The 70,047-nt window shown below is 53.2% G+C and overlaps 3 protein-coding genes across 3 annotated transcripts in view; all 3 read left to right on the forward strand.

Moving 5' to 3' along the window:
• The first annotated feature begins 20,964 nt into the window (after positions 1 to 20,964).
• LOC135999673 (olfactory receptor 14J1-like) lies at positions 20,965 to 21,546 on the forward strand. The gene has a single exon (XM_065653233.1). The coding sequence runs from the start codon at positions 20,965 to 20,967 to the stop codon at positions 21,544 to 21,546; it is 582 nt and encodes a 193-aa protein (XP_065509305.1).
• Positions 21,547 to 34,467: 12,921 nt separating this feature from the next.
• LOC135999574 (scavenger receptor cysteine-rich type 1 protein M130-like) lies at positions 34,468 to 48,152 on the forward strand. Its single transcript, XM_065653138.1, has 14 exons — positions 34,468 to 34,552; positions 35,534 to 35,848; positions 36,497 to 36,805; positions 41,959 to 42,273; positions 42,793 to 43,119; positions 43,205 to 43,519; positions 43,867 to 44,181; positions 44,575 to 44,625; positions 44,710 to 45,024; positions 45,439 to 45,474; positions 45,760 to 45,897; positions 46,746 to 46,841; positions 47,518 to 47,670; positions 47,899 to 48,152. Exons 1-14 carry the CDS (start codon positions 34,486 to 34,488, stop codon positions 48,150 to 48,152), a joined length of 3,006 nt encoding a protein of 1,001 aa, XP_065509210.1. The 5' UTR covers positions 34,468 to 34,485.
• A 21,316-nt stretch (positions 48,153 to 69,468) lies between these two features.
• Positions 69,469 to 70,047, forward strand: part of LOC135999674 (olfactory receptor 14A16-like) — a 927-nt gene continuing 348 nt past the window's right edge. The window contains exon 1 of the mRNA XM_065653234.1: positions 69,469 to 70,047. This exon is cut by the window's right edge and continues 348 nt beyond it. Coding sequence (XP_065509306.1) covers positions 69,469 to 70,047 — 579 coding nt within the window.

A 70,047-nucleotide genomic window follows, 5' to 3' on the forward strand; every position in this document is an offset into this window, starting at 1 on the left:
TCCTCCCGCAATGGTCAGGAGGCACATGGGTCCCCGAAGCCCGTCTTCATCAATGACTCTCCTGTTCTTGCTCAGCAAGAACCTAGAAGGACTCTTTTGGAGCAGTAACAGTCATGCAGGCACTACCCCTGCAGCCAAACATTTTCAAGCTCATTCTCAAAGCTGAAAAGACAGTAACTTTGCTTGGACATAAAGTCTGTCCCTCTCCTCTCAGTTGTTCTCAGTCACAACAAAACCCAACTTCCCTGGAATATTTGGGTATGGAAACGGGGGACAGTTGAGACACTTGTGCTGTGAGCCCTGGCTCTGGGCTGAGAGGATGGAGAGCACAACAACTTGTGCAGTGCTCAGGAAATGCAAGTAAAAGTAAAAATGACATTCAGTGGTAGAGCTGGGGCTGTTTGGGAGTCCCAGTGTGATGGCTGGTGACTTCCAAGCTAGACCCCAGGGGAGCCACTGCTGGTATTTCTGTCCTGACCTGTGCCCTGGCAGCAGGGAGGAACTGATGCAGAGGGATGTTCATGTGGGGCCTCAGACAGATTCCCCTGTGCTTGTATCTCTCTGCTGATGCCCAGAGAGGAGCGTGTCTGTGATTCATCAAACATTGCAGCAGGAGGGCAAAGCGGGGAGGCACAAAACTCTGCTCAGGACAGCGTGTGACTGAACAACACCGGTGCCCACGCTCCCCAGGGGACGAAGCTCAGCACGGCTTTGCCAGCTGTCCTTGGCACATCAGAGGCCCAGCTGTGACAAACCTCCAGACAGAGGATGCTGCCACTCACACCTCAGCTCAGGAGAGTGCGCGGCCCTGGGACCGGGGGGGACGGTGGTCAGGATGCTCCGGTCTGGGAGCTGATGTCCAGGGCAAGGAGGTGTATGAGGGGAGCAGTCTGTGCACCATCGAGAATGACAAAGAGGAGAGAGACAGGGTCTTTGCAGAGGCCTCACAAAACAGAGATCCTGATTGCTGATTAGAAGGAGGGACAGCTGGAGATCACCCCAAAAAAGCACTGAATAGAGATTCCTGCCCAGGGAGAGGCGGGAACTCGTGGTGCAAGAAGAAGGCTCCTTCTGACCCACAGATCTGCAGGTACAGGGCATGGGCAGTGCTGTGGCAAGAGCTGGAGGTGCAAGGAGGGCCAGGGCAGGATGGAAGAAGGCAGATGGGCTCCGCAAATGTCAAAGGGAGAAAATCATTGCGAAGCCCAGGGATGAACCAGGGGCCTTTAGATCTTCAGTCTGATGCTCTCCCAGCTAAGCTACTTCAGCTCTGCCCCGAACATCCAGCTGCAGACTGCAGTGGAGAAGTCTGGTGTAAGGAAAAGGGATGCAAGTGCCAGGTGGCCAATGAGAGAAATGATGGGGTTGGGGAGGTGAGGAGCAAGGTTGTCCACACAGTGTCAGACTTCAAGGGACAGCTTCTCCAACCAGTCCAGACCTCCTTAGCAGAGACCCTGGAACAATATCAGATAATGCTGCAATCACCTCTTCTCCACACTGAAAAAAAATAAGCTATACCCTTTGACAAAAAAAAAATAGTAATTTTTATTAGAAGGTTTTTGAAATCACTCTCCGAAACTACAATAGGCAACCCCTCCAATTAACTGTACAATACTAGAAGACAATTACAATAAGAGACATGGTTTCTTAGAGCTTTCTTCAATGTAATGAACCCCATGGTGCATTTGGTGCTGAGTCCTTGAACCTCAGGTGCTGAGAAAAGATTGCAGAAACCTTTCCAGAAGTCAAAGTCAGAAGAAATAAGTACTAAGTACCTTGAAGTATTAATGAGTTCCACTGAGGGCAAGTACCAGCAATGCCTCCCCAGGGACTCGTTAGAGCAGAGAATTGGAGGCCATGATGGCAGATAAACAAAGGGTCATGTGCAGGCAGCTGAGGTGCTGAGAAAAGCCTGGTTTTGTTGGATGAAGCAGAGAGGCCAAGGCCTGACCCCCAGCCCCTGGGAAGGCAGATCCTGTCCCTCACCCATTGCTCAGGGCTCTTCCTGGGGCAGGGGGATGTGGGCTGTGTGATGCTGAGTGAAGGACAATGGTGTGACAGTTCCCAGCCTTCCTGGGGGTGTGCAAGGAGGCCATGAGGTGCCCCCAGTGCCTGAGGACAACATGATGATTGCCATAGCCTAGGAGACAAAGACTTGGGTTCTCTTGGTGACATCCAGCCTTGCCAGTGCCCTTTGCCATCTCCACCACAGGTTGTCCTACACTGTCCCACAGCTGCTTCTGTTTCCCTGCAGGCTGCAGACACCCATCTCACTTCCTCCCTTTCTTCTCACCCTGCTATATCCAGACATTGACTGATGCGTCTCCAGTCTCATGTTCTGTTCCTTGAAACACAAGGAAGTGGATTGATCTCATGCTCCTTCTGGATGATTTCTTGTACCACAGCACTACCCTTTGAGGGTGGCAGTGTTTCTCTCCTCTACTGTAGAAAGGAGGACCCTGAAAACTACTGACCTGTCAGCCTCTTACCTGTGCCTGGGAAGAACATGAAACAGATCCTCCCAGAAGCTCTGCTATGGAACAGAGAATGGTGACTCAAGCACTCCCTGGGCAGCCTGTTCCACTGCTTCACAACCTTTTCCATGAAAAAATGCTTCCTAATACCAATTCTGAACCTTCTCTGGCATAACCTGAGGCCATTTCCTCTCATCCTATCATGTGCTGCTCAGAAGAACACCAACACTCTTCATGCTACAACCTCTTTTCAGACAGTTGTAGAGAGGGAAAGGTCTCCCCTCAGCCTCCTGTTCTCCAGGCTAAACACCCCCAGGTCCCTCAGCTGCTCCTCAGAAGACTTGTGCTCCAGGCTCTCAACAGCCTTGTCGCCCTCCTCTGCACTCACTCCAGCACCTCAGGGTCTTTTCTAAAGTGAGGGGCCCAAAACTGAACCGAGGATTCAACTTCTGGCCTCACCAGAAAGAGTACAAGGGGATGATCGCTGCCACAGTTCTGCCCATTGCTCTATTCTTGGTGCACTCCAGGAGGCTATTGGCCTTTTTGGCCTCCTGGGCACATGCTGGCTCATGTTCAGTCACTGTCGATCAACACCCCCAGGTCTTTTTCCACCAGGCAGCTTTCCAGCCACACTTCCTCAAGCCTGTAGTCTTGCATGGGGTTGTTATGACCCAAGGGCAGCCCATGGCACTTGGCCTTGTTACACCTCAGACAATTGACCTCAGCCCAATGAACCAGCAGCTCCATATCCATATGTAGAGCCTTCCTACTCTCCAGCAGATCAACACTCCCACCCAGCCTGGTGTCATCTGCAAACATACTGAGGGTGCGCTCGATGCCCTCATCCAGATCATTGATAAAGAGATTAAACTGGCCCCAATACTGAGCCCTGGGGAACACCACTCATGACCGGCTGCAACTGGATTGGCTCCATTCACCACAACTCTTTGGGCCCAGCCCTCCAGCCAGTTCTTTATCCATCGCAGATACACCATCCAGGCCATGTGCTGCAGCTTCTCCAGGAGAATGCTGTGGGATACGGTGTCAAAGGCTTTACTCAAGTCTAAGTACACAACATCCACAGCCTGTGTGGTGGATTCACTCCCCCACGACAGACTTTCCCTCATCTGCTAAGGCGGTCACCTTGACATAGAAGGAGATCAGGCTGGTCAAGCGGGACTTGCCTTTCATAAATCATGCTGATTGGGCCCAATTCCTCATCTCCTATGTGTGACCTCACAGTCCCTTTCCCAGCCATGTTCCTGCTGTTGGCCTATCCCCTGCAGAGGCACAAGTGACCTCGCAGTCCCCTCCACAGCCATTGGCTTCCTACTGGCCTATGAGTTCCTGAGACACAGCTGAGCACATGGCATCGTACCCAGCCATCACCCTCCTAGTGGTCCAGCGTGTGAGCAGATAAAACTAAGCTGCTTTCATCAAATTTATCTAATAGATTTCCTATCAAGGGTTTGAGTGGAGAAACTTTCCTCAGAGGAGCTGCTCTATTTACCCGGGTACACTTTATATCTCTGCTTCTGCCTTTTTTTTTTTCTTCTTCCTGTGTCTGTTCCATCTTGAAAGAGCTCTCCAGGGCAAAGATTCATGGAGTTATACAATAACGCAGATTGGAATTGACCTCTGAACACTATCTCTATCCCAATGATATATATGGCACCCCAAGGAATAGCTGATAGCATTTGTGCTCACTTGGGTTCATCTCTACCACATGCACACAATGGACATGCACATGATGTGTATGTTTACAACTCATCTGTACAATGAAAATATGGATTTTTGACCTAGTATTTCATAGAATCATAGAATGGCCTGAATTGGAAGGGATCCACAAGGAATCATAGAATCCAGCTCCTGTCCCTGCACAGGACAACCCCAAAGTTCACACCATGTATCTGAGGACGTTGTCCAGTCTCTTCTTCAACACTGTCAGGCTTGGGGCCATGACACCTCCCTGGGGAGCCTGTTCCAGTGTCCAGCACCCTCTACGTGAAGAACCTTTTCCTCATCTCCAACCTAAACTTTCCCTGGCACATCTATCTTCCATTCCCTTGGGTTCTCTCATTGGTCACTAAAGAGAAGACATCAGTACCTTCCCTTCTCCCCTTGTGAGGAAGCTGTAGCCACCATGAGGTCTCCTTTTAGTCTTTTCTTCAGCTCTGATGCTGAGAAACCCCTTGGCTTGCTTTCTGAAGCAGAAAGGAGAAGCCATGACCTCCAGGCAATGGGAAGGGGGACCCTGTCCCTCACACATGGCTCAGGGCTCTTCCTGGGACCGTGGGATGTGGGTGTGCAAGGCCGAGGGAAGGACAACACTGGTACAACAACTTCCAGCTTCCCCATGGGGCTGCAAGGAGGGAACGAGGCCCCAGTGCCATGAGGACAACATGTCTTCTCCTAGGCCTCAGTGGCACAGACAACTGCCATGGCCAAGGGGACAGAGACCTGGGTTCTGTTGGTCCCTTCCAGCCTTGCCAGCTCCCTTTGCCATCTCCATCACAGGCTGTTCTACACCGTCCTACACCTGCCCCTCTTTCCCTGCAGGCTGCAGACACCCATCTCGCTTCCCCACCTGCTCTCAGCCCAGCATTTCTGTCCCTTCACTGATGTGTCTGCACCCTCACTGGCTGTTCTTTGGAACACAAAGGCATGGGCTGATCCAGCTCCCTCTGCGTGACCTCTTGCACCACAGCCCTGCCCTTCCAGTCACATTTCTTCCTCCTGATATCCAGTCCTCACCTCCCAAGGTGCACTTTCTGACTCTTCCCTGCTTCTTCCCACTTCCAAGGAGAGCACGACCATCTAAGAAACTGCCCTTCATGCAGGGAACCCAACCTGTTAGGCTTCTTGTGGTCTTTTACCTGACCAGAGAGAAGTAACTTCACCACGATCTTCTAAATCCCGTGACTGCTGTTGGCCTTTCAGCTTCTCTGACAGACACGACCATGTTCCTGCTGCTGTCCCATCATGTTCTCAGGTGGGATGGACATGACAATGCATTTCCAAGGCTTCTTCCTGGATAAGACCTGTGGGTACCTTGGCAGAGATTCTTTCCCAGCCATGTCCCTGCTGCTGGCCTGTCAGCTCCAGAGACAGAACTGACCCCACATTCCCCTTCACAGCCACACGCTTCTGACTGGATTATGAGTTTCTGAGACACAACTGACCTCATAATACCAGCACCCATCCATCCCCCTCCTTAGCCCCCGGGACCTGACCAAGACTGAAGCATGTTCTACGCAGTCCTACACCTGCCCCTCTTTCCCTGCCGGCTGTAGACACCCATCTGGGTTTGTCACCTTGTTCAAATTCATCAAATAGATTTCCTACTAACAATGTGCATGAAAAGCACTCTTCTCTGGAACTGCTGTATTTCCGTTAACACCTTCTATATCTCCTCTTGTGACTTTTTTTTTACTATTCTTCTACCTGTTCTCTCTCCAAAAACCTCTCCAAGGCAAAAATTCTTTCAAATTACAGAATAACTCAGGTTTGAAGAGAGCCCTTGTCTCACTCATCTTGTCTCACTTTCCAGCTCAGGGCACGGTCAACCAGGTGAGGTTGCTCAAGGCCTCCACCCAGCTTTGCATCATCCTCAAACGCAATGAAAGTGCACTCTGTTACATCCTAGAAGGGGAGAATAAAGATGTTCCACAGTGTTGGCCCAAGTGCTGGTCACTGAGAGATGATACTAGTAACTGGCTGCATGGAGGACTTTGTATCACTGATGATATTTGGGCTTGATGGTTCAGCCAGCTTCCCACCCAGGATCCACTTCTCGAGCCCCATCAGCACTACTCTGCCCAGAAGGACACCATGGCTGAGGCCTTGCAAGCACCCTGTACACAACATGCCTTTCTTTCCCCTGTCCATTTGGGTTCCGCAATCCTTTCCTTTGCCTTCACATTCCAGGAAATGGGTGTAGGAGGACATGTCCCATCCCTTTCCCAGGGAGGGAGGTAGGGTGTCCAGCCTGTAACTCTCCCAGTTCCTATTCCTGCTCTTCTTGAAGATGGGTTTGAGGTCTGCGTTTCCTAAGGACCCCAGAACCATTCTGGTTTCTATGGCACTTTTGAGAGCACAATCCGGAATCATGGGAAGGGTGACGTAGCAGACAAGAACACGTGCAATGAGCCTGTCCAAGGCAGCTGAGATGAATCTCACTGGTCAAATGGGGATGGTTCCTGTAGTCAAACACAGAAATGTCAGGGTTCTGTCAGGTGTCAACAACTGAGCTGGCCTCATGGACTCCTTATGCACCCAGGGCTGCTCAGAGACAGAGTCTGTCCCTTTTACACACAGAGGCAGGAGTCACAGTGTCTCTCTGGCCTCCTGTTGCCACTCCCAAAGGATGGGAGGCACCTCAGCCCCATGGTGTGTCACCTGCTCTGCACTCATCTGACTTGTCCCATGGCAGGAAGAATGGACACAAGGAGCTCGCTTGAAGGAAGCACATCCCAGTGCTGCATTCAGGCAGTTAACAATGGGATGTTACTTCCAACACCAAGTGACCTCAAGATCTTGTCTGTCCCACAGGCCTTCATGGAACCCTAAGGAATAGTTGATGGTGTTTGTGATCACTCGGGTTCATGTCACCTCAAGTACATGATGTGCATGCTCACAATTCATCTGCACAAAGCAAGCACGAACTGCCGAACTACTCATTCAGTGTCCATCCACGGAGGGAAGAACAACCTCTGTGGGTGAGAGGCCAGTGCTGGAAATGGTGGTTGTGAGGGGCCAGTGCATGATGATTGACCTGAGGCTCCTTCCGAAGGGGTGTCCAGTGCACACGGGCACAGCCCAGCCCCTGCTCTGCTGGTCCTGCAGGTCTCTGGCAGGAGGCCTGGCTGTGAGAGGACACTGCTGTGTGCCCAGCCCTGCACACACACACTGTGCAGCTGCACAATGCTGTTTCATCTGTGGGCCACTTTCTTGTACATGTTCTTGAGAGAAACTTTGCAAGAAGACCTAAGCCTTCAGGCACTGCCTTAAAAGATCACTCTTCTTTATATAAGTATGTTACGGAGGCCAGCTCTGTTACAGCAGTGCCCATTGCCTGTCCCTGCCTGCGCTCACAGGACTGACACACAGCAGGACGGTGACCAAGCTGCCAGAGCACTCAGGCCTTGCACCAACACAAGGGATGAGAAGGAGAGTGTGGGAGTGGAACGAGAACAGCTCTGGAAGGCCAAGGGCTGCTGCTCCCTGTCAGTGCTGCGATTGGAGAGCTCTTCTCCCTTCCACCCATGTACACAGGAACTCTCCCTGCAGCTCCAAAAAGGTCTTTGAGAAAGGATTTCAACAGAAAAAAAATTGCTGAAGGGCTCTTTATTTTGCTTAAATACAGAGAGCATGATTCCTCATTGACACAGCCACTCAGTGAGAAAACAAAAGCAGGCAATAAATTACAAAGGGAATTCAAATATTATAATAAAAACCCACAACTAGAGACAAAAAATACTGCAGACAGGATGAACCTGCAATGAGTTAGACTACAACTCTTATGTAGGAGAAGATAGAGACAGTGTCTAGCTTCAGAAGTAATCCACCCATCAGTTTCCACAGGGCATCCTTGAGCTCCTGGTTCCTCATGCTGTAGATGAGGGGGTTCACTGTTGGAGGCAGCACCGAGTACAGAACTGCCATCACCAGGTCCCGTGAACGGGAAGAGATGGAGGGGGGCTTCAGGTAGGCAAGCATGACGGTACCAATAAACAGGGAGACCACAGCAAGATGAGGGAGGCATTTGGAAAAGGCTTTGTGCCATCCCTGCTCAGAGGGGATCCTCAGCACAGCCCTGAAGATCTGCACATAGGACAGCACAATGAACACAAAACAGCCAAATGCTACTAATACGCTAATCACAAGTACCACATCTTCCCTGAAATAAGAGTGTGAACAGGAGAGCTTGAGGATCTGTGGGATTTCACAGAAGAACTGATCCACAGCATTGCCCTTGCACAGTGGTAGTGAAAATGTATTGGCCGTGTGCAGCAGAGCAGTGAGAAACCCAGTGGCCCAGGCAGCTGCTGCCATGTGGACACAAGCTCTGCTGCCCAGGAGGGTCTCGTAATGCAGGGGTTTGCAGATGGCAACGTAGCGGTCATAGGACGTGACTATGAGGAGAGAATATTCTGCTGTACCACAGAAAAAGAGAAAAAAAACCTGTGCAGCACATCCTATGTAGGAGATGGACCTGACGTCCCAGAGGAAATTGGCCATGGATTTGGGGAGAGTGGTGGAGATGGAGCCCAGGTCGAGGAGGGAGAGGTTGAGCAGGAAGAAGTACATGGGGGTGTGGAGGTGCTGGTCACAGGCTATGGTGGTGATGATGAGGCCGTTGCCCAGGAGGGCAGCCAGGTAGATGCCCAGGAAGAGCCAGAAGTGCAAGAGCTGCAGCTCCCGTGTGTCTGCGAATGGCAGGAGGAGGAACTGGGTGATGGAGCTGCTGTTGGACATTTGCTGCTGATGAGCGTGGGGCACTGTCACTAGGAGCAAAAGACAGTGACAAGTTAGGGGAGACTTCTCTGAGCAAAATCAAAGACTTTTCTCATACACCCTCCCCCTGCTCCACACCCCCTTGTCCTTTTACAGACCTTCCTTCAGCTCCGTGGCTGAGCCCTGGGTGGTGCTGGCTGGAGGTGCCGTGAGGAGCAGGACCTGTGCCCACTGGCTGCCCAGGAGTCAGCCCTGCTCTGCAGCAGGGGGGTCATGGGAATGGGGGCAGGGGCCAGACCTGGGGATCAGCTGTGTCAGATGGAACCACTCCTGCTGCAGAAGGGCCTGTCAGCATCTGCTCTCCCAGTGATAAGGAACCAGGATTACACAAGGCAGTTTGAGATTTTGGGGTTTTTCCAGCTTCCTGCAATTGCCCTGGAGAATGTTCTTCTGTCTCAGAAACCCTCAGCATTTCTGCTCCATGTCTGTGGGTCAGTGCAGATTAAGGGGACCTGGTCTGTTCCTCTGTCTTGCTCCAGCTGCCCTGGGCTGGCACGTTTCTGAGATGGAGGCTGATCACACTGCCATGTTACCCTGAAAAGCCACCAGGCCCTGCTGAGAGCAGAGGGACCCACCTATGACCATGACAAGTCTTATCCTTTCCTAAGGTCTCAGCACCCCACATTTAGCCCAGGACACACATGGCTCATTTCACAAACCCAACGGCATTTTCGCTGTTGTAGCATCTCTGTGTTTCTCCATGGGGCTTAAGATAACACTAAGGTGTTATAGCACAGGTTTGCATCCTGGTGGGGAGCTCACAGCTTGGATGGAAACCTCAAGGAGATAGCAAATGTCCTAATAATGGCATTTGATTAAGGGAGACTCAGCTCATTCCTCAGACCCACAGACTGCATTGCCCACACCCCACATGTCAGAGGAAAGCTGGGACAGGTGTTCCCATGGACACAGCTGCAGGAAAGGACCCACAAGATCAGGCTGTGACTCTGCAGCTGAAACTCCCATCCCCAGAGAGCCTGACAGCAAGAACAAGATCACAACAGCAGTGACCCAGAGCAGTGGAGCAAGAAGGAAACTGCGGTGAGGGTGGGTGTGAGAGAGGCCAGGGCAGAGGCAGCCGGGCACTCAGACAGCGTCACCCTTCCCCAGCTGTGCAGCCACCTCCCACACACCAGCATTGCCGGGCAGCTGCTCTCAGCCCCTGTGCTCTGCAGAGGGAACTGGAGCTCTGGCTGCACAGGAGCTGCTTCGTGCCTTGGAGCCCCCGGCCCTGAGGGCAGAGGCTTTGCTGGGTGGGAGAGGAGGCGAGGGGGCTGCTCACAGGAGGGATCTGCACTGCAGGGGATCATACTGAGTTTTCTGTGTTCTCCCTCCCATAACAATTCTGGGTTTAGTTTCCTCACATTTCTGATCATTTCCCTGCTGCTTGGAGATTCTCCCGCTGGGAGGTGTTTTCCTATTGATGTCTTCGCCGTGTCAGCACTCACAGACCCCATCCCACCCTCTGTGCCCTCACCCTGGCCCTACAGAAACCTGCCTGTTTGCAGGGCACTGCCTGGGGGCATCTTCCTGTTTGCAGGTTGGAAAACAGGACAGGTCAGATTAAGGCTGATGGGTCCAGCAAAGGTGATGCAGATGCTGTCCAGAGGCAGAGGGGTGGTGAAGGGATGTTATGAGCCTTCTGGCAGATGTACTGATCACTCGAAACTGCAGTTCAGGAATCTCAGTGACTTTTATAAGCATGAGGGCTCATTTTCATTTTATCCTTTCCTGCACCCCATCCCACCCCGAGGGATAGGAAACTAAAAAGACAGGTGCAGGAAAGCTCCTCATCTTTCTGGTAATCCTTGCATTGATCTTGTCCTTGAGGCATCTGCTTGCCAAAATGCTGGGGGTGATCTAGAGCTGTGAGCAGCCCTGACCCACACAGCACCCTCTCCACAGCAGGACCCTGCCCTATCAGATATTGCTCCTTCCCCCCACAGCTTCTCCCCACAGCACCGTGGGGATCTCCCTGGGCAGGCTGAGCGCTGACCCTGGCAGGCGGCAGAGTCCCTGCACCGGCACAGCCCTGGGGTGCAGGGACCCTGCTCTGCAGGACAGCCCTGGGCACCCCTGGGTGCTCACCATCTCTACAACCATCCCTGGGAGAAGGCAGTCGTCATGTCCTGTCCCTCTGATGGTGCAGCAGGGAAGCTCTGAAGCACGTCCTCTAATATTAGAGACACTGAGAGACTCCTCCTGAAAAGTCCCATAAACTGTTAGAGGTACCAGCTTAGGAGATCTTTCCAGGAACTGCAGCTGCATTGCCCTGGAGCCAGAGACTTACCATGCTAAGGGCTGTGAAGATTTTTCTCCAAGTGAGCGAGAGCTCTGTCCTCCCACCCCAGACTGTCTATAAACTTTCTCTGCCTGGCTCCATCCCCTCGGTGCTGCAGGCCGAGCCCTCAGCCCTGCTGCGCTTTGCAGAGGAGCTGCTCCTGGGCAGAGCTGTCTCTCTGCAGCGCTGCCGCTTGCCATGAGCTCCCTCTGTCCCAGGAGCCCAGCCCAGCTCAGCAGCACAGGAGCAGCCCAAGGTGGCCCTTTCTCTGTCTGCTCTGGGCTCCCTTGTGGTGTTCCTGGGGCTCCAGGGGAGCATCCCATGAAACAGTGTGAAGTAATCAGTGATGTTTCTTCTCTTACCTCTACAGAGACAGTTCCTTCCTGTAGTAGTATTTTTCATATTAGAATTTGCGCATGACAGTCATCTTTTCTTGACCCATCATTAGACAGGACACCAGCAAAGATCTAAATTCTCCAAGCTAGAGGGAAGAATATCTCCAGTTGAATGAATTTAGGTATTTTATTCTGTGTTTTTAGCCCTCGGGCTAAAAAGACATTCAGCAATCTTTTGGCCATGTCATGCCTCTGCTCTGAAGCAAATGCTTTGCTCACATGGGCTCTTGGACACTTGGTACCAGGTTTCCTTGTGGCAGGTCAGAGCTGGGCTGGTGCCACAGCTGGGGTGGTTCAGCCCAGATGTGAGGCAATGGCCTCAGCCAGGGACCTGACTGGGGGAGCTGGAGCTGTCAGTGTTGCAGACAGAGCTGTGACATGGATGGAATAAACTGCCAAGGCAGGGTGGCAGAAGTTAGTTCATCTGGTCTTCAAGGACAGCAGCCTCCAAGCACAGCAACAGTCCAGATCAAAACTCAGTCTAGACCTGTAAGGACATTCAAGGGCCCCATAATGAGCTGTTCCTACTTCAGGAACAGTTAAAGGAGAAACAAAGACACTGGGTGGCCACTGATGAAATTAATAAGGGAGAGAAGTGATATTGTCTGTGTCTCTTATCTTCCATCTTCAACAGCATGTTCTCCCAGGCCACTGTGACATGAGACAGGAATCTGGAGGAGAACAACCAGGAGTGGATGGGGATCAAGTCAGGGCTCACTGGAACTAACACAATCCTGACCAGTCTATGGGACAGGAGGGGCAGCATCCCAGGAGCTGAGACAGCAGGACCATGTCACAGGGAGGCCACTCTCCACCATCTCTGAAAGCTCATGGAGACTGGGGGGACTCCCTGACCACTGGCAGCTCTCACACATTGTGTGCACTTTTCAAAAATGGCCAACAGATGAGCAGGGGAACTCAAAACTGTGCACCAGAGCATGTCCACGGGGACCCCATTTCTGGGTGTCTGAAAGAGAAGGTGATGGGGTTTACCCAGGGTAGGTTGTGCCTGTCCATCCTCTTTGCTTTCTGTGAGGAAAGGACAGGATTGTTGGTTGCGGGGAGAACACTGATGGTCTGTTACCTGGAAGTCAGGAAGACATTCATCATCATCCCCTGCAATATTAGAGTGTCCAAGTTAGGATATTATGGTCTGTGTCAGTGTGTAAGTCGATGGGTAAAAAGCAATCTGGATGGTTGGACTTGGAAAGGTGCTATAGGAAGGGAGAAACTTTGCAGTCATGAGGACAGTCAAGCACTGGAAGCTGTTTCCCAGGCATGTGCACTCACTCTGTCCCAGAAAGTGTCCAAGTTGTGTTTGGATAAAGCCCTGAGTCATCTGGTCTGACCCTCCTTTGCGCAGGAGGTTGGTCAAGACACCTCCCAAGCTCCCTTTGAGCCTGGCTGATGCTGTCCTTCCTTCCCCTTTGTATTTTCCATTTAGGGAGAGCTCTCAAGTTCTCCCTGACCACAGAACTAATTCACATGAGGTGCAGGGCTGCTTTACAAGTACCCGAAGCATGCCGGACCACAACTTTTGCATCCCTTTTCATTTGCCCCAACCCAGGGTCTCCTTTTCTTTGCTCTCCTCATGCCCAACTCCTTAATCCTTTTAGAGCAGGTTGCTCAAGAGGTGTCAGCATCCATGTATGGAGTCTGCACATCAGCCAGACATCAAAGTCACCATCAAGAGTCCTTTACCCCAGGAAGGGGAAAACTTCCAATGCAGGCACCAAACCAGTGCCCAACCCGCCTGGAGAGCCAGGACAGTTGTGCCACACAACAGCAGCCTCTGAGGGAAGCTGGAGGTGAGGGGAATTGAAATGGTTTCAACCCAAATCATAGAATCATAGAATCATAGGATCATAGAATCATTTAGGCTGGAAAAGACCCTTAAGAATATGGAGTCCAACTGTAAATCAAACACTGCCAAGGCCACCACTAAACCATATCCCTAAGTGCCAAATCTCTACATCTTTTAAATACTGCCAGGGATGGAAGATAAAATCCTGAGCTGGCAGGACACCATTAAGTGCAGTTAGACATAAGATACTTGTCATGCCTGTGAGTTCAGACCTTGTTGGCAGAATGTCTCAGAACCCCTCAGAGAGGAGGACAGGGTGTTGGGGAGATGGGAGCACGTTTCAGTTTCCTAGATCCCAGGACAGAGCCTAAGCCATCCTTCCCTTCGACTCTGGCATCCAGTTTCTTGAGATGCAAATCTGGTGGGCCTTCTGTGGATAATCATGTTAAAAGGCGTGAATAATCCTTCAAGTGTTTGTGTAATTTCTCTAAGAGTGTCAGTACCAAAAAAAATTAGAAGAAATATTAATCTGCCTCAATATAATTATCTCCCACATTTCACTCTGCATCAGTGGTAGCCCCACTGGCAGTGCAAATCAAATAGCTATTTGCAGTATAAAGCATGATACCCCATCTATAAGTACACATCTAAGTGGTTCAGATGAAGGGTGGTCTGGCAAAAGTCACCCTTTGTGTCCCCAGGTGCACGGACACTGCTCATGTGCCTCTGCAGAGAGGGGCAGAAGCTGGATCCCCTTCTCGGGACAGACTCCTTCCAGGAGAGACACAGCAATGGGGGTAACTCATCAGGTCTTTATGGCATTTCACTCAGCATCAGTTTTGACGTATTGGGTGCTTTTCTGTGACTACCCTTTCTGCACAAATGATCATAAAAAGACAACCGTTTACTAAGCCATGGTCATAAAGGGGCTGTTAGGACAAGAAAGCTCACCATGAACTCTGGAGAGAGCGAGGAAGATTCTAATAAGCACCAGGAAGAACCAAGAAGCTCAAGGTCTCTTCTGGAGAGCGGGAGCCCCTGAGCAGCTGCGATTGGCCACGTGTAGGTGTGGGAGAGGGTCAGGGCATGTCAGGGAGAAGCAAAGAGATGGCTGATGGTTTAGTGAACCCTTACAGCCATGTCTGAGCCCAGAAATGGAAAGCAGTTGATGTGTGCAGGTGGAGGAGGAATAGCAGGAAGATTTTCCTGGGAATATGGAAGGAAGAAAGGCTGCTCTTGGGCTAATCATATATGGCAGTGACATTCCCATCTTGTGGGCATGGCTGTGCCTTGGAGGTGGGGAATGGCTGCTGCTGGGGTGGCTGTGCTCAGTCATGGCCCATGAGCTGACCCTGCTCTGCTCCTCTCTTACACTGCCCACACTTGCACGGACCTCAGGAAACATCCATGAACCTGGTGGATGCATGAACCTCCTGCAGTGATGGGTTATGGATCCAAATAGAGGATCCAAGCAAGTTTGGGACTGGGACATTGAGGTGATTGGTGACCATTGCCAAGTGTATGAAAGAAGCTGGAGGAGTTGTGAGGAACTCCCAGGCATTTCCAACTCCACAGAAAACCAGAGCCTTGCAGTTAAAGGAGCAGCACTTGACATAAAACCCAACCCCAAAAGACAAAACACCTACACTGACCACAGGCAAATCCCTGAAAAATATTTGAGAAATACTTACCAAGCCCCAGGGGTCAGAGCTCAGCCATTCTGGTGATAAACAAGCATCAAGGGCTGACATGGCATCAGAGCCACCTCCACATTGCCCTCACCACCTGTAACCAGTGTCTCCAAGTCTTTCCTTCACCAGCCTCCAGGGACAGGGACCTCAACTGGTTGTTTCCTTCACCGCTGTGTCAGTGCTGGCCCTTCATGGGGTCCTAAACACCCTCAGAAACTTGAGTTCTACCTTTCACTTCATCAGAGGTTTGTTAATTCTTTCAGTAGCTGCAGTTCAGGATCATGGCAGCAGAGGGCTCATTAACATCCAAAATGCCCTTACAAGCCAAGGCTCTGTGCATCATTTTCCTAGAGGCTTCAAGCCTGGTGTTGATGATTAGGGAGATTTCAGGAATAGCCAAACAGAGAGCATTTCCATAATAAATAGCAATACATCAGTACTTCTTCTATTGCCTTGCCCCGTCTCCCTCCTCTCCATTTCCAGAAGAGGTGGTATCTTATTGATCTGGGGCATTTTCTGATGAAGACAAAACAATATGTGTAGGAAAGTGGGTGCCTGATGCACCACTTGAGTGAGGAGACATGCCAGGACAGCCCAAGAGGAATCACACTCCTCTGGAGCACAAGGCTGTCCTGCAAGGCTTCTCAGATTTCCTGAGCTCCTTCACCCATCAGACTTCCATGTCACCACCTCTATCGGCTGCTGTCTCCTAGTATGTCAAAGTCTTCTTCTCTGGAGTCCACCAGCCTGTGCTCTGCTGCTGCCCTTCCTCCCTCCCCTCTGGTGCCTGGCACCCCACTGTTTCCTGGTCACCACAGCCAAGGTGGACACTGATGTTCACATCCCTCACCAGCTCTTCCTTGTTTCCCAGTGCCAGATCCAGGTGAGCATCACCCTTGTTGGCCCACCAGGTAGACATTTTAAGAAGTTGGCCCAAGATCCTTTGCACTGTTGGTATCCACAGCTTTGCCTGGCCAGTGACTGTCAGGGGGATTTCAGTTCCCCATAGGAACATGCTCATTGACTGGAGACTTCCTCGTGTTGCTGACAGAAGATCTTTTCCATTTCTTCTCCATGATCAAGTAGTTTGTAACACCCAACATGACGTCACCCTGTGCTGGATTTACATGGCGAAGTCTTGGAACTGGGGATGAGGGTGGGTGTGCTACAGTTGTCACCTCTTTGTGAAGATAACTGCAGTTTCACCCATGTCAGACAGAGCTGATTTCAGCTGGCTCCAAGATGGACCCACTCCTTGACAAATCTGAGCCACTCACTCAGTGACGCTGGCAGCACCTCTGTGATATTGTATTTGAGAAAGGGTAAAAAATGCTGCACAACAGCAGGTGGGAGAGAGGAGGGAGGAAATGTGAGGGAAAAGCATTGCAGGCGCCAAGGTCATATCCCACAGGACCCAAGTAGATCCCTCAGCAGGCCAAAGCCTGCTCTCCTGAAATCCTGCTCTTTGCCTTGTTATCATCTTCCAGGAGCCTCAACTCTACTTTCTCATCCCTGACTGTTACATCCCTGACCAACTCTTTCTGGTTTGTAAGTGTCAAGTCCCACAGGGCACCTCACCTCACTGACCCCTCAGTCAACCGTGTCAGGAAGATGTTGTCAATGAGCTCCATACCCCTTCTGGATGGCTGGTACTTTGCAGATATTGGGATATCTTAGGTCTGCAACAAGGACAGGAACTGGAAACATGAGGCTTCTTTCACTCGTTTGAAGGATCAGTGTGCCTGTAGCTGATGTTCACCCACCACAAAATCGCCCATGTTGTTCTGCCCTCTCATGCTGACTTCTCAACCTTCAGCTGACAGTCTGCCCCTAGGCAGAATTCCATGCATTCCTGCTGCTCTCCCACATGAAGGGAAACTTCCCCTCTAAGTCCAGACCTCTGGCATGATGAGCACGAGACCCCCAGGACTCCACTGTTTCTCCAGGAGAGGCTATTTGTAGTAACCTCATGTTCTTTTCTTGGGAGAGGCAACCTTATCAGGATAAGTGATCTGTATACAAACATTGAGAGCTGAGCAAACAGACCTTGAGAAACTTTGGGATTCACTGATCAGAAAGCTCTGAATCTTAATAATAAGAAGTGACCAGATCTGTATCAGGGCAGGAGAATAACCCCACCCACCAGGACAGACCAGGACCTGACACGCTGAGCAGTGGCCCTGAGGAGAAGGGCCTGGGCACTACAAGGGCCGCCACACAAGCCCGTGCTGCACGCTCACCATGAACAAGGCAGCTGCACACGGGGCTGCATGAGGAGGAGCGTGGGGACCCAGACACCTGGAGTTCTCATCCCATTCGCTTCAGCACTGGTGTGACCCCACACACACGGGTGTGTGCCAGTGTGCGGGTCCCAGTTTGGAGAAGCAGGGAGGAACTGGAGAGTGCAGGGCTCTGCCAAGGCAGGGTTCAGGACCTTGTGCCCATGGTGTGGGATGCTGAGGGACCTGGGCTGCTCTGGCCCAGCAGCGCTGGGGAAGCTGCAGCAGTGTAGGAGTAGCCTGAGAGTGCTGGAAGGGTGGTTTCAGAGATGGTGGAGATTTTCTTCATGGTGGGAAAGAGAATAGGAAAGAAATAATGGCACAGAATGCAGCTGGGGAGGTCCAGGCTGGACATGAGGAGAAAGGAATGTGAGTGGAAGGGCAGTGCTGTGGTGGAGCAGGTCACCCAGAGGCAGTCTGCATCAGCCCAAGGCTTTGTGCTTCAAGGAACAGCTGGGGAGGATGGAGAGATCTCAGCAAAGGAAGGAAGATGCTCAGACAAGAGCAAGGTGGGGCAGCAGGGGGGATGTCTCCAGCCTGCAGGGAAAGAGGTGCAGGTGATGCCACAGCATAGGACTGGCTGTTGTGGAGATGGTCAAGGGATGCAAAAAGGCTGAAAGCCCCCAACAGACATGAGCTCCTTCTCCCCTTAGCGATGGCCGTTGTCTCCACCTCTAGTGTCTGTGAGGAGACACCTTGTCCTTACAGCACAGGGGCCTCATGGCCTCCTTGTCCCCAGCCAGGAACCTGGGAGGTGTGGGACCATAGTCCTGCCCTTGGCCTTGCACAGCCCCACATCACACTGTCCCAGGAAGAGCCCTGGGCAACGTGGGAGGGATGGGATCTGATTTCCCAGGGTCTGGGGGTCAGGGCTTGGCCCTTTGGTTAATGAAACACATCCAGGCGTACTCAGAATCAGAGCCACCTGTACTTTGCTTTAAGTGACTTCTCATTTCTGCCTCCAGTTTTCTGCTCTACACAGACCTTGGGGATGGTTTCTCAGTAGTGTCCCTCAGTGGGACCCATTAACATTACAAGAAACTTTGGAGTTTGAATCTGACTTTGACTACTTGAGAAGTTTCTTCAATTCCTCTCAGGCTGTGAGGCTCATGGACTCAGCACCAAACCCACCAGAGGGGTCATTAAAGTGCCTGGGGCTGCTCCTGTGCTGCTGAGCTGGGCTGGGCTCCTGGGACAGAGGGAGCTCATGGCAAGCGGCAGCGCTGCAGAGAGACAGCTCTGCCCAGGAGCAGCTCCTCTGCAAAGCGCAGCAGGGCTGAGGGCTCTGCCTGGGGATCTCAGGGAGACGAGCAAGGCAGAGAGAGATTAAAGGTGGTCAGGATGGGGAGGATGACTGAGAGCTCACTGGTGGAGAAATCTTTGCAGCCCTTGACACGGTAAGTCTCTGGGTGCAGGGCAATGCAGCTGTAGCTCCTGGAGGCATCTGCTAAAGCTGGAACAGCCACAGCTTATGGGATCCCTATGGAGAGGACTCTTGTTCAGCAATTTTGAAAATCAAAGCAGACGGGTTTGCACCCAGGGGTGCCCAGGGCTGTCCTGCAGAGCAGGGTCCCTGCACCCCAGGGCTGTTTCGGGGCAGGGACTCTGCCGCCTGCCAGGGTCAGCGCTCAGCCTGCCCGGGGAGATCCCCACGGTGCTGTGGGGAGAAGCTGTGGGGGGAAGGAGCCACCTCTAGCTGGGCAGGGTCCTGCTATGAAGTCGGTGTTGTGTGTGTCAGGGCTGCTCACAGCTCCAGATCACTTTATGACCTGTCCGGGAGGAGTTAAAAGAAGCACAGCAAGAGAGAGGCTTTGTGAAAAGGAAGAATCCTGTTCAATCAGTCTTATACTCTGGGTTGTCTATGTGGCCAGTGGGAAACAGAAATTAATGTATCAGTTCAGGAGGATGAACTGAAATTCCAAATCTGTTACTCTTTGGGGTGAATAAACCTGTTTCTACCAGAAATCAACACACCCTGGCTTACAGACAGCATCAGGATGACTTTTCCATGCTCATAATTGTTGGTCTGATGTTCCCATCAGAGCCGGCCCACACAGAGCTGCCCCTGGGCAGTGCCCGGCTGCTGGGAGGGGTCTGCAGGGCAGAGCTGAGCACACAGCGGCTGGGATGGGGTCTGTGACACTGACAGGAGGAGACCTGGGCACAGAGACACAGCTGCAGGCAGGGACAGCTCCAGGCAGCAGAGCAGGGGCTGGTCAGGAGCTCTTTTGCTCCTGCTCTGCAGGTGGCTGCTGGGGGTTGTCTGCTGGGCAATGATCGGACTGTCCCTTTAGCACATCCCATCTCCAGGAGCCCTGACTCTGCTCTGCCTGTCCTGCTGGGCTCACCAGCTGCCCCCAGAAAGGCCCAGCTCTGCTGTAGGATGCCAGGAGTGCTGAGCCTTTCCTTGGGGTCCGCACTCTCCTGCCAGAGTCCTTTGCTTCTCTGGGTGAGGGGTCGTGTCCTGCTCTCTCCATCACATCTCCACCTCTGGGCTGGGATAGAGAAGAGTTTGCAGATCTTCCCTTTCAAACAGGGCTCTCCTGCTCCAGTGTGAGTCCAGTTGTTTGGATTAATTAGATTAATTTGTGTCTGAAGTCATTTTAATGGCAGCACAAACTGAAGCACAGACAGATGAGTAAAATACTGATGGAGACTTCTGCTGTCTGACTCAATAAAGCACCAGAGAAAGCTGAGCCTTTTTGCCTCTCCTGTCTCTCGATTCATCACATTTTCAATCATAGAAATTAGGATTTCTACCCCTGAAAAAACAGCACTCACCTGATGTGGTGATGGAAAATAAAAAAAACCCAGATAAAATATTTATAAAAATATGCTAATTGTCTCCTTTGCAGCCCAAGCCCTTGACAGTCATGAGGACAGATATTAAACTTTTTCATTGCAGGTGGATTACATCTGCCATTCCTTGTGAACGTCAGAGCTGTCACAAACCAGGTCCTATGTCCTCACTGCAGCAGAGCAAAGCTGGCTGCTGGGCAGCACATGGGCAGAGGTCCTGCTCCTCACAGCACACTCAGCCAGCACACAACAGAGAAACGAAATGCATTTCTATTGGGGTGATATCTATAAAAAATGATGTGGCTTTGCTAAGAGGAGTTTGTCCTAATTTTACGTTGGTTTTTCTTTTTTTGAAGAGTCCACATTCCAAGAAACAGCAAATGTCCAACAGCAGCTCCATCACCCAGTTCCTCCTCCTGCCGTTCGCAGACACACGGGAGCTGCAGCTCTTGCACTTCTGGCTCTTCCTGGGCATCTACCTGGCTGCCCTCCTGGGCAACGGCCTCATCATCACCACCATAGCCTGTGACCAGCACCTCCACACCCCCATGTACTTCTTCCTCCTCAGCCTCTCCCTCCTCGACCTGGGCTGCATCTCCACCACTCTCCCCAAATCCATGGCAAATTCTTTATGGGACACCAGGGTTATTTCCTACACAGGATGTGCTGCACAGCTCTTTTCGTTTACCTTCTTGATAGTAGCAGAGTATTCTATGCTCACCATCATGTCCTATGACCGCTACGTTGCCATCTGCAAACCCCTGCACTACGGGACCCTCCTGGGCAGCAGAGCTTGTGTCCACATGGCAGCAGCTGCCTGGGCCACTGGGTTTCTCTATGCTCTGCTGCACACAGCCAATACATTTTCACTGCCACTGTGCAAGGGCAATGTTGTTGACCAGTTCTTCTGTGAAATCCCCCAGATCCTCAAGCTTTCCTGCTCACACTCCTACCTCAGGGAAGCTGGGCTTCTTGTGGTTGGTGTCTTTTTAGCTTTCATCTTTTTTATTTTCATTCTTTTCTCCTATGTGCAGATCTTCAGGGCTGTGCTGAGGATCCCCTCTGAGCAGGGATGGCACAAAGCCTTTTCCACCTGCCTCCCTCACCTGGCCGTGGTCTCTCTTTTCATCAGCACTGGCATTTTCGCCTACCTGAAACCCCCCTCCATCTCATCCCCTTCACTGGACCTGGTGGTGTCTGTTCTGTACTCAGTGGTGCCTCCAGCAGCGAACCCCCTCATCTACAGCATGAGGAACCAGGAGCTCCAGGATTCAGTGTGGAAATTGATAACTGCACTTTTACAATAAGAAACAAACTAATAAGCAACAAACTCTCACCCACTGCATAGCAGTTATAGGGTAACTCATTACATTCTCAGCGTTTCTTGTTGTTGTTGTGGTTGTGTTTTGTCATAATGTTGTCATTCCTTTCCTAATTCACTGTCTGCCTTTTTTTCTGACCAAGTGTCTATGGAAATGAGGAGCCATTTTCTCTCTGTTTTTAAAAAGAATAAAGGGCTCTGCAGTGTTTTTTTTTTTGTTTTATTTTTAAGGCCTTTTTGGAGCTGCAATGACAGTTTCTTTCTGCATTAGTGGAGGGGAGCAGAGTCCCAACCTGGCAGCACTAACAGGGAGCAGCAGCCCTTGGTCTTCCAGAGCTGTTCTCGTTCCACTCCCACACTCTCCTTCTCATCCCTTGTGTTGGTGCAAGGCCTGAGTGCTCTGGCAGCTTGGTCACCGTCCTGCTGTGTGTCAGTCCTGTGAGCGCAGGCAGGGACAGGCAATGGGCACTGCTGTGACAGAGCTGGCCTCAGAACAGCCTTTCCAGAAAGAAAGGTGATCTCCTCAGGGCAGTGCATGATGGTTTATATCTTCTTGCAAAATCTATCTCAAGCATATGCCTACAAAAGTGGCCCACAGATGAAACACCATTGTACAGCTGCACAGCGTGTGTGTGCAGGGCTGGGCACACAGCAGTGTCCTCTCACAGCCAGGCCTCCTGCCAGAGACCTGCAGGACCAGCAGAGCAGGGTCTGGGCTGTGCCCCTGTGTACTGGACACCCCTTCGGAAGGAGCCTCAGGTCAATCATCATGCACTGGCCCCTCACAACCACCTTTTCCTGCACTGGCCTCTCACCCACAGAGGTTGTTCTTCCCTCCATGGAGGGACACTGAATGAGTAGTTCAGCAGTCCATGTTTGCTTTGTACAGATGAATTGTGAGCACGCACATCATGTACTTGAGGTGACATGAACCCGAGTGATCACAAACACCATCAACTATTCCTTAGGGTTCCATGAAGGCCTGTGGGACAGACAAGATCTTGAGGTCACTTGGTGTTGGAAGTAACATCCCATTGTTAACTGCCTGAATGCAGCACTGGGATGTGCTTCCTTCAAGCGAGCTCCTTGTGTCCATTCTTCCTGCCATGGGACAAGTCAGATGAGTGCAGAGCAGGGTGACACACCATGGGGCTCAGGTGCCTCCCATCCTTTGGGAGTGGCAACAGGAGGCCAGAGAGGCACTGTGACTCCTGCCTCTGTGTGTAAAAGGGACAGACTCTGTCTCTGAGCAGCCCTGGGTGCATAAGGAGTCCATGAGGCCAGCTCAGATGTTGACACCTGACAGAACCCTGACATTTCTGTGTTTGACTAGAGGAACAAACCCCATTTGACCAGTGAAATTCATCTCAGCTGCCTTGGACAGGCTCATTGCACGTGTTCTTGTCTGCTACGTCACCCTTCCCATGATTCCGGATTGTGCTCTCAAAAGTGCCATAGAAACCAGAATGGTTCTGGGGTCCTTAAAAAACGCAGACCTCAAACCCATCTTCAAGAAGAGCAGGAATAGGAACTGGGAGAGTTACAGGCTGGTCACCCTACCTCCCTCCCTGGGAAAGGGATGGGACATGTCCTCCTACACCCATTTCCTGGAATGTGAAGGCGAAGGAAGGGATTGCTGAACCCAAATGGACAGGGGAAAGAAAGGCATGTTGTGTACAGGGTGCTTGCAAGGCCTCAGCCATGGTGTCCTTCTGGCCAGAGTGGTGCTGATGGGGCTCAAGAAGTGGATGCTGGGTGGGAAGTTGACTGAACCATTAAGCCCAAATATCATGAGTGGTACAAAGTCCTCCATGCAACCAGTTGTGAGTGTCATCTCTCAGTGACCAGCACTTGGGCCAACACTATTGAACGTCTTTAGTCTCCCCCTCTAAGATGTAACAGAGTGCACTTTCAGCACCTTTGAGGATGATGCAAAGCTGGGTGGAGGCCTTGAGCAACCTCACCTGGTTGACCGTGCCCTGAGCGGGAGAGTGAGACAAGATGAGTGAGACAAGGGCTCTCTTCAAACCTGAGTTATTCTGTAATTTGAAAGAATTTTTTCCTTGGAGAGGTTTCTGGAGAGAGAACAGGTAGAAGAATAGTAAAAAAAAAGTCAAAAGAGGAGATATAGAAGGTGTTAACGGAAATACAGCAGTTCCAGAGAAGAGTGCTTTTCATGCACATTGTTAGTAGGAAATATATTTGATGAATTTGAACAAGGTGAGGAAGCCAGATGGGTGTCTACAGCCGGCAGGGAAAGAGGGGCAGGTGTAGGACTGCGTAGAACATGCTTCAGTCTTGGTCAGGTCCTGGCGGCTAAGGAGGGGGATGGATGGGTGCTGGTATTATGAGGTCAGTTGTGTCTCAGAATCTCATAATCCACTCAGAAGCGTGTGGCTGTGAAGGGGACAGTGAGATCAGTTCTGTCTCTGGAGGTGACAGGCCAGCAGCAGGGACATGGCTGGGAAAGAATCTCTGCCAAGGTACCCACAGGCCCTACCCAGGAAGAGGCCTTGGAGACGGGTTGTCACGTCCATCCCACCTGAGAACACGACGGGACAGCAGCAGGAACAAGGTCGTGTCTGTCAGAGAAGCTGAAAGGCCAACAGCAGTCATGGGATTTAGAAGATTTTGTTGAAATTACTTCTCTCTGGTCAGGTAAAAAACCACAAGAAGCCTAGCAGGTTGGGTTCCCTGCATGAAGGGCAGTTTCTTAGATGGTCGTGCTCTCCTTGGAAGTGGGAAGAAGCAGGGAAGAGTCAGAAAGTGCAACTTGGAAGGTGAGGACTGGATATCAGGACGAAAAAATGTGACTGGAAGGGCAGTGCTGTGGTGCAAGAGGTCACGCAGAGGGAGCTGGATCAGCCCATGGCTTTGTGTTCCAAAGAACAGCCAGTGAGGGTGCAGACACGTCAGTGAAGGGACAGAAATGCTGGGGTGAGAGCAGGTGGGGAAGCCAGATGGGTGTCTGCAGCCTGCAGGGAAAGAGGGGCAGGTGTAGGACCGTGTAGAACAGCCTGTGATGGAGATGGCAAAGGGTGCTGGCAAGGCTGGAAGGGACCAACAGAACCCAGGTCTCTGTCCCCTTGGCCATGGCAGTTGTCTCTGCCACTGAGGCCTAGGAGAAGACATGTTGTCCTCATGGCACTGGGGCCTCGTTGCCTCCTTGCAGCCCCATGGGGAAGCTGGAAGTTGTTGTACCAGTGTTGTCCTTCCCTTGGCCTTGCACACCCACATCCCACGGTCCCAGGAAGAGCCCTGAGCTGTGTGTGAGGGACAGGATCCCCCTTCCCTTTGCCTGGAGGTCATGGCTTCTCCTTTCTGCTTCAGAAAGCAAACCAAGGGGTTTCTCAGCATCAGAGCTGAAGAGAAGACTAAAAGGAGACCTCATGGTGGCTACAGCTTCCTCACAAGGGGAGAAGGGAAGGTACTGATGTCTTCTCTTTAGTGACCAATGAGAGAACCCAAGGGAATGGAAGGTAGATGTTGCAGGGAAAGTTTAGGTTGGAGATGAGGAAAAGGTTCTTCACGTAGAGGGTGCTGGACACTGGAGCAGGCTCCCCAGGGAGGTGTCACGGCCCCAAGCCTGACAGTGTTGAAGAAGAGACTGGACAACGTCCTCAGATACATGGTGTGAACTTTGGGGTTGTCCTGTGCAGGGACAGGAGTTGGATTCTATGATTCCTTGTGGGTCCTTTCCAATTCAGGCCATTCTATGATTCTATGAAATACTAGGTCAAAAATCCATATTTTCATTGTACAGATGAGTTGTAAACATACACATCATGTGCATGTCCATTGTGTACACGTGGTAGAGATGAACCCAAGTGAGCACAAATGCTATCAGCTATTCTTTGGGGTGCCATATATATCATTGGGATAGAGATAGTGTTCAGGGGTCAATTCCAATCTGCGTTATTGTATAACTCCATGAACCTTTGCCCTGGAGAGCTCTTTCAAGATGGAACAGACACAGGAAGAAGAAAAAAAAAAAAAGGCAGAAGCAGAGATATAAAGTGTACCCGGGTAAATAGAGCAGCTCCTCTGAGGAAAGTTTCTCCACTCAAACCCTTGATAGGAAATCTATTAGGTAAATTTGATGAAAGCAACTTAGTTTTATCTGCTCACACACTGGACCACAAGGAGGGTGATGGCTGGGTACGATGCCATGTGCTCAGCTGTGTCTCAGGAACTCCTAATCCAGTAGGAAGCCAATGGCTGTGGAGGGGACTGTGAGGTCACTTGTGCCTCTGCAGGAGACAGGCCAACAGCAGGAACAGGGCTGGGAAAGAGACTGTGAGGTCACACATATGAGATGAGGAATCGGGCCCAATCAGCATGATTTATGAAAGGCAGGTCCTGCCTGAGCAAACTGATCTCCTTCTATGTCAAGGTGACCGGCTTAGCAGATGAGGGAAAGTCTGTCGTGGGGGAGTGAATCCACCACACAGGCTGTGGATGTTGTGTACTTAGACTTGAGTAAAGCCTTTGACACTGTATCCCACAGCATTCTCCTGGAGAAGCTGCAGCCCATGGCCTGGATGGTGTATCTGCGATGGATAAAGAACTGGCTGGAGGGCTGGGCCCACAGAGTTGTGGTGAACGGAGCCAAATCCAGTTGCGACCGGTCATGAGTGGTACTCCCCAGGGCTCAGTATTGGGGCCAGTTTAATCTCTTTATCAATGGTCTGGATGAGGGCATTGAGCGCACCCTCAGTATGTTTGCAGATGACACCAGGTTGGGTGGGAGTGTTGATCTGCTGGAGGGTAGGAAGGCTCTACGGACCGATATGGAGCTGCTGGTTCATTGGGCTGAGGTCAATTGTCTGAGGTGTAACAAGGCCAAGTGCCAGGGCCTGCCCTTGGGTCATAACAACCCCATGCAAGACTACAGGCTTGAGGAAGTGTGGCTGGAAAGCTGCCTGGTGGAAAAAGACCTGGGGGTGTTGATCGACAGCGACTGAACATGAGCCAGCATGTGCCCAGGTGGCCAAAAAGGCCAATAGCCTCCTGGAGTGCATTGAGAATAGAGTAATGGGCAGAACCGGGGAAGCGATCATCCCCTTGTACTCAGCGCTGGTGAGGCCAGAAGTTGAATCCTCGGTTCAGTTTTGGGCCCCTCACTTTAGGAAAGACCCTGAAGTGCTGGAGTGAGTGCAGAGGAGGCGACAGGGCTGTTGAGAGCCTGGAGCACAAGTCTTCTGAGGAGCAGCTGAGGGACCTGGGGGTGTTTAGCCTGGAGAACAGGAGGCTGAGGGGAGACCTTTCCCTCTCTACAACTATCTGAAAAGAGGTTGTAGCATGAAGAGTGTTGGTGTTCTTCTGAGTAGCAAGTGATAGGATGAGAGGAAATGGCCTCAGGTTGTGCCAGAGAAGGTTCAGAATTGGTATTAGGAAGCATTTTTTCATGGAAAAGGTTGTGAAGCAGTGGAACAGGGTGCCCAGGGAGTGCTTGAGTCACCATTCTCTGTTCCATAGCAGAGCTTCTAGGAGGATCTGTTTCATGTTCTTCCCAGGCACAGGTAAGAGGCTGACAGGTCAGTAGTTTTCAGGGTCCTCCTTTCTACAGCAGAGGAGAGAAACACTGCCACCCTCAAAGGGTAGTGCTGTGGTACAAGAAATCATCCAGAAGGAGCGTGAGATCAGTCCACCACCTTGTGTTTCGAGGAACAGAGCATGGGAGTGCAGACACATCAGTCAATGTATGGAAACTCCAGGGTGAGAGCAAGGGGAGAAAGCCAGTTGGGTGTCTACGGACTGCAGGGAAACAGAAGCAGCTGTGGGACAGTGTAGGACAACCTGTGGTGGAGATGGCAAAGGGCACTGGCAAGGCTGGATGTCACCAAGAGAACCCAAATCTTTGTCCCCATGATTATGGCAATCTTCTCTGCCACCAAGGCCTATGAGGAGACATGTTGTCCTCAGGCACCGGGGGCACCTCATGGCCTCCTTGCACACCCCCAGGAAGGCTGGGAACTGTCACACCATTGTCCTTCACTCGGCATCACACAGCCCACATCCCCCTGCCCCAGGAAGAGCCCTGAGCAATGGGTGAGGGACAGGATCTGCCTTCCCAGGGGCTGGGGGTCAGGCCTTGGCCTCTCTGCTTCATCCAACAAAACCAGGGTTTTCTCAGCACCTCAGCTGCCTGCACATGACCCTTTGTTTATCTGCCATCATGGCCTCCAATTCTCTGCTCTAACGAGTCCCTGGGGAGGCTTTGCTGGTACTTGCCCTCAGTGGAACTCATTAATACTTCAAGGTACTTAGTACTTTTTTCTTCTGACTTTGACTTCTGGCAAGGTTTGTGCAATCTCCTCTCAGCACCTCAGTGAGTTTCAAGGACTCAGCACCAAATGCACCATGGGGCTCATTACACTGAAGAAAGCTCTAAGAAACCATGTCTCTTCTTGTAATTGTCTTCTACTCTTGTACAGTGAATTAGAGAGTTTTCTTGGTGTAACTATGTAGAAAGATTTCAAAAAGCTTCTAATAAAAGCGTCTTTCTATTTTAAAGGGTGTATTTCTTTAATTTTTCCGTTTAAAGAAAATATTCTATCAGTATTATATCGATCCAGGGTCTCTCCTGTGGAGGTCTGGACTGGCTGGAGAAGGTCTGACACTTGAGGTCTGACACTGTGTGGACAGCCTTGCTCCTCACCTCCCCAACCCCATCATTTCTCTCATTGGCCACCTGGCACTTGCATCCCTTTTCCTTACCCCAGTCTTCTGCACTGCAGTCTGCAGCTGGATGTTCCAGCTCCTTTGCACCAGCTCCCACCTGCTCTCCTTGGAGACCTGGCTGCACACAGGCAAAGAGGGACTTTTCTTTCCTTTTGAACAAACAAAATAAAACTGATAAGATTCATGATTAAAAGAAAGCACACTCCTCAACTGTATGCCAAGGACAAACTGCCACCAATGAGATTCACCATTCACAAGGCATAACCATGAGAAAATATTTTAGGCAGAAATGAATTACAAAATAAACACAATAAAAGAGTTGGCTAAAGACAGAATTAGATAGACTACCGAAAGACAAGGAAGCTTTTACCTCCTTGAAGCTGAAAGCAGCAACTGGATTGTTGAGAGATGTCTGAGTGATCAAAGAGTAAGGGGAAGGGAAATCCAGAGAGCAATCGCAAGTGCTTGTGTGTAGATTAGTTGCTGGAAATGTGACTTCAGACATGGTCAGTTTAGTTAGGATGGGTGGAAATACATGAAAGATGAGGGAGATCAGATGCACAGCCTAACAGAGAGAGTGCTGGCAAGGCAAATCTAGTGGAAGGTGAGAAGTTCTCCTCTTGCTCTTAATGCACATGCTGAAAAGCCTCATTTTGATCTCATGGGAAAACACTGATATTTTATTTAAGGTATTTAATTGTTTCAGCTGATGATTTCCTGCTCCTGCTTTAAAAGACGTGTGAAAATGTCTCACATTTTCAGGGCGAGCTCCATTGCCTGACCACAAGTATCCAGGGCCACCTCCAGAGGAGCCAGTGTCTCTGCAGTCTATGTCTGGACTGGTCGTTGTCACAGAGGACCCGCTGGAGACCAGAGCCCCTCGGAAGCTGCAGCTGGAGCCTGGGCAGAGGGTCCCAGGGCACCTACACTGGCACCACCCACCCCTGTCCCTGTAACCGCATCCCAGCCCAATGTCATGATCACTTGCCTTTGCAAACAAAGGCAGAACATAAAATCCCCCGGAGATCAGTATAGTAAAACAAGGCAAAACAAAGAAGGAGGTTAACAACACCAGATATATTTGAAGCCTAAATCTGCAATAAGACTTGTCTTTCACTCTACATCTTTCATTCTATTTTTTATTGCTTAAAACAAAAAAAATGTTCTCAACATTTCCATCATATGGAAACCTACAGCATTCGAAACACTTTATTTTTGTCTTACACAGCCCAGGGCCCCAAAAGCTCCCTGCCAATAACTGTCCATGCCACTTCTTACTCTTGGCACAGAGTGAATCCCACTCTGAGGTTTTGGCGACACTTGCCTGATGGAGAAAAGCAGGGTAAAAAGCTTCAGTGTAATGTGCCCATTTGGGATGGCCAAATTTGCACTGATCTTATCAGATATCTGTCATCTGTCTTTTTATATGAGAAAATCTGTATTTGTGTGTAGGTACAAGCACAGAAGAATCATAAAATAATAGAATAATGGAATCATAGAATCACGTAGGTCAGAAAAGACCTTTAAGATGATAGAGTCCAGGCATAAACCCAACACTGCCAAGTCCACCACTAAAGCATGTCCCTAAGCCCCATTTCTACATGTCTTTTAAAACCCTCCAGAGATGGTGACTCAAGTACTTCCCTGAGCAGCCAGTTCAAATGCCCAAAAATCCTTTTCATGAAGAAATTTTTTCTGTTACCCAGTCATTCCCTGGCACAACTTGAGGCCATTTCCTCTTGTTCTATCACTTGTTACCTGGATAAAAGAGACTGACCCACACCTCACTACAACCTCCTTTCAGGTAGTTGCAGAGACCAATAAGGTCTCCCCTCAGCCTCCTTTTCTCCAGGCTAAACAGCTTCAGCTTCCTCAGCCGCTCCCCATCTGACTTGTGCTCCAGACCCTTCATCAACTTTGTTGTCCTTCTCTTAACTGACTCCAGCACCTCAAAGTCTTTCTTGCTGTGAGGTGCCCAAAACTGACCCCAGGATTCGAGCTGCAGCCTCACCAGTGGCCAGGACAGGGGAACAATCTCTTCTCTAGTCCTGCTGGTCACACTAGTGCTGATACCAGCCAGGATACCATTGGCCTTTTTTGGCCACCTGAGCACACTGCTGGCTCAGGTTCAGCCGCTGTCGACCAACAGCTCCAGGTCCTTTTCCACCAGGCAGCTTTCCAGCTGCTCCTCTCCGAGCCTGTAGCGTTACCTGGTGGTGTCATGACTTTAGTGCAGGACCTGGCACTTGGCTTTGTTGAACCTCAGGCAACTGGCCTCAGCCCATCATTTCATCCAGTCCATATCCCTCTGTAGAGCCTTCCCAGCCTCCAGCAGATCAACACTCCCACCCAACTTGGTGTCATCTGCAAACTTACTAAGGGTGCACTTGATCCCATTGTCCAGATCATTGATAAAGAGATTAAACAGAACTGGCCCCAATACTGAGCCCTGAGGAACACCACTCATGACCAGCCACCAACTGGATCTGACTCTGTTCACAACTCTTTGGGCCCAGCCCTCCAGCCAGTTCTTTACCCAGCAAGGAGTATGCCTGTCCAAGCCATGAGCAGCCAGTATTTTTACGTTTTTGTTCTATTTTATTTTATTTTGTTTTATTTATGAATAAATATGGTATTTAAAATGTATATATGCCTCTGTACATGTGTATAAGAGTATACACATTATATATAGATATATACGTATGTATAAAACCAGAGAAATTAAATATACATAGCCATTATAACGTACATATAAAATGGATAATGCCTTCTTTAATAAGATCTAATGGAATGAAGAAGTAGATTTTAAATGAGAGTAGAAAGAAAAGTATAAGGATGGGTCGACATCCCCCACTTTACCTGGTGCAGAAGCAGCCCACAGATGTCTGGGGAGGAACTTCAATCAGGTGGGGAGGACACAGACAAGCTGGATCATGCCCAAGGGCTATGTCCTCCCCCAGGAGGCCACTGAGGGGCCCTCAGCACAGATCCTTTCACATACAAGGAAAAGCCCAGTCCTGTGGGCTGGACTGTATGGCCCCCACATCCCAGCCCAGACCAGCAGGATGGGCTGTGCGGGATTACTGGGACAGACTCTGAGCTCTTCTGGGTGCTGCGAGACACAGGCAAACTGTCTGTGAACATGGAAAACCAGGACAAAATGCCAATTTCAGAAGAACATGTGCATGGGGACAATACGGAAAAGACCCGAAGAGGATCTCAAAATAGACAACATGAAGCAGAAGATGTTGCCAATGAACCCATGAACCAGAAATTGGACGTTGAGGTGCCAAACAGAGGCACCTCCCTGGTTGTGGGGGTCACCCAGCTGCCTGTAAGGCCACTGTGGGGTGCAGGCTGGTGATAAATAGGTTTCCTTGTCCTTAGGTTCATAACCTGATTGAATGTTCCAAACTGCTCTGACTGAGTGAGGGGAGAAGTGATGGGACTTGCCCAGGTCCACCTGAGCCACACCAGCCAAACCCAGTGTGCTGTGTATGTCATGTCTGGGGTGGGGAAGGGGGTGGTGGTGGATGTAAATGTCTTGAACACTGTAGGACCTGAGCAGAGTGCACATGGTATGGAATAAGGGGTGGAGATTGTACTGGCTGGGATGGAGCTAATTTTCTTGTTCACAGCCTCCACTGATGGTGCCCAGAACAGCTTTGACAACACTCTGACGTTGTAGTGGTTGCTGAGCAGCACTGGCACAGCCTCAAGGCCTTTGCTGTTTCTCCCTCTGCCCTAACAGTGTGGAGGCTGCAGGTGGCAAGAGGCTGGAGGGGATGAAGCCAGGAGAGCTGACCCCAACTGACCAGAGGGATATTCCACACCATATGACGTCATGGTCAGCAATAGAACTGAGGAGGCAGGTGTGTTCTTCAGAACATCCTTTGCTCAGAGACAGGCTGAGCATATATATCTCCTGCTCTGAGTGATTACTTCTCCACTTATTAAATTGTCTTTATCTTGACCCATGAGATATTCTTTCTTGCTTTTGCCCTTCCAGTTCCCTCCCCCATCCCGCTGCTGGGGATTGAGCAAGTGATTGGGTGGGCGCTGCCAGATGGGGTCACCCCAACATGTGCACAGAGCAAATAGGTTGTGCGGGTGAGGTCCCTGGTGTCTCAGTAGATCACAGGCCAGGAGCTGACTCAGCGATCGTGTAAGTGGTTGCAGGTCACTGACACCCGAGCAGCTGACAGGCCCAGCGCAGGCACACAGTTTGTGTCACAGCTTGTGAGGTCACTTGTGCCTTTGTGTCTCGCAGGCGAGCAGACAGCAAGTGGGTGGATGTGACGTGGTCAGGTCACTGGTGCCTGAGGAGCTGAAGGCAAGAGGGAGAAACGTGGCTTGGGATGTACTTGTGATGTCAGTCCTGGCTGAATGGCTGATGGGCCAGGACCAGGTGCACGTCCTTACAGGTGCTGGGGAGGTCACCAGGTGTCTGAGTCAGTCACCCCTGAGTAGCTCACAGGCCTGGAGTAGGCCCATGGCATGTGTAGGTGCTTGTAATGTCACTGCTACCTGAGCAGTGATAGGGCAGGAGCAGGCCCATAGTTCATGTAGGTGGTTTTGCGGTCAATGGTGTCTGAATAGCCAACAGGCCAGGAGCAGGCCCATAGTTCATGTAGGTGGTTTTGCGGTCATTGGTTTCTGAAGAGCCAATAGGCCAGGAGCAGGCCCATAGTGTGTAGGTGGTTTTGCAGTCATTAGTGTCTGAATAGCCAACAGGCCAGGAGCAGGCCTATATCGGACATAGGTATTACGACATCACCAGTGGCTGAGTAGTAGATGGGCCAGGAACAGACACATGGCTCGTCCGGGTGCTCCTGATGTCACAAAACCATATTTATACCCCACCCAAATTCAGCTTTTTGGAACCATTGTCAGCAGAAGTCCTTAGAGTGCACACACACGTGTGACAGTGTAACCAATGAGCACACAGCAGTGGCAGTAGGAGCTGTGAGGTCACTGTCAGAATATCCAATGAGCACACAGCGGTGGCAGTAGAAGCTGTGATGTCACTGTCAGTATAACCAATGAGCACACAGCGGTGGCGGTAGAGGTGTGAGGTCACTGTCAGTGTAACCAATGAGCACACAGCGGTGGCAGTAGAGGTGTGAGGTCACTGTCAGTGTAACCAATGAGCACACAGCGGTGGCAGCAGGAGCTGTGAGGTCACTGTCAGTATAACCCATGCACACCCAGCACTGGCAGTAGGAGGGTGCAGTGCTCACGTCACCGGTGACACCCCATGGCCATGGAGCTCGGTGCAGACCGTCCATGTGCTGTCACAGGGTCCCCACGAGGTACCGGAGCTGCCCGGCCCCGTGTCTGCGAGGCCGAAGGAGCAGCCCCTGCAGCCCTGGCTGCAGCCGTCGGGGTGGGGGTGGCTCGGGGGCACCGCAGGGATGTGCCCGGGCACGGCGCCCGGAGGAAACCACAGACTTCCTGCCCGGGCGCCGCGGGGGGAGCGCGGGGGCTGTGGTTTGTGCACCTGCAGGCTGCAGCTCTGATCCACCCGTGGGGAATAACGGCCCCTCGGTGACACACTGACAGGCAGGGACGCGTCTGAGCCCCTGGGCTGCACGTCTGCTGCCAGGACAGGGACGTGTCCCAGCTCCAGCTCCTGCGAGGGACCTTCCGTGGGCTCTCCAGGGAGCGGTGGGTGAGCCAGCGCTCCTGGGATGGGACTCTGCCCTGGGCTAAGGCCCTTTCCCAGCTGCTGCTCCCAGCACAGTGGGGTCTGTCACAGGGGCTGTTTCCTTCCCTTCCTGACACAGCCCCGGTGCAGTCGCAGCCCCATGGGTCTTATAGCACAGGAGTGTTTGGACGCTCTCTACCTCGAGCTCTTGGATAGTCTGTCATAGGACATGCTCGGTGCTCCTGGTCCCCACCAAAGGGCTCAAGGAGTAAAAAATTGTTTGCCCCACTACAACCAGCCCTGTCCTGTGACGTTCCACCAGCACAGTGATGTGACACCTGCAGCGGAGCCGTCCCTCATATATGGTCATGAATGGCGCTGGAGAAGTTCATTGGAGGACTGGGCTGTGTCGGAGGGGAGATAGCTCCCGATAATGTCTAAAAAGGTGCTGCTGCTTCGATTGGCTCCTCCTGTAGCTGGGGGGGCATCTGCAGACATATATTGCCCTCCCATCATCATTGTTCCCACGAGTCCCTGGAGCTGTGGCAGGGAGTGCGGCACAGAGGGATGCGCCATCAGGGCAGGAGGCTCAGGATGGGCACAGAGGGACTCCTGTCCCCTCAGACGCTGTGGCTGCTCCTCTGGGTCCAGCTGTGCAGGGGTAAGTGCTGACTCCCTTGTCCCACCGCCCAGGGCCAGCGGGTACCAGTGTGGTCATGGGGATCTGTCTGGGAATGGGGTTTCTTTGCAGGTGCTGCTGAGACAAGGGGCAGAAGGTGCTCAGATCCATGGAGCCTGTGCCCTTCCCTGTGCCTATCTGGGTGGGAGAGAGTATCTCCTTTTCCAGGGCTCCAGTGTTCAGGGCAGCCTGTGCCTGGCTGGATTCACAGACACCCTGTCCTGGGGTACCATTTTGGACCCCCTTGTTCCCAGCACTCTGCCTCTGGAGCCAGTGGTGGCCTCACTGGTGATGGCAGCACCCAGAGATCCCCAGGCCACTGCCAACCTCTGGGGTGCCCCAGAGGGTTTGTGTGCTGCTCAGCGCCCCTTGTTCCAGGGGAGCACTCACCCCACGAGAGCAGTTTGTGCCCCGCAGAGAGAAGAGGATGGGGACTTCTGCAGTGGGGAGACGTCCTTCCTGGGGGGCCTGTCCCAGTGCAGGGGCTGGGCTGACACCAGGAGAGGAGGGGATGTGTGGTCCTGTGGATGGTCTCAGTGGGAACAGGGAAAGCCCTGGGGCTGGGCCAGGTTTGGATGGTGCTGGGGCAGGTGGTTTGCAGGGGAAGCTGCAGCCCTGGATACACGGGACTGTTCAGGGGGTGCTGGGCTGGAGACAGCTGCTGCCCAGTGCAGGGCTGGGCAGTGTGTGGGTGGGCATGCGTGGGGGGCAGGTGGCTGTTGGGGAGGGAAGAGGTGCCTTGTGTGGTGGGATGGAGAATGACCCAGCAGTGCTGGACGTGGGCACGCCCAGGCTTGCGCAGCTGTGGGGACAGAAGGGACCCTTGCACTGCTCTGGGGACAGCCTGATGGGGAGGGGGCTCCCACCCTGGTACATCTGATTCAGTGCAGGCAGGAGGTTCCCCCAGACCTGCAGCACTGGGGCTCAGCGCTCTCCTGACTCATCCCGTGTTGGTGTTTGAAGGTGCTGCGGAGGTGAGGCTGGCGGATGGCGGCAGGCGCTGTGCTGGGAGAGTGGAGGTGAAACACCAGGGACAGTGGGGGACTGTGTGTGGTTACCACTGGAGTATGAACGACGCAGCAGTGGTTTGTAAGCAGCTGGGCTGTGGGTCTGCTGTTGGAGCTCACTGGTACGGACACTTTGGGGCAGGATCTGGCCCCATTTGGATGGATGATGTCAGCTGTAATGGCACCGAATTTGCCCTGTCTGACTGCAAACATGCAGGGAGGGGTGAACATCACTGTCAGCACATTCACGATGCTGGAGTGACATGTTCAGGTAAGGGGTCAGCCTGTATACATCGATGGCCTTGGAGGGACTTTTCAGAGAGCATGAGCGCTGGGCCCTGGGCAGATGAGCAGGCGGCAAACAACCCCTCGCTGACCAACCCCAGGGCTCGGCTGTGTGGTCCCGCACTGCCAGGCTTTAGGAGATTAGCAACTGCTTGACTCTGGCTGCTGCTTCTGCATCACTGCACACACAGGCTGGTCCTGGGACGTCCCTGAGGCTGTGACAGCCCTGTGGGGACAGGACCCCATGCAGGCAGTGCTGGCTCTGCAGGGGCTGAGCAGCTGTAGCTTCATCATCATCTGGGCCAGTTCTCCTGGACCCCAACTGCTCACACGGCTGCGGTGCTGGGGGGACCATGCCGGGCAGCACAGAGGAGCTTGTGTGGGAGCCCTTTGTGTGAGCAGCACCTGTGGCTGTGAGTGTGTGGCAGACACACACCTCGGGTGCTCTGGTGGTGTAGACAAGGGGAGGAGGAGTCTTGGATGAGTTTCTGGCACCAGCCCTTCCCCAACAGCTTCCTCTGGGATGTGCAATGGGCACTTTGGCCACGGCTTGCTTGGAGGTGATGTGGGATGTGGGCATGTAACTGCCAGAGGGTCTGGGAACTCCCAGGTTTTCTGGTGTTTTTTTATCCAGGATTTTTCCGTCTGGTGGGAGGGAAGAGCCGCTGCTCAGGACGTGTGGAGATCCGTGATGGGGACCAGTGGAAAACTGTTTGTGATTCCCACTTTGGCCCCAAAGCTGCCGAGGTGGTCTGCAGGGAGCTGCAGTGCGGTCTGGCCCTGCCTGTGTCTGGAGGAGGTCAATTTGGAGAAGGGGTTGGTCCCATGTGGGATGGAGAGCTGCAGTGTGTGGGGAATGAGTCCCTCCTGTCCTCCTGCCCCACGGGGTCCTCCCAGGACCAGGCCTGCACCCAGATGAACAGCGCTGCTGTCAGCTGCACACGTAAGGACTCGGGGCGGGGTGTTGAACCCTGGGGTGAGTTCCAGTCTAAGGAGGGGACAGTTTGTGATTGTGGAGACAAGGGAACTGGGGCATCTGTTCCCACAGGCTGGCAGAGGCATAACCTTCCTGGGATCATAGAGAAGGGCAGGTCTGGGCTGATGCCCAAGGACAAAGAGGGGCCATGGGCTGGGAGGGCTCCCTGGGATCAACATGTTTCTCCACAGTGGATACACAAAGGCCTGAGATTATGATGTGGGAGGTGTCCAGGGCGGACTGTGGTCCAGGGCAGCTGGGGACCCTGGGAGAAACAGCAGCAGGTGCTTGGGAATCCCTAGGGACAGGTCTCTTGTCATGGTGCTGGCTGGCGAGGAGTGGGTGCACTAGTTGGGTCTTGGCCAGGGTCAGGTTGAAGGGTCTGTTGGGGTAGAAGGAAGTGCTGAAAACGTTGGGGCCAAAATTACCCAGCAGGGCTGGAGCTCTTCACTCCAGCCTTGCACAGCCCATGGGGATACAAGGGACCTCTGGCAACATATTGGGGACAGTCTGGAGGGGAGGGGACTCCCACCCTGACACCCACAGTGCTGGGGCTTGACGCTGATCTGACTGGTCCTGTGTCAGTGTTTGAAGGTTCTGCAGAGGTGAGGCTGGCGGATGGCGGCAGGCGCTGTGCTGGGAGAGTGGAGGTGAAACAGCATGAACAGTGGGGGACTGTGTGTGGTCACTACTGGAGCATGAAGGACGCAGCAGTGGTTTGTAAGCAGCTGGGCTGTGGGTCTGCTGTTGGAGCTCCTCAGTACGGACACTTTGGGGCAGGATCTGGCCCAATTTGGATGAGTGATGTTGACTGTAATGGCACCGAATCTGCCCTGTCTGACTGCACACATGCCAGATGGGGTGAACATTACTGTATTCACATTCTTGATGCTGGAGTGACGTGTTCAGGTAAGGGGTCAGCCTGTTCTTCACCTTTGGGGCTGGGATGGGGGAAGGCACCTGGCTGTACTCTCAGGGAACAAAAAGCATGAGCCAGAGAAAGTACCAGTGATGCTGGTCCAACTGCTGAGCTGGGACTGTCATTGCTCATTTTCCCAGTCCCTGGGAAAGGCCAGAAGGAACCTACCCCAGGGTGAACTAACCCTGCCACAGTCTCTCAGCCCCATCTCGGTGTCTTAGGCTGCACACGAATCCTCCATCCTGCCCTGGAGTACCTGCTGGTCTTTGTCAGTCCCCACTCATTCTGCGAGATCCCAGCCAACAAGGCTGAGGATCCCTGAGCTGGAAACACCAAGAGGGAACATGCCGGCACCCCACACCTTGGAGGAAGAGCATAAGATGGCTGGTCACGCTGGGTTGTTCCCCCTCAGGGACATGCGAATCTTGATGGGGGCACTTTTCAGGAACTTTTCTTTCTTTGCTGGGCCCTGGGCAGAGGAGCAGGCGGCACATGGCCCCTCGCTGCTCAACCCCAGGGCTTGGCTGTGTGGTCCCGCTCTGTGAGGCTTTAGGAGCTTGGCAGCTACTTGACTCTGGCTGCTTCTTCTGCATCACTGCATGCACGGGCTGGTCCTGAGACATCCCTGGGGCTGTGACAGCCCTGTGGGGACAGGACCCCATGCAGGCAGCGCTGACAAGCTGCCCAACCCCTTCTGCCTGCCCACAGCTCCCCACACTGACCCATGAAATGGGGTCTTTGCCAGCACTTACTGACTCTTGTCCGTGCTGCTGTCATCCTCTGAGGCAGCGTGAGACCAGGGGGACATGCGGGTCTCCTGTCCCCTGCCTGGCCATTGGCCTGGGACCTGTGCATCCCTGGGCAGAGCACGGTGTCCCTGGGTGAGAACATCCCCCTCGAGCAGTCAGGGGAGCGCTCTGGACAGGCACCAGCCATGATAGCAGTTGCTCTATATGTGTGCTCTGGGACATCTCCCACCTAAAAGGAACCTCCCAACACCCCAGGAACACCCCTGGGAGCAGAGTGCATTTCTGGTTGCACCCAGGTGATGATGATCCTGCCTGGCCCAAGCTCTGCAGGGGCTGAGCAGCTGCAGCTTTGTCATCATCTGGGCCAGTTCTCCTGGACCCCAACTGCTCACACGGCTGCGGTGCTGAGGGGACCGTGCCGGGCAGCACAGAGGAGCTTGTGTGGGAGCCCTTTGTGTGAGCAGCACCTGTGGCTGTGAGTGTGTGGCAGACACACACCTCGGGTGCTCTGGTGGTGTAGACAAGGGGAGGAGGAGTCTTGCATGTGTTTCTGGCACCAGCCCTTCCCCAACAGCTTCCTCTGGGATGTGCAATGGGCACTTTGGCCATGGCTTGCTTGGAGGTGATGTGGGATGTGGGCATGTAAACTGCCAGAGGGTCTGGGAACTCCCAGGTTTTCTGGTGTTTTTTTATCCAGGATTTTTCCGTCTGGTGGGAGGGAAGAGCCGCTGCTCAGGACGTGTGGAGATCAGTGATGGGGACCAGTGGAAAACTGTTTGTGATTCCCACTTTGGCCCCAAAGCTGCCGAGGTGGTCTGCAGGGAGCTGCAGTGCGGCGCGGCCCTGCCTGTGTCTGGAGGAGGTCACTTTGGAGAAGGGGTTGGTCCCATGTGGGATGGAGAGCTGCAGTGTGTGGGGAATGAGTCCCTCCTGTCCTCCTGCCCCACGGGGTCCTCCCGGGACCAGGCCTGCACCCAGATGAACAGCGCTGCTGTCAACTGCACACGTAAGGACTCGGGGTGGGGTGTTGAACACTGGGGTGAGCTCCAGCCTGAGGAGGGGACAGTTTGTGATTGTGGAGACAAGGGAACTGGGGCATCTGTTCCCACAGGCTGACAAAGGCATGATGTTCCTGGGGATCATAGAGAAGGGCAGGGCTGGGCTGATGCCCAAGGACAAAGAGGGGCCATGGGCTGGGAGGGCACCCTGGGATCAACATGTTTCTCCACAGTGGTTACACAAGGGCCTGAGATGATGATGTGGGAGGTGCCCGGGGCAGACTGTGGTCCAGGGCAGCTGAGGACCCTGGGAGAAACAGCAGCGGGTGCTTGGGAATCCCTGGGTACAGGTCTCTTCCTAGGGTGCTGGCCTGGGAGGAGTGGGTGCTCTAGGTGGGTCTGAGCCAGGGGCAGCTTGAAGGGTCTGTTATGGTAGAAGGACGTGGTGAAAGCTCTGGGGTCACAAATGTCCCAGCAGGGCTGGAGCTGGTCACCTCAGCCTTGCACATCCCGTGGGGATACAAAGGACCTCTGCACCATATTGGGGACAGTCTGGAGGGGAGGGGGCTCCCACCCTGACACCCACAGTGCTGGGGCTTGACGCTGATCTGACTGGTCCTGTGTCAGTGTTTGAAGGTGCTGCGGAGGTGAGGCTGGCGGATGGCGGCAGGCGCTGTGCTGGGAGAGTGGAGGTGAAACAGCATGAACAGTGGGGGACTGTGTGTGGTAACTACTGGGACATGAACGATGCAGCAGTGGTTTGTAAGCAGCTGGGCTGTGGGTCTGCTGTTGGAGCTCCTCAGTACGGACACTTTGGGGCAGGATCTGGCCCCATTTGGATGGATGATGTCGGCTGTAAAGGCACCGAATCTGCCCTGTCTGACTGCAAACATGCAGGATGGGGTGAACATGACTGTGGTCACCATCTCGATGCTGGAGTGACGTGTTCAGGTAAGGGGTCAGCCTAATAAGTAACTTTGGGCCTGGGATGCAAGAAGTGACATGTCGGTGCTCTCAGCAAAAAACAAACATGGTAGATCTGGGCCTAGTGTGGCTAGTCATGCTGCTGAGGTGGGACTGTCATTGCTGGTGTAACTGGTCCCTGGGGAAAGCTGTGACATCCCTGTGCGGACAGGACCCCATGCAGGCAGCGCTGACAAGCTGCCCAACCCCTCCTGCCTGCCCACAGCTCCCCACCCTGACCCATGAAACAGGGTCTTTGCCAGCACTTACTGACTCTCGTCCGTGCTGCTGTCACCCTCTGAGGCAGCCTGAGGCCAGGGGGACATGCGGGTCTCCTGCCCCCTGCCTGGCCATTGGCCTGGGACCTGTGCACCCCTGGGCAGAGCACGGTGTCCCTGGATGAGAACATCCCCCTCGAGCAGGCAGGGGAGGGCTCTGGAAAGCCCCAGCCATGATAACAGCTGCTCCATTTCTGTGCTCTGGGACATCTCCCACCTAAAAGGAACCTCCCAACACCCCAGGAACACTCCTGGGATCAGAAGGAGCTTCTGTTTGTACGCAGGTGATGATGGTCCTGCCTGGCCCAAGCTCTGCAGGGGCTGAGCAGCTGCAGCTTTGTCATCATCCGGGCCAGTTCTCCTGGACCCCAACTGCTCACACGGCTGCGGTGCTGGGGGGACCGTGCCGGGCAGCACAGAGGAGCTTGTGTGGGAGCCCTTTGTGTGAGCAGCACCTGTGGCTGTGAGTGTGTGGCAGACACACACCTCGGGTGCTCTGGTGATGTAGACAAGGGGAGGAGGAGTCTTGCATGTGTTTCTGGCACCAGCCCTTCCCCAACAGCTTCCTCTGGCATGTGCAATGGGCACTTTGGCCACGGCTTGTTCGGAGGTGATGAGGGATGTGGGCATGTAACTGACAGAGGGCTCTGGGAACTCCCAGGTTGTTTGGTGTATTTTTCCAGGATTTTTCCGTCTGGTGGGAGGGAAGAGCCGCTGCTCAGGACGTGTGGAGATCAGTGATGGGGACCAGTGGAAAACTGTTTGTGATTCCCACTTTGGCCCCAAAGCTGCTGACGTGGTCTGCAGGGAGCTGCAGTGCGGCGTGGCCCTGCCTGTGTCTGGAGGAGGTCACTTTGGAGAAGGGGTTGGTCCCATGTGGGATGGAGAGCTGCAGTGTGTGGGGAATGAGTCCCTCCTGTCCTCCTGCCCCACGGGGTCCTCCCGGGACCAGGCCTGCACCCAGATGAACAGCGCTGCTGTCAGCTGCACACGTAAGGACAAAGGGTGGGGTGGTGAACACTGGGGCTGTGCCAGGGCTTGCGAACAGAGCAAGAACCAGGCTGGGTGGGTGTAGGACAGGAGGGATCATTGCACCGTCTCCAGCACAAAAACCGTGCACAAGGAGAAGAAAGGCATCTGTCCCTTTGGACTGTCCACTGGCTACCGAGGCTACAAAAGCACCAACCCACCCTCTCTCCTCCTCTGTCCCCAGAGTACACAGCGTTCAGGCTGGTGAACGGCAGCACAGCCTGTGCAGGGAGGCTGGAGGTCCAGGTGCTGGGGACCTGGGGGACCCTCTGTGCCTCCCGCTGGGATCTCTCGGATGCCCACGTTCTGTGTCGTCAACTCCACTGTGGGTTTGCTGAGTCCATTCCTGGAGGAGAGTATTTTGGGAGAGAAACTGGCCCTGTCTGGAGAGACTCGTTCCACTGTGACGGGACTGAAGCCCACCTGGGACAGTGCCCAGTGACCACCCTGGGGGCCTCCCCATGCTCCCACGGGAACAACGCTGCTGTCATTTGCTCAGGTCAGTGCTGGGAAAATGGTGCATTAGCTCCATTTCCCTTTGTGGGAGACATGGCCACCCAAAGCTGGGTCCCATGGCAGCGCCAGGCTGAATTTCTCCCTGGAGGATCCCTGGGGGGCTTTCCCTGCTCACACTGACCGCTCTGCTCTGGGAGAGCTGAGGTCTGAACAGAGGCAGACACCTGGCCCCAGGGCAGCGCCTCAGGCCCCAGCACCACTGCCAGGCCTGTGTTCCATAGGATGAGCCCAGGACAGGTCGGTGGGGCTCTGCGCCATCCCTGTGGCTGCAGACAGCCACATCCCATCCCCACAGAGAGCCCTGCAGAGCCTCATCCCACCACCCAGCAGCAGCAGACCTGGCTGTGAGCTGCAGACAGGGCCTGGGCTTTGCCCTGGCTTCTCGTCAGCACAGGGCTCAATCTTGTCCTGTCTGGTCGGACAATCCCCCCTTGCCCTCCTCCCTGGAGGCTGCCGTGCTGCCCGGTGCCGCTGATGGCTGTGGCTCCTCTGCTGTCCCCAGGCCCAGCCGACTCTGCGTCCCTGCGGCTGGTGGGCGGAGGGAGCCGGTGCGACGGGCGAGTGGAGATCTTCCAGCGCGGGACGTGGGGCAGAGTCCTGGACGACCAGTGGGACGTGCAGGAGGCCAGCGTGGTGTGCCGGCAGCTGCGGTGTGGAGAGGCAGAAAAAGCCTACAACCCCCCAAAGCCTGAGCGAGGGACGGGCCCCGTGGGGCTGCGAGGGGTCCGATGCGCAGGGCACGAGGCCAACCTGACCCTCTGCAACACCTCCCTGCCCGGGAGTTTGCTGTTGGGAGGGGTTGTGGAGGACGTGGGAGTCATTTGCTGGGGTGAGCGGTGCTGCACGAGCCACCGTATGATGGGGTGGGGGGACAGCCACCCCCTGACAGCACCTGGGGTTTCTCCCCACTGCAGGGAGCCAGCGGGTCCGGCTGGTGAACGGGTCCGGGCGCTGCGCAGGGAGAGTGGAGATCTACTACCAGGGCAGCTGGGGGACCGTCTGTGACGATGGCTGGGACCTGTCTGATGCCGCCGTTGTTTGCCACCAGCTGGGCTGCGGAGGGCCGGTGGAGGCGGCCGGCTCCGCTCGGTTCGGGGAAGGCTCCGGGCACATCTGGCTGGACGGTGTGAACTGCTCTGGGTCCGAAGCTGCTCTCTGGGACTGCGCTGCCGGGCCCTGGGGGCAGCACGACTGCGGGCACAAAGAGGACGTGGGCGTCATCTGCTCAGGTCTGTGCTGGGAGATGTGCTGGGATCCTGGCTCTTGGAGAGGCTGGGATGCAGGGAAAGCCGGGCATGGCCAAGGCTGTCCCTGCCTGAGCCCCTGCCTGAGCCCGGCCTATGGACACCCATGCACGAGTGCCCTCAGTCCCACTGGGGTCCCCGGGGAGCTCAGCTGTCCCCCAGGGTGAGTGGGCAGAGCAGGAGAGTGTGTCCACCAGGGACTTCTCTCTGCCCTGGCTGCAAGGGGGACTTGCTGGCCCTGCCCTGCCTGCCTGGGGGCCTGGGGAGCGCAGAGGTGCCCTGGCTCCCACAGCCCCAGACCAGCCTGTTCCTCTTGCTGCCTTTCCTCCCAGAGTTCGTGGCCCTGAGGCTGGAGAACAGTGACGGCTGCTCCGGGCGCCTGCAGGTTTTCTACAACGGGACGTGGGGGAGTGTTTGCTCCAACGCGATGACTCCTGACACGGTGTCGCTGGCGTGCGAGGAGCTGGGCTGTGGGGACGGAGGATCCCTGGAAACAGACCTGCCCTATGGCAGGGTGTCTGGCCCTGCCTGGCTGGATTACGTGCAGTGTGGGGAGAAAAACATCTCTTTTTGGCAGTGTCCCTCTGCTCCCTGGGACCCACAGTCATGCGATGACCTGCGAGATGAGACCCACATCACCTGCAATGGTAATTCTGAGCCACTCGGGTCCGGTGTCACCCCAGCTTCTGCTCCCCTCTGGGCACAGCCAAATGCAGAGAAAGAGCTTGGAGGGGTTTTCATTTCCATGTCAGACTCTTCTGCTGCTGGTGGCACAAACGTGACCACAGCTCTCAGAGCCCCACATATCCAGCAGCAGTTGCCACCCAGCAGTGCCTGGGGGAGGCAGTGACATCTCCAAGTGAGGTCTCAGCAGAGACCAGATGGGGTTCAGAGGAGCCTCCCCTCCATGGACACCCCCTGCTGCTCTGTGACCAAGATGGCACACACAGGCACGAGCAGAGCTCAGCCCCGCTCTCTTCTGCACAATCCCCAAGCCAGCCCCTTCACCACAGTGTTTCCTTCTTCAGGGAGACGCCCAGAAATGCCCCCAGAGCCTTTGGCCCCGTGCCCCAGCTCCACCAGCTGCACAGGTAGGGAGCTGCTCCTCTGTGTGCTCCTCTTGCCTGGCAGGGCTCTGCTGTCTGAGTGCCATGGCAGCTCTTTGCCTTCTCCAGACAGGGAGAAGATCCGTGCCGTGGGAGGCGAGGACGGGTGCTCGGGCAGAGTGGAGCTCTGGCATCACGGCTCCTGGGGGACAGTGTGCGATGACTCCTGGGACATGCGGGATGCCCAGGTGGCGTGCAGGCAGCTGGGCTGTGGCCCCGCGGTGTCTGCCCTGCGTGAGGCTGCTTTTGGGGTGGGGCAAGGCCCCATCTGGCTGGAGCGGGTGGAGTGCCGGGGGACGGAGTCGTCTCTGCAGGACTGCTGGGCCCGGCCTGGGGACGGACGTGCTTGCCGGCATAAGGAAGATGCTGCCGTGCGCTGCTCGGGTGAGCTGGGGCTGGGACCCCTTGCTCGGGTATTGGCAGGGAGCTGGGGAAGGCCTTTCACCCGCTTGGTCCTGGCACAGCCCCTGAGCTCCCGAGAGCAGGAATGTTCCTGTGGGGTGCAGCAGGCTGGTGCCACGCAGGGAGCAGCCTCGATGGAACTGGATGTCCTTGGGCCACTGCCCGTGGGGCCCTGCAGCTCCAGGGCCATCCCCTGGGCTGCCTGTGCCACCCTGCCGCCACCCAGAGCAGAGGCCACGGGCCCTGTCCTGGGTCCCTTTCTAGCACTACAGGAGGGGCAATTTGGCTGGGATGTGTCAGGGACACCAACAGACACACATGGGTGTGTGGAGGGGAGGCTCCCTGGTACGTGCACTCCCACCCTCTCAGCCCGGGTCTCCTTTTCCTCCTCTGCAGCTGCACCCAGGACAGCAGCATCCCCACCCCAAGCAGGTAACTTGTCGTCCCCCCAGGGCTGGGTATTCCAGGGCCAGACTCTGACCCACAGTTGGGTGGAAGGGGCTCCTTGCTGGAGTGTGAAACTCCCAGGAGGAGGCACTGGGGTGTTTGTGTGGGGGTTGAGGAGGGCTGTAATTCACTCAGCAGGGTGGAAGCTTCTCCATCACTCCCCCCCAGTGCCCTCCACTCCCTGCTGCCTTGTGTGATGGGGGTCAGGACTGGTGCTGCCTCCACCTCTCCCAAGGCTGGTGCTGTTCTTCCATGTTCTTGCCCATGCAGATCCCACCCGGGGCCGTCCGGCTGTCAATGGGAGGATCTCAGTGCCCGTCATCATCTGCATCATCCTGGGGGCCCTTCTCTGCCTGCTCCTGGCCCTGCTGGCCGGGCAAGTGCTCAGAGCCAGGGCTGGGCGCAGAGGTGGGTCCTTCCACAAAGGTCCCAGTGATGCCTCCTGGAAGGGCTGTGGGTGCTGCGGGGGGTCAGTAAGGGGCACAAGCAGAGCTGAGGGGATGAGACTGTGTGCTGCCACCTGTTCCACGCACCTCATTGACTGTCTGGCCATCGGGCACCAGCAGCAAGGAGTGGAGAGAGCCCAGAGGTGGTGGGAGCAAGAGATGGGGCAAGGAGAGAAATGGCAGAGCAGGACCAGGGAACATGTTATCCTGGGGGAAATGCTATCCTTTGGGAGATGTTATCCTGTGGGAGATGTTATCGTGGAGGAGATGTTATCCTGTGGGAGATGTTGTCCTGGGGAGATGTTATCCTGGAGGAGATGTTATCCTGGTGGAGGTGGCCAAGGCTGGCAGTGCTCTGGGTAGTGCTGGAGGGTGCCCTGGGGCAAACAACAAGACAGGAGGAACACAGAGCAGCAGGGCCCATCTCCACGGTGTCAGGCCCCAGGCTGACCCTCTGCCCAGCCCTGCCTGCCCTTGGTAAGGCTGGGGCCCTACTATGGACTCATGGGGCAGACAGGGGTCAGCTCCAGATGGAGAGGAAACATGTGAGCTGCTCTGGAGTCAGACAAGGGGGGATGACCCAGGGGCCAGAGGGGCTTGGGCGCTGTCTCCAAGGGTGTGATGCTGCCCCAGATCATCTCCACAGTGATGTGGCCCTCACTGGGGATGTGGCAGCTGTTCCTGGACAGCACATTGGGACTGTGCTGTTGGAGCAGTCCTGGGCTGGGCCAAGGAACAGGTCTGGGGGGGCACAGTGGGGTCCCATAGCCTCTCTGCCTGTCCCTGTGCCAGCCCTGCCTCTGTCCCCAGGCTCCAGGACAGCCCAGGAGCTCTTCCCCGAGGCCGTGTATGAGGAGATCGGTTACAGCCCAGTGCAGGAGAAGCAGGCGAGGTTTGGTCGCTCAGGTGGGTGTGGGCACATCTGCAGGACCCTTTCCCCTGGCCCCACCCCAGGGCTGACCCTCTGAAGCCCCCAGCCCATGGTCCCTGCAGTGCTGGGGCTGTGTGGTCTGTGGGGAGAGCACCCAGGTCCTGGGCCCGGGAGAGGAGCTGCCTCCCAACCAGCTTTGCTGATCGCAGCTGGGCAGCCCCTCTCTTCCTGCCCCTGCACCCCACTTGACCAGTGAGGGAAGAGCTGTCCTGGGGCATCTCTCGGAGCACCTTTGAGACAGAGCTTGTCCCAGGGGAGCAGGGTGAATTCCCAGCCCTCCTCCCCATGCAGCCCCAGCTCTGTGGGTCCCCCTTCCTCAGCAGTGCTGGCCACGAACCAGGTCAGTGGGCTCGCTCCATAACACCCGCTGCGCATCTCTCCAGGCTCCTCTTCAGAGCAGTCCCTGACCCGGCTGCAGCCCTACCCTGGGTACCGTGAGGAGGAGGATGGTCTGGGATCAGCACCAGGTAATGAAGCAGGAAGGGGCTGATCTGCCTGCAGACAAGTGATGGACAGAGGTGTCACTGAGTGTCACCGTCAGAGACGGGGAGGACCTGAGGGTCTCCTGTGTTGCTGCCAACACCAGTGCCTCCCATCCTCTGCTCTGCAGGATGTATCTTCTCACTGTCACCAGCTCCCCTCTCTTTTCAGCTGTTCTTGTTCCACATGGGGATGACCCAGCAGAGGGCTATGATGATGCCAGGGAGGTTTCTCACCCTGAGGAGGACGATGGCCCTGGACAGGGAGCTTGGGAAACGCCCAGGGTGCCAGAGGAGGGAGCAGGACCCAGGGATGCACCCAGAGGTAAGAGGGAAATTCAGCGCTGCTGGTTCCTGGGGTGCCATCCCTGCTGCCACCCTAGGTGCTGATGTACTGAGACCTAAACCTCTTGGGAAGGGGGAACCTGCCCAAGAGTTTCCCATGGAGGGACTGAAGGGTGGGAGAAGGAGCTGAATGTGGTGAGGAGCAGGGAGGAAGGTGGTGCACAGACCCCATGGGGTGAACTGCAATGTCCTGCATTGCTGCTTTCAGGGGGCAGCCTGTGCTCCCAGAGAAGTGCCAGGGTCCTTGGAGCTGAAGGAGACACCTCATCCCTGTCCCTGGGGAGCATGGGCTATGATGATGCTGGAGAGATCTCTCTGGCACATCCTTGTGAGGACACAAAGGCTGTGACAGAGCTGGGTGCACAGCAATCCCTGAGCCCCCGGCCAGGAGAGCCCATCCCTGCTGTGCAGGTGGGTGCAGCCGGGAGGGAGGAGAGGTCTGTGCAGCTGGGAGAGCCGTGAGCACCGGGGAACTGTCTCCCTTTGCCCATGGGCAGCAGAAACAGCCCAGAGTTTCCTCCATTTTTTCCCTGTTTTTACACTGTGCATCATATTTGTTCCTATTAAAAATCTTGGTGGACTTTGACTTGGAGCTGGTTCGTGTCTGCCCAGGCATCAGGAAATCTTCCTGAGTTTGATCAGATCAGGGGCAGCAGAGAACAAAGACATGGCGGTGGGGAAGGGGTTTGTCTCAGGGACAACAGGTTTGGGGTCAGGCTGTGGGGCTACAGAGCACGTGGTCCCTGTGACAGAGACGTTTCCATCCTGCTTTGCCTCAGGCAGTTTCTAGTCAAAATGGCTCTCTAATAGGTCCCATGATGCACCCCAGTGCCCATTTCTTCACCCCAAGATCTCCCAGCTGCTCTTTCCCCCAGGCCCTGCCTGGGCCAGGCTGGTCCCACAGCGCAGAGGCCATGACAGAGCTGCCAATCAGGGTAAGTCCTGGGCTGTGACCCCGCAGAAGTGAACCCTAAGGTGGTCAAGGTGCCCTTTAAACTCCAGATGGCTGCAAAGGTGATGATGGCCCACAGATCTCCTCCCGCAATGGTCAGGAGGCACATGGGTCCCCGAAGCCCGTCTTCATCAATGACTCTCCTGTTCTTGCTCAGCAAGAACCTAGAAGGACTCTTTTGGAGCAGTAACAGTCATGCAGGCACTACCCCTGCAGCCAAACATTTTCAAGCTCATTCTCAAAGCTGAAAAGACAGTAACTTTGCTTGGACATAAAGTCTGTCCCTCTCCTCTCAGTTGTTCTCAGTCACAACAAAACCCAACTTCCCTGGAATATTTGGGTATGGAAACGGGGGACAGTTGAGACACTTGTGCTGTGAGCCCTGGCTCTGGGCTGAGAGGATGGAGAGCACAACAACTTGTGCAGTGCTCAGGAAATGCAAGTAAAAGTAAAAATGACATTCAGTGGTAGAGCTGGGGCTGTTTGAGAGTCCCAGTGTGACGGCTGGTGACTTCCAAGCTAGACCCCAGGGGAGCCACTGCTGGTATTTCTGTCCTGACCTGTGCCCTGGCAGCAGGGAGGAACTGATGCAGAGGGATGTTCATGTGGGGCCTCAGACAGATTCCCCTGTGCTTGTATCTCTCTGCTGATGCCCAGAGAGGAGCGTGTCTGTGATTCATCAAACATTGCAGCAGGAGGGCAAAGCGGGGAGGCACAAAACTCTGCTCAGGACAGCGTGTGACTGAACAACACCGGTGCCCACGCTCCCCAGGGGACGAAGCTCAGCACGGCTTTGCCAGCTGTCCTTGGCACATCAGAGGCCCAGCTGTGACAAACCTCCAGACAGAGGATGCTGCGACTCACACCTCAGCTCAGGAGAGTGCCCAGCCCTGGGACTGGGTGGGACGGTGGTCAGGATGCTCCAGTTCGGGGACCTGAGTTCCAGGCAAGGAGGTGTATGAGGGGAGCAGTCTGTGCACCATCGAGAATGACAAAGAGGAGAGAGACAGGGTCTTTGCAGAGGCCTCACAAAACAGAGATCCTGATTGCTGATTAGAAGGAGGGACAGCTGGAGATCACCCCAAAAAAGCACTGAATAGAGATTCCTGCCCAGGGAGAGGCTGGAACTTGTGGTGCAAGAAGAAGGCTCCTTCTGACCCACAGATCTGCAGGTACAGGGCATGGGCAGTGCTGTGGCAAGAGCTGGAGGTGCAAGGAGGGCCAGGGCAGGATGGAAGAAGGCAGATGGGCTCCGCAAATGTCAAAGGGAGAAAATCATTGCGAAGGCCAGGGATGAACCAGGGGCCTTTAGATCTTCAGTCTGATGCTCTCCCAGCTGAGCTACTTCAGCTCTGCCCCGAACATCCAGCTGCAGACTGCAGTGGAGAAGTCTGGTGTAAGGAAAAGGGATGCAAGTCCCAGGTGGCCAATGAGAGAAATGATGGCATTGGGGAGGTGAGGAGCAAGTTGTCCACACAGTGTCAGACCTCAAGGGAGAGCTTCTCCAGCCAGTCCAGACCTCCTTAGGAGAGACCCTGGATCAATATCAGATAATGCTGCAATCACCTATTCTCCACACTGAAAAAAAATAAGCTATACCCTTTGACAAAAAAAAAATAGTAATTTTTATTAGAAGGTTTTTGAAATCACTCTCCGAAACTACAATAGGCAACCCCTCCAATTAACTGTACAATACTAGAAGACAATTACAATAAGAGACATGGTTTCTTAGAGCTTTCTTCAATGTAATGAACCCCATGGTGCATTTGGTGCTGAGTCCTTGAACCTCAGGTGCTGAGAAAAGATTGCAGAAACCTTTCCAGAAGTCAAAGTGAGAAGAAATAAGTACTAAGTACCTTGAAGTATTAATGAGTTCCACCGAGGACAAGTACCAGCAATGCCTCCCCAGGGACTCGTTAGAGCAGAGAATTGGAGGCCATGATGGCAGATAAACAAAGGGTCATGTGCAGGCAGCTGAGGTGCTGAGAAAAGCCTGGTTTTGTTGGATGAAGCAGAGAGGCCAAGGCCTGACCCCCAGCCCCTGGGAAGGCAGATCCTGTCCCTCACCCATTGCTCAGGGCTCTTCCTGGGGCAGGGGGATGTGGGCTGTGTGATGCTGAGTGAAGGACAATGGTGTGACAGTTCCCAGCCTTACTGGGGTGTGCAAGGAGGCCATGAGGTGCCCCAGTGCCTGAGGACAACATGATGATTGCCATAGCCAAGGGGACAAAGACTTGGGTTCTCTTGGTGACATCCAGCCTTGCCAGTGCCCTTTGCCATCTCCACCACAGGTTGTCCTACACTGTCCCACAGCTGCTTCTCTTTCCCTGCAGGCTGTAGACACCAATCTCATTTCCTCCCCTTGCTCTCACCCTGGTATTTCCATACATTGATGTCTCTGCACTCTCATGCTCTGTTCCTCGAAACACAAGGTGGTGGACTGATCTCACGCTCCTTCTGGATGATTTCTTGTACCACAGCACTACCCTTTGAGGGTGGCAGTGTTTCTCTCCTCTACTGTAGAAAGGAGGACCCTGAAAACTACTGACCTGTCAGCCTCTTACCTGTGCCTGGGAAGAACATGAAACAGATCCTCCTAGAAGCTCTGCTATGGAACAGAGAATGGTGACTCAAGCACTCCCTGGGCAGCCTGTTCCACTGCTTCACAACCTTTTCCATGAAAAAATGCTTCCTAATACCAATTCTGAACCTTCTCTGGCACAACCTGAGGCCATTTCCTCTCATCCTATCACTTGCTACTCAGAAGAACACCAACACTCTTCATGCTACAACCTCTTTTCAGATAGTTGTAGAGAGGGAAAGGTCTCCCCTCAGCCTCCTGTTCTCCAGGCTAAACACCCCCAGGTCCCTCAGCTGCTCCTCAGAAGACTTGTGCTCCAGGCTCTCAACAGCCTTGTCCCCTCCTCTGCACTCACTCCAGCACCTCAGGGTCTTTCCTAAAGTGAGGGGCCCAAAATTGAACTGAGGATTCAACTTCTGGCCTCACCGGCACTGAGTACAAGGGGATGATCACTGCCCCGGTTGTGCCTATTACACTATTCCTGATACAAGCCAAGAGTCTATTGGCATTTTTGGCCACCTGGGCACATGCTGGCTCGTGTTCAGTCGCTGTCAATCAACACCCCCAGGTCTTTTTCCACCAGGCAGCTTTCCAGCCACACTTCCTCAAGCCTGTAGTCTTGCATGGGGTTGTTATGACCCAAGGGCAGGCCCTGGCACTTGGCCTTGTTATACCTCAGACAATTGACCTCAGCCCAATGAACCAGCAGCTCCATATCGGTCTGTAGAGCCTTCCTACCCTCCAGCAGATCAACACTCCCACCCAACCTGGTGTCATCTGCAAACATACTGAGGGTGCGCTCGATGCCCTCATCCAGACCATTGATAAAGAGATTAAACTGGCCCCAATACTGAGCCCTGGGGAACACCACTCATGACCCGCCGCAACTGGATTTGGCTCCATTCACCACAACTCTTTGGGCCCAGCCCTCCAGCCAGTTCTTTATCCATCGCAGATACACCCATCCAGGCCCTGAGCTGCAGCTTCTCCAGGAGAATGCTGTGGGATACAGTGTCAAAGGCTTTACTCAAGTCTAAGTACACAACATCCACAGCCTATGTGGTGGATTCACTCCCCCACGACAGACTTTCCCTCATCTGCTAAGCTGGTCACCTTGACATAGAAGGAGATCAGGTTGCTCAGGCAGGACCTGCCTTTCACAAAGCCATGCTGATTGGGCCCAATTGCTCGTCTCATATGTGTGACCTCACAGTCCCTTTCCCAGCCTGTCTCCTGCAGAGGCACAAGTGACCTCACAGTCCCCTCCACAGCCATTGGCTTCCTACTGGCCTATGAGTTCCTGAGACACAGCTGAGCACATGGCATCGTACCCAGCCATCACCCTCCTTGTGGTCCAGTGTGTGAGCAGATAAAACTAAGCTGCTTTCATCAAATTTATCTAATAGATTTCCTATCAAGGGTTTGAGTGGAGAAACTTTCCTCAGAGGAGCTGCTCTATTTACCCGGGTACACTTTATATCTCTGCTTCTGCCTTTTTTTTTTTCTTCTTCCTGTGTCTGTTCCATCTTGAAAGAGCTCTCCAGGCCAAAGATTCATGGAGTTATACAATAACGCAGATTGGAATTGACCCCTGAACACTATCTCTATCCCAATGATATATATGGCACCCCAAAGAATAGCTGATAGCATTTGTGCTCACTTGGGTTCATCTCTACCACATGCACGCAATGGACATGCACATGATGTGTATGTTTACAACTCATCTGTACAATGAAAAGATGGACTTTTGACCTAGTATTTCATAGAATCATAGAATGGCCTGAATTGGAAAGGACCCACAAGGAATCATAGAATCCAACTCCTGTCCCTGCACAGGACAACCCCAAAGTTCACACCATGTATCTGAGGACGTTGTCCAGTCTCTTCTTCAACACTGTCAGGCTTGGGGCCGTGACACCTCCCTGGGGAGCCTGCTCCAGTGTCCAGCACCCTCTACGTGAAGAACCTTTTCCTCATCTCCAACCTAAACTTTCCCTGGCACATCTATCTTCCATTCTCTTGGGTTCTCTCATTGGTCACTAAAGAGAAGACATCAGTACCTTCCCTTCTCCCCTTGTGAGGAAGCTGTAGCCACCATGAGGTCTCCTTTTAGTCTTCTCTTCAGCTCTGATGCTGAGAAATCTCTTGGTTTGCTTTCTGAAGCAGAAAGGAGAAGCCATGACCTCCAGGCAATGGGAAGGGGGATCCTGTCCTCACACACGGCTCAGGGCTCTTCCTGGGACCGTGGGATGTGGGTGTGCAAGGCTGAGGGAAGGACAACACTGGTACAACAAGTTGCAGCTTCCCCATGGGGCTGCAAGGAGGCAACGAGGCCCCAGTGCCATGAGGACAACATGTCTTCTCCTAGGCCTCAGTGGCACAGACAACTGCCATGGCCAAGGGGACAGAGACCTGGGTTCTGTTGGTCCCTTCCAGCCTTGCCAGCACCCTTTGCCATCTCCATCACAGGCTGTTCTACACCGTCCTACACCTGCCCCTCTTTCCCTGCAGCCTGTAGACATCCATCTCGCTTCCCCACCTGCTCTCACCCCAGCATTTCTGTCCCTTCACTGATGTGTCTGCACCCTCACTGGCTGTTCTTTGGAACACAAAGCCATGGGCTGATCCAGCTCCCTCTGCGTGACCTCTTGCACCACAGCCCTGCCCTTCCAGTCACATTTCTTCCTCCTGATATCCAGTCCTCACCTTCCAAGTTGCACTTTCTGACTCTTCCCTGCTTCTTCCCACTTCCAAGGAGAGCACGACCATCTAAGAAACTGCCCTTCATGCAGGGAACCCAACCTGCTAGGCTTCTTGTGGTCTTTTACCTGACCAGAAAGAAGTAACTTCACCACGATCTTCTAAATCCTGTGACTGCTGTTGGCCTTTCAGCTTCTCTGACAGGCACGACCATGTTCCTGCTGCTGTCCCGTCATGTTCTCAGGTGGGATGGAGATGACAACGCATCTCCAAGGCTTCTTCCTGGATAAGACCTGTGGGTACCTTGGCAGAGATTCTTTCCCAGCCATGTCCCTGCTGCTGGCCTGTCACCTCCAGAGGCAGAACTGACCCCACATTCCCCTTCACAGCCACACGCTTCTGACTGGATTATGAGTTTCTGAGACACAACTGACCTCATAATACCAGCACCCATCCATCCCCCTCCTTAGCCAGGACCTGACCAAGACTGAAGCATGTTCTACACCATCCTACACCTGCCCCTCTTTCCCTGCCGGCTGTAGACACCCATCTGGCTTCCTCACCTTGTTCAAATTCATCAAATAGATTTCCTACTAACAATGTGCATGAAAAGCACTCTTCTCTGGAACTGCTGTATTTCCGTTAACACCTTCTATATCTCCTCTTTTGACTTTCTTTTTTTTTTTCTACTATTCTTCTACCTATTCTCTCTCCAGAAACTTCTCCAAGGCAAAATTTCTTTCAAATCACAGAATAACTTAGATTTGAAGAGAGCCCTTGTCTCACTCGTCTCACTCTCCTGCTCAGGGCAGGGTGAAACAGGTGAGGTTGCTCAAGGCCTCCACCCAGGTTTGCATCATCCTCAAAGGTGCTGAAAGTGCACTCTGTTACATCTTAAAAGAGGAGAATAAAGACGTTCAACCGTGTTGGCCCAAGTGCTGGTCACTGAGAGATGACACTAGTAACTGGCTGCACGGAGGACTTTGTACCACTGATGATACTTGGGCTTAATGGTTCAGCCAACTTCCCAGCCAGCATCCACTTCTCGAGCCCCATCAGCACCACTCTGCCCAGAAGGACACCATGGCTGAGGCCTTGCAAGCACCCTGTACACAACATGCCTTTCTTTCCCCTGTCCATTTGGGTTCCGCAATCCCTTCCTTCGCCTTCACATTCCAGGAAATGGGTGTAGGAGGACATGTCCCATCCCCTTCCCAGGGAGGGAGGTAGGGTGACCAGCCTGTAACTCTCCCAGTTCCTTTTCCTGCTCTTCTTGAAGATGGGTTTGAGGTCTGCGTTTTTTAAGGACCCCAGAACCATTCTGGTTTCTATGGCACTTTTGAGAGCACAATCCGGAATCATGGGAAGGGTGACGTAGCAGAAAAGAGCACTTCCAATGAGCCTGTCCAAGGCAGCTGAGATGAATCTCACTGGTCAAATGGGGTTTGTTCTTGTAGTCAAACACAGAAATGTCAGGGTTCTGTCAGGTGTCAACATCTGAGCTGGCCTCATGGACTCCTTATGCACCCAGGGATGCTCTGAGACAGAGTCTGTCCCTTTTACACACAGAGGCAGGAGTCACAGTGTTCCTCTGGCCTCCTGTTGCCACTCCCAAAGGATGGGAGACACCTCAGTCCTGCAGTGTGTCACCTGCTCTGCACTCATCTGAGATGTTCCATGATATAAGAATGGACACAGGGACCTCAGTTCAAGGAAGAACAACTCGGTGCTGCATTCAGGTGATTTCCCATGGGTTGTTCCTCCCAACATGAAGTGACCTTAAGACCTTTTCTGATGCCACAGGCCTTGATGGAACCCCAAGGAACAGCTGATGGTGTTTGTGCTCACTCGCGTTCAAGTCCCCTCCACTAATGCAGACAGAAACTGTCCCTGCAGCTCCAAAAAGGCCTTTAAAAGAAGATCTCAGGGGAAAAATAAAAAAAAATGAAACACTGCAGGGCCTTTTATACTTTTTTTTTTAAAAAACAGAGAAAAGGGCTCCTCATTTCCATAGACACTTGGTCAGAAAAAAAGGCAGACAGTGAATTAGGAAAGGAATGACAACATTATGACAAAACACAACCAAAACAACAACAAGAAACGCTGAGAATGTAATGAGTTACACTATAACTGCTATGCAGAGGGTGAGAGTTTGTTGCTGTTTCTTATTGTAAAAGTGCAGTTATCAATTTCCACACTGAATCCTGGAGCTCCTGGTTCCTCATGCTGTAGATGAGGGGGTTCACTGCTGGAGGCACCACCGAGTACAGAACAGACACCACCAGGTCCAGTGAAAGGGATGAGATGGAGAGGGGTTTCAGGTAGGCAAATGAACCAGTGATGATGAACAGGGAGACCACAGCCAGGTGAGGGAGGCACGTGGAAAAGGCTTTGTGCCGTCCCTGCTCAGAGGGGATCCTCAGCACGGCCCTGAAGATCTGCACATAGGAAACCACAATGAAAACAAAACAGGCAAATACTACTAAAATACTAACCACTAGAAGCCCATCTTCCCTGAGGTAGGAGTTTGAGGAGGAGAGCTTGAGGATCTGGGGGATTTCACAGAAGAACTGGTCCACGGCATTGCCCTTGCACAGTGGCAGTGAAAATGTATTGGCCGTGTGCAGCAGAGCATAGAGAAACCCAGTGGCCCAGGCAGCTGCTGCCATGTGGACACAAGCTCTGCTGCCCAGGAGGGTCCCGTAGTGCAGGGGTTTGCAGATGGCAACAAAGCGGTCATAGGACATGATGGTGAGGACAGAATACTCTGCTGAAATGAAAAAGAGAAACATAAAGAGCTGTGCAGCACATCCCAAAAAGGAGATGGCCCTGGTGTTCCAGAGAGAGTTGGCCATGGATTTGGGGAGAGTGGTGGAGATGGAGCCCAGGTCGAGGAGGGAGAGGTTGAGGAGGAAGAAGTACATGGGGGTGTGGAGGTGCTGGTCACAGGCTATGGTGGTGATGATGAGGCCGTTGCCCAGGAGGGCAGCCAGGTAGATGCCCAGGAAGAGCCAGAAGTGCAAGAGCTGCAGCTCCGGTGTGTCTGTGAATGGCAGGAGGAGGAACTGGGTGATGGAGCTGCTGTTGGACATTTGCTTCCGATGGGTATGGAGTACTGTCACAGGAGTAAAAGACAATGACAAGTTAGGGGAGACTTCTCTGAGCAAAATCAAAGCCATTGCTTATGCACCCTCCCCCTGCTCCAGACCCCCTTGTCCTTTTCCAGACCTTCCTTCAGCTCCGTGGCTGAGCCCTGGGTGGTGCTGGCTGGAGGTGCCGTGAGGAGCAGGACCTGTGCCCGCTGGCTGCCCAGGAGTCAGCCCTGCTCTGCAGCAGGGGTTCATGGCAACGGGGGCAGGGGCCAGACCTGGGGTTCAGCTGTGTCAGATGGACCCGTTCCTGGTGCAGAAGGGCCGGTCAGCATCTGCTCTCCCAGTGATAAGGAACCAGGATTACACAAGGCAGTTTGAGATTTTGGGGTTTTTACAGCTTCCTGCAATTGCCCTGGAGAATGTTCTTCTATCTCAGAAACCCTCAGCATTTCTGCTCCATGTCTGTGGGTCAGTGCAGATTAAGGGGACCTGGTCTGTCCCTCTGTCTTGCTCCAGCTGCCCTGGGCTGGCACCTTCCTGAGATGGAGGCTGATCACACTGCCATGTTACCCTGAAAAGCCACCAGGCCCTGCTGAGAGCAGAGGGACCCACTTATGACCATGACAAGTCTCATCCTTTCCTAAGGTCTCAGCACCCCACGTTTAGCCCAGGACACACATGGCTCATTTCACAAACCCAACGGCATTTTCGCTGTTGTAGCATCTCTGTGTCTCTCCATGGGGCTTAAGATAACACTAAGGTGTTATAGCACAGGTTTGCATCCTGGTGGGGAGCTCACAGCTTGGATGGAAGCCTCAAGGAGATAGCAAATGTCCTAATAATGGCATTTGATTAAGGGAGACTCAGCTCATTCCCCAGCCCCACAGACTGCATTGCCCACACCCCACATGTCAGAGGAAATCTGGGACAGGTGTTCCCATGGACACAGCTGCAGGAAAGGACCCACAAGATCAGGCTGTGACTCTGCAGCTGAAACTCCCATCCCCAGAGAGCCTGACAGCAAGAACCAGATCACAACAGCAGTGACCCAGAGCAGTGGAGCAAGAAGGAAACTGCGGTGAGGGTGGGTGTGAGAGAGGCCAGGGCAGAGGCAGCCGGGCACTCAGACAGCGTCACCCTTCCCCAGCTGTGCAGCCACCTCCCACACACCAGCATTGCCGGGCAGCTGCTCTCAGCCCCTGTGCTCTGCAGAGGGAACTGGAGCTCTGGCTGCACAGGAGCTGCTTCATGCCTTGGAGCCCCCGGCCCTGAGGGCAGAGGCTTTGCTGGGTGGGAGAGGAGGCGAGGGGGCTGCTCACAGGAGGGATCTGCACTGCAGGGGATCATACTGAGTTTTCTGTGTTCTCCCTCCCATAACAATTCTGGGTTTAGTTTCCCCTCATTTCTGCTCATTTCCCTGCTGTCTGGAGATTCTCCCGCTGAGAAGTGTTTCCCTATTGACGTCTTTTCCCTTTCAGTGCTCACGGACCCCATTCCACCCTCTGTGCCCTCACCCTGGCCCTACAGAAACCTGCCTGTTTGCAGGGCACTGCCTGGGGGCATCTTCGTGTTTGCAGGTTGGGAAACAGGACAGGTCAGATTAAGGCTGATGGGTCCAGCGAAGGTGATGCAGGTGCTGTCCACAGGCAGAGGGGTGGTGAAGGGATGTTATAAGCCTTCTGGCAGACATACTGATCACTCAAAGTTGCAGTTCAGGAGTCTCAGTGACTTTTTTAAGCATGAGGGCTCATTTTCATTTTATCGTTTCCTGCACCCCCCCACCCCTTGGGATAGGAAACTGAAAAGACAGGGTCAGGAAAGCTCCTTATCTTTCTGGTAGTCCTCGCATTGATCTTGTCCTTAGGGCATCCCCTTGGAAAAACGCTGGGGGTGATCTGGAGCTGTGAGTAGCCCTGACCCACAGAGGACTCTCCACAGCAGAAGCACCTTTCCTGCCCTGATATGGGTCGCTTCTTCTGCTCAGAACTTCTCCCCACAGCACCGTGGAGATCTCCCCGGGCAGGCTGAGCGCTGACCCTGGCAGGCGGCAGAGTCCCTGCCCCGGCACAGCCCTGGGGTGCAGGGACCCTGCTCTGCAGGACAGCCCTGGGCACCCCTGGGTGCTCCCCCCTGCACTCACCCTCAGCAGAAGATGCCGTCATGCCCCATCCCTCTGACAGTGCAGCAGGGAAGCCCTGCTCTGGAGCATGTTCTTCTCTACAACTGATACACTGTGAGAAAGACCTGACAGATCCTGTAAACTGTGAGATGTACCACCTTTAGGAGATCCCTCCAGGAAATGCAGCTGCGTTGTCCTACAGACAAAGACTTACCATGTCAGGACTGTGAAGATTTGTCTCTCATCAAATCCTCAGCAACCTACCACTCCACATTGCCTTTAATCTCTCTCTGCCTGGCTGCTCTCCAGCATCTCCAGGCAGAGCCCTCAGCCCTGCTACACTTAGCAGAGGAGCTGCTCCTGGGCAGAGCTGTCTCTCTGCAGCGCTGTCACTTGCCATGAGCTCCCTCTGTCCCAGGAGCCCAGCCCAGCTCAGCAGCACAGGAGCAGCCCATGATGTCCCTTTCTTGTCCCCTCTGGGCTCCTCCAGGTGTCTCTGGGGCTCCAAGGGCTCAACTTTGAAACAACCTGAAGTAATCAGTGATGTTGATTCTCTCTCCTCTGCACAGACACTTCTTTCCGGCATTGTATTCTTCATCTTAAAAAATAATCGGTATGAGAATCATCTTTTCTTGTCCCATCATTAGACAGGACATCAGTAATATTACAGCCATGTATCTAATTTCTGCAGGCTAGGAGAGGAATCTCTTCAGATGAATGAATTTATGCATTTTATTTTGGTTTTATATTCCTTTGTCTAGAGAGACATTCAGCAATCTTTTGACCATGTCATGTCTCTGCTCTGAGGCAAAGCCTTTGCACACATGACGTCTTCAACACTTGGTACCAGGTTTCCTTGTGGCAGGTCAGAGCTGGGCTGGTGCCACAGCTGGGGTGGTTCAGCCCAGATGTGAGGCAATGTCCTCAGCCAGGGACCTGACTGGCTGAGCTGGAGCTGTCAGTGTTGCAGACAGAGCTGTGACACGGATGGAATAAACTGCCAAGGCAGGGTGGCAGAAGTTAGTTCATCTGGTCTTCAAGGACAGCAGCCTCCAGGCACAGCAACAGTCCAGATCAAATCTCAGTCTAGACCTGTAAGGATATTCAAGAGCCACATAATGAGCTGTTCCTACTTCAGGACCAGTTAAAGGAGAAACAAAGACACCGTGTGGCCACTGATGAATTTAATAAGAGAAAGAGGTGAGAATCTCTGTGTCCTCTTGTCCTCCATCTTCACCAGCATGTTCTCCCAGGCCACTGTGACATGAGACAGGAATCTGGAGGAGAACAACCAGCAGTGGATGGGGATCAAGTCAGGGGTCACTGGAACTAACACAATCCTGACCAGTCTATGGGACAGGAGGGGCAGCATCCCAGGAGCTGAGACAGCAGGACGATGTCACAGGGAGGCCACTCTCCACCATCTCTGAAAGCTCATGGAGACTGGGGGGACTCCCTGACCACTGGCAGCTCTCACGCAGTGTGTGCACTTTTCAAAAATGGCCAATGATTGAGCAGGGGAACTCAAGGCTGTGCCCCAGAGCATGTCCACTGGGACCCCATTTCTGGGTGTCTGAAAGAGAAGGTGATGGGGCTTACCCAGGGTCCATTGTGCCTGTTCATCCTCTTTGCTTTCTGTGAGGAATGGACAGGATTGTTGGTTGCAGGGAGAACATTGATGGTCTGTTACCTGGAAGTCAGGAAGACATTCATCATCATCCCCTGCAATATTAGAGTGTCCAAGTTAGGATATTATGGTCTGTGTCAGTGTGTAAGTCGATGGGTAAAAAGCAATCTGGATGGTTGGACTTGGAAAGGTGCTATAGGAAGGGAGAAACTTTGCAGTCATGAGGACAGTCAAGCACTGGAAGCTGTTTCCCAGGCATGTGCACTCACTCTGTCCCAGAAAGTGTCCAAGATGTGTTTGGATAAAGCCCTGAGTAATCTGGTCTGACCCTCCTTTGCGCAGGAGGTTGGTCAAGACACCTCCCAAGCTCCCTTTGAGCCTGGATGATGCTGTCCTTCCTTCCCCTTTGTATTTTCCATTTAGGGAGAGCTCTCAAGTTCTCCCTGACCACAGAAATAATTCACATGAGGTGCAGGGCTGCTTTACAAGTACCCGAAGCATGCCGGACCACAACTTTTGCATCCCTTTTCATTTGCCCCAACCCAGGGTCTCCTTTTTTTTGCTCTCCTCATGCCCAACTCCTTAATCCTTTTAGAGCAGGTTGCTCAACAGGTGTCAGCATCCATGTACGGAGTCTGCACATCAGCCAGACATCAAAGTCACCATCAAGAGTCTTTTACCCCAGGAAGGGGAAAACTTCCAATGCAGGCACCAAACCAGTGCCCAACCTGCCTGGAGAGCCAGCACAGTTGTGCCACACAACAGCAGCCTCTGAGGGAAGATGCACGTGATAGGAATTGAAATGGTTTCAACCCAAATCATAGAATCATAGAATCATAGGATCATAGAATCATTTAGGCTGGAAAAGACCCTTAAGAACATGGAGTGCAACCGTAAATCAAACACTGCCAAGGCCACCACTAAGCCATATCCCTAAGCAACACATCTCCACATCTTTTAAATACTGCCAGGGTGTTGCCGTTCGCTGCAACGCAATCAGGTGTCCGCGCGATGCGGCCCGAAGCTACCTCGCTTCGGGGCCATAGAACACAGACACCAATATGAGGATGTTCGCAATGGCGTTTATTGAAGGTACAGCACATCTTTATATACTGGTAGTCGCTTATGCAATACTTCAATGCGGAAGCTTTTTCTGATTCGTTATTGCCTTAGTTTCTTCTATATATGGTAAGCTTAGCAGTTCAACCGATACTCAAACACCCCACCGTACTCTCGCGTCACAATCCGACATCTTCCGATCGCATGTCCCTAGGCTTTGTTTGCCCAGGGTGTTTAAGTTTCGGCATAGCTGACTACACCAGGGATGGAAGATAAAATCCTGAGCTGGCAGGACACCATTAAGTGCAGTTAGACATAAGATACTTGTCATGCCTGTGAGTTCAGACCTCATTGGCAGAATGTCTCAGAACCCCTCAGTGAGGAGGGCAGGGTGTTGGGGAGATGGGAGCATGTTTCGGTTTCCCAGATCCCAGGACAGAGCCTAAGCCATCCTTCCCTTCGACTCTGGCATCCAGTTTCTTGAGATGCAAATCTGCTGGGTCTTCTGTGGATAATCATGTTAAAAGGAATGAATAATCCTTCAAGTGTTTGTTTAATTTCTCTAAAAGTGTCAGTACCAAAAAAAATTAGAAGAAATATTAATCTGCCTCAATATAATCATCTCCCACATTTCACTCTGCATCAGTGGTAGCCCCACTGGCAGTGCAAATCAAATAGCTGTTTGCAGTATAAAGCATGATACCCCATCTATAAGTACACATCTAAGTGGTTCAGATGAAGGGTGGTCTGGCAAAAGTCACCCTTTGTGTCCCCAGGTGCACGGACACTGCTCATGTGCCTCTGCAGAGAGGGGCAGAAGCTGGATCTCCTTCTCAGGACAGACTCCTTCCAGGAGAGACACAGCAATGGGGGTAACTCATCAGGTCTTTACGGCATTTCACTCAGCATCAGTTTTGACGTATTGGGTGCTTTTCTGTGAGTACCCTTTCTGCACCAATGATTATAAAAAGACAACCGTTTACTAAGCCATGGTCATAAAGGGGCTGTTAGGACAAGAAAGCTCACCATGAACTCTGGAGAGAGCGAGGAAGTTTCTAATAAGCAGCAGGAAGAACCAAGAAGCTCAAGGTCTCTTCTGGAGAGTGGGAGCCCCTGAGCAGCTGTGATTGGCCACGTGTAGGTGTGGGAGAGGGTCAGGAGATGTCAGGGAGAAGCAATGAGATGGCTGATGGCTTTACTGAACCCTTACAGCCATGTCTGAGCCCAGAAATGGAAAGCAGTTGATGTGTGCAGGTGGAGGAGGAATAGCAGGAAGATTTTCCTGGGAATATGGAAGGAAGAAAGGCGTCTCTTGGGCTAATCATATATGGCAGTGACATTGCCATCTTGTGGGCATGGCTGTTCCTGGGAGATGGGGAATGGCTGCTGCTGGGGTGGCTGTGCTCAGTCATGGCCCATGAGTTGACCCTGCTCTGCTCCTCTCTTACACTGCCCACACTTGCACGGACCTCAGGAAACATCCATGAACCTGGTGGATGCATGAACTTCCTGGAGTGATGGGATATGGATCCAAATAGAGGACTCAAGCAGGTTTGACACTGGGACATTGAGGTGACTGGTGACCATTGCCAAGTGTATGAAAGAAGCTGGAGGAGTTGTGAGGAACTCCCAGGCATTTCCAACTCCAGAGAAAACCAGAGCCTGCAGTTAAAGCAACAGCACTTGACATAAAACCCACCCCCAAAACACAAAGCACTCACACTGTCCAAAGGAAAAGCCTTGAAAAACATTTGAGAAAAATTTACCAAGCCCCAGGGGTGAGGGCTCAGCCATTCTGATGATAAAAAAACAAACATCAAGGGCTGACATGGCACCAGAGCCACCTCCGCATCACCTTCACCACCTGTAACCAGTGTCTCCAAGTCTTTCCTTCACCAACCTCCAGGAACACGGACCTCAACTGGTTGTTTCCTTCACAGCCGTGTCAGTGATGGCCCTTTGTGGGGTCGCAAACACCCTCAGAAACTTGGGTTTTGCTTTGGCCTTTCACTTCATCAGAGGTTTGTTCATTCTTTCAGTAGTTGCAGTTCAGGATCATGGCAGCAGAGGGCTCATTAACATTTAAAATGCTCTTTCAAGCAAAGGCTTTGTGCAGCATTTTCTTAAAGACTTCAAGCCTGGTGTGGATGATTAGGGAGATTTCAGGAACAGCCAAACAGAGAGCATTTCCATAATAAATAGGAATAAAGCCACATTTCTTCTATTTCCTTCCCTGCTCACCCTTCCCTCCCTTTCCAGAACAGGTGGTATCAGCAGCCTCCAGTTCATATGGATGTGGAGCGTCTCCTGATAAAGACTGAATATGTCAGAAAAGTGGGTGCCTAAATCACCTCGTGAGTGAGGAGATAGTCCAGGACAACTCAAGAGGAGTCGCACTCCTCTGGACCAAAAGGTGGGTGTTCCTGGGAATGTCAGGTGCCACAGCACAGCCACACTTGTGTTCGGGGAGCTGGTCAAATGACCCATCTCCTTTTCTGTAATGGTGTCTGAGTTTCCTCAAGTCACCCCTGACTTGAGCCCCATCCACTGCTGGGTGTTCTCCAGACTCCTGCGTTCGGGAAGAAAGTCCCGGGAGACCTTGCTGGTGAAGATGGAGGCAAAGAAGCCATGAAGTACCTCAGTCCTGTCTGATTCTACTCTTACGAAGTTCAGCAGCAGGCCCACATTCACCCTTTCTGTTCTTTACTGTAAGGAAGCTGTATCAGCTCATCTTGCTGCCCTCAGCCTCCCCTGCAGGTATCAAGTCCAGGGGAGCTTTGGCATCATGTCTACATCCATGGACACGGTTTCTAAATTCCTCCTTTGCAGCTTCCCCTGCTTCCACTTCCTGTGTGCTGCCTTTTAGTTCTGGAGCTCCATCAGTTCAGATGAGCAGCCTCACAAGTACCTTCTTTCCATGGGCACTTGGACAGATCATTCTTGTGCTTGGAGCAGGCTGTCCTGTAAGGCTGATCAGATTTCCTGACCTCCTTCACCCTTCAGACCTACTTCCATGTCACCGCCTTGCCTGCCATCCTCCAGTATGTCAAAGTCTTCTCTGGAGCCCACCAGCCTGTGCTCTGCTGCTGCCCTTCCTCCCTCCCCTCTGGCACCTGGGACCCCACTGTTTCCTGGTCACCACAGCCAAGGTGGACACTGATGTTCACATCCCTCACCAGCTCTTCCTTGTTTCCCAGTTCCAGATCCAGGTGAGCATGACCCTTGTTGGCCCACCAGGCAGCTATGTTAAGAAGTTGGCCCAAGATCCTCTGGACTGTTGGCACCTGCAGCTTTTCCCAGCCAGTGAATGCCAGGGCAATTAGAGTTCCCCATAGGAACCTACTCATTGACTGGTGCATTTCTTCAGGTTGCTGACAGAAGATCTTTTCCATCTCTTCTCCATGATCAAGTAGTTTGTAACACCCAACACATTGTCACCCCGTATTTGGTTTACATGGCAAAGTCTTGGAACTGGGGGTGAGGGTGGGTGTGCTACAGTTGTCACCTCTCTGAGAAGACAACAGAAGTTTGACCGACGTCAGACAGAGCTGATTTCAGCTGGCTCCAAGATGGACCCACTCCTTGACACACCTCAGCCACTCAGTGATGTTGATAGAACCTCTGTGATATTGTGTTTGAGAAAGGGTAAAAAATGCTACACAACCGCAGGTGTGAGAGAGAAGGGAGGAAATGTGAGAGGAAAAATGCTGCAGACACCAAGGTCATATCCCATAGGACGCAAGTAGATCCTTCAGCAGGCCAAAGCCTGCTCTCCTGAAATCCTGCTCTTTGCCTTGTTATCATCTTCCAGGAACCTCAACTCCACGTTCTCATCCCTGACTGTTACATCCCTGACCAACTCTTTCTGGTTTGTAGGTGTGAAGTCCCACAGGGCACCTCACCTCACTGACCCCTCAGTCACCCGTGTCAGGAAGGTGTTGTCAATGAGCTCCAAAACCCTCCTGGACGCCTGGTACCTTGCAGATATTGGGATATCTTAGGTCTGCAACAAGGAAACCTGAGGCCTGGAAACATGACGCTTCTTTCATTTATCTGAAGGAGGCCTCATCTAATTCCTCTTCCCGATCAGGGAGCCTGTAGCTGATGTCCAGTCACCACAACATAGCCCATTTTGTTCTGCCCTCTCATGCTGACTCCTCAACATTCAGCTGACATTGTCTCCATGCATTCCAAATGCTCTCCCACATGAAGGCAAAATTCCACTCTCTGTGTCCTGTAACTCCTCATGCTCTTGTCTTAGGAGAGACATCCTCGTCAGGATAAGCCATCCGCATGCAAACATTAACAGCTGAGCAAATGGACCTTCAGTCAAGGGAGAGTCCAGACCTTAAGAAAATCTGGGATTCGCCCATCAGAAAGTTCTGAAACTGAACAAGGAGAAGTGAGCAGTGCTGGGGAGGCTGCAGTAATAGGAGAGAAGCCTGAGAGTGCTTGAAGGGTGGTTTCAGAGATGGTGGAGGTTTTCTTCATAGTGGGAAACAGCATGAGAAAGAAATCAAGGCCCAAAGTGCAGCCAGGGAGGTCCAGGCTGGACATGCAGAGAAAGGAATGTGAGTGGAAGGGCAGTGCTGTGGTGGAGCAGGTCAGCCAGAGGGAGTCTGCATCAGCCCAAGGCTTTGTGCTTCAAGGAACAGCTGGGGAGGATGGAGAGAGATCAGCAAAGGAAGGAAGATGCTCAGAGAAGAGCAAGGTGGGGCAGCAGGGGGGATGTCTCCAGCCTGCAGGGAAAGAGGTGCAGGTGATGCCACAGCATAGGACAGGCTGTTGTGGAGATGATCAAGGGATGTAAAAAGGCTGAAAGCCCCCAACAGACATGAGCTCCTTCTCCCCTTAGCTATGGCCGTTGTCTCCACCTCTAGTGTCTGTGAGGAGACACCTTGTCCTTACAGCACAGGGGCCTCATTGCCTCCTTGTCCCCAGCCAGGAACCTGGGAGGTGTGGGACCATAGTCCTGCCCTTGGCCTTGCACAGCCCCACATCACAGTGTCCCAGGAAGAGCCCTGGGCAATGTGGGAGGGACAGGATCTGATTTCCCAGGGCATGGGGGTCAGGGCTTGGCCCTTTGGTTAATGAAACACATCCAGGTGTACTCAGCTTCAGAGCCACCTGTACTTTGCTTTTAGTGACTTGTCATTTCTGCCTCCACTTTTCTGCTCTACACAGACCCTGGGGATGGTTTCTCAGTAGTGTCCCTCATTGGGACCCATTAACATCACAAGAAACTTTGGAGTTTGAATCTGACTTTGACTACTTGAGAGATTTCTTCAACTTCCTCTCAGGGTCTGATGTTCATGGACTCAGCACCAAAGCCACCAGAGGGGTCATTAAAGTGCCTGGGGCTGCTCCTGTGCTGCTGAGCTGGGCTGGGCTCCTGGGACAGAGGGAGCTCATGGCAAGCGGCAGCGCTGCAGAGAGACAGCTCTGCCCAGGAGCAGCTCCTCTGCAAAGCGCAGCAGGGCTGAGGGCTCTGCCTGGGGATCTCAGGGAGACGAGCAAGGCAGAGAGAGATTAAAGCTGGTCAGGATGGGGAGGATGACTGAGAGCTCACTGAAGGAGAACTCTTTGCAGCCCTTGACACGGTAAGTCTCTGGGTGCAGGGCAATGCAGCTGTAGCTCCTGGAGGCATCTCCTAAAACTAGAACAGCCACAGCTTTTCGTATCTGTCTGGAGGGGGCTCTTGTCAGGCAATGTTGGACAGACGTGAAGCTTGGGGAGCACCCAGGGGTGCCCAGGGCTGTCCTGCAGAGCAGGGTCCCTGCACCCCAGGGCTGTTTCGGGGCAGGGACTCTGCCGCCTGCCAGGGTCAGCGCTCAGCCTGCCCGGGGAGATCCCCATGGTGCTGTGGGGAGAAGCTGTGGGGGGAAGGAGCAACCTCCGGCTGGGCAGGGTCCTGCTATGGAGTGGGTGCTGCAGGCGTCTGGGCTACTCACAGCTCCAGTTCACTAAAGGACATTCCCAGGAGGCTTTTAAAGAAGCACAGCAAGACAGGGGCTTTGTGAAAGAGAAGTATCTTATTCTAGCAGTCTCATACTCTGAGTTGTCTATGTGGCCAAGGGAACACAGAAATTAATGTCTCAGTTCACGAGGAGGCACTGAAATTCTAGATTCATTTTGCTTAGAAGTGAATAAACCTGGGAGTATCAGAAATCAACACACAATCACTTGCAGACAGCATCAGGATGACTTTTCCAGGCTCATTGTTGTTGGTCTGATGTTCCCATCAGAGCCGGCCCACACAGAGCTGCCCCTGGGCAGTGCCCGGCTGCTGGGAGGGGTCTGCAGGGCAGAGCTGAGCACACAGCGGCTGGGATGGGGTCTGTGACACTGACAGGAGGAGACCTGGGCACAGAGACACAGCTGCAGGCAGGGACAGCTCCAGGCAGCAGAGCAGGGGCTGGTCAGGAGCTCTTTTGCTCCTGCTCTGCAGGTGGCTGCTGGGGGTTGTCTGCTGGGCAATGATCGGACTGTCCCTGTAGCACATCCCATCTCCAGGAGCCCTGACTCTGCTCTGCCTGTCCTGCTGGGCTCACCAGCTGCCCCCAGAAAGGCCCAGCTCTGCTGTAGGATGCCAGGAGTTCTGAGCCTTTCCTTGGGGTCCGCACTCTCCTGCCAGAGTCCTTTGCTTCTCTGGGTGACGGGTCGTGTCCTGCTCTCTCCATCACATCTCCATCTCTGGGCTGGGATAGAGAAGAGTTTGCAGATCTGCCCTTTCAGACAGGGCTCTCCTGCTGCAGTATGAGTCCAGGTTTTTGTATTAATTAGATTAATTTGTGTCTGATGTCATTTTCAAGGTAGCACAGGCAAAAGCACAGGACAGATGAGTGAAAGACGGATCGACACTGCTGCTCTCCGGACTAAGCATTGAGCCACAGAAAACTGAGCCATTTTGCCTGCCCTCTCTCAAGACTTTTCACATTTTCCTTCATAAAAATTAGGATTTCTCCCCCTTACCAGATATGGTGGCGGAAAATAAAGTATACAGATGAAATATTTATAAAGACATGCTATGTCTCTATTCTGCAGCCCACTCTCTACAGAATCATGAGTGCAGATACTGCACATTTCCATTAAAGCTGGACAGATGAGTAAAATCCTGATGGACACATCTGCTGTCTGACTGCACAGAGCCAGAGAAAGCTGAGCCTTTTTGCCTGTCCCGCCTCAAGACTCTTCACATTTTCAATCACAGAAATGAGGCTTTCTACCCCTAAAAAACCCCACTCACCTGATGTGGTGGTGGAAAATTAAAAAACACAGATCAAATATTTATAAAAACATGCTAATTGTCTCCTCTGCAGCCCAAGACTTTGAGAGTCATGAGCACAGATATTGAGGTTTTTGACTGAAGGTAGATTGTATCTGCCATTCTTTGAGAACATCAGAGGTGTCACAAACCAGCTCCCCCCATGTCCCCACTGCAGCAGAGCAAAGCTGGCTGCTTGGCAGCACACGGGCAAAGGTCCTGCTCCTCACCGCACGCTCAGCCATAACACATCAGAGAAAGGAAATGCATTTAAATTGGGGTGATGCCTATGAAAAATCATGTGGCTTAGCTCAGAGGGCTCTGTCCTAATTTCATGTTGCTTTTTCTTTTTTTGAACAGAGCGCATATGCCCAAAAGCAGCGAATGTCCAACAGCAGCTCCATCACCCAGTTCCTCCTCCTGCCCTTCACAGACACACGGGAGCTGCAGCTCTTGCACTTCTGGCTCTTCCTGGGCATCTACCTGGCTGCCCTCCTGGGCAACGGCCTCATCATCACCACCATAGCCTGTGACCAGCACCTCCACACCCCCATGTACTTCTTCCTCCTCAACCTCTCCCTCCTCGACCTGGGCTACATCTCCACCACTCTCCCCAAATCCATGGCCAACTCCCTCTGGAACACCAGGGCCATCTCCTTTTTGGGATGTGCTGCACAAGTCTTTATGTTTCTCTTTTTCATTTCAGCAGAGTATTCTCTGCTCACCATCATGTCCTATGACCGCTACGTTGCCATCTGCAAACCCCTGCACTACGGGACCCTCCTGGGCAGCAGAGCTTGTGTCCACATGGCAGCAGCTGCCTGGGCCACTGGGTTTCTCTATGCTCTGCTGCACACGGCCAATACGTTTTCACTGCCACTGTGCAAGGGCAATGCTGTGGACCAGTTCTTCTGTGAAATCCCACAGATCCTCAAGCTCTCCTGCTCAGATGCCCACCACAGG

Source organism: Caloenas nicobarica, chromosome 29, assembly GCF_036013445.1.
Source record: "Caloenas nicobarica isolate bCalNic1 chromosome 29, bCalNic1.hap1, whole genome shotgun sequence".
NCBI lineage: Eukaryota > Metazoa > Chordata > Aves > Columbiformes > Columbidae > Caloenas > Caloenas nicobarica.

Bases quoted from the DNA above. Each gene is read 5' to 3' on its own strand.
- LOC135999673 (XM_065653233.1), top strand. From the start codon at position 20,965: ATGTCCTATGACCGCTACGTTGCCATCTGCAAACCCCTGCACTACGGG.
- LOC135999574 (XM_065653138.1), top strand. From the start codon at position 34,486: ATGGGCACAGAGGGACTCCTGTCCCCTCAGACGCTGTGGCTGCTCCTC. The intron at 34,553-35,533 runs GTAAGTGCTGAC...TGGTGTTTGAAG, and splicing joins CTGGGTCCAGCTGTGCAGGG to GTGCTGCGGAGGTGAGGCTG. The intron at 44,182-44,574 runs GTAATTCTGAGC...GGAGACGCCCAG, and splicing joins GACCCACATCACCTGCAATG to AAATGCCCCCAGAGCCTTTG.